The sequence below is a fragment of the Helianthus annuus genome, chromosome 10 (genome assembly GCF_002127325.2).
Source record: "Helianthus annuus cultivar XRQ/B chromosome 10, HanXRQr2.0-SUNRISE, whole genome shotgun sequence".
Taxonomy (NCBI): Eukaryota; Viridiplantae; Streptophyta; class Magnoliopsida; order Asterales; family Asteraceae; genus Helianthus; species Helianthus annuus.
This window is the reverse complement of record NC_035442.2, coordinates 174,042,345-174,114,433: the sequence shown is the minus strand read 5'-3', so window position 1 is coordinate 174,114,433 and position 72,089 is coordinate 174,042,345. Positions and strand designations below refer to the sequence as shown.

The following is a 72,089-nucleotide window of genomic DNA, read 5'->3' as shown; positions in this document are numbered from 1 at the left end:
GCAATTACAAAGCAATGGCAGGTAGTCGGGCAACAAGTTGCGCCGCCACCCCCTTTTAAATAGAAAAACCAATTCTACTAATACAAAGTTTGAAACCTCTGAGGGTTATACTAAAACATTATATGGTCCTAATGGAAGCTTAAAACATACAAGATTTATGTTTAATTGGTTCAGAACTGAAAGTCAAAGAAAAATTCAAGCTTTTGTGTCTTTCGGTTACGAACCGGGCTTAGACTCAAAATTGTTGGGTTGAACATGCTTAAACATGTTCTAATAATATTTGGCAAGTTATTTAAGTGGCAAAATATGATTCATAATACTTACATTATCAGTTTTGATTATTATTTACAAATCTGACCCATTTGACTTTTTAATTAATTAGTTTGACCCAACAATTAACTAAGCAAACGAGAAAATTAGGAGATGCCCTTTTAAGGGATTAACACCTAGTTAATTATGGTCACATAGGCACATTCACATCGAACAATGGCTGGACCATTTGGGTTTTAACCGAAAGTCAAAGTCATTTTACGACAACTTTGACTCATGGTCAGTAAACCTATAAAAAACTAAACTAAAGTGGCTAAGGACACTTACAAAGGGTCCTAGCTTGACCTTTAAACTGAAGAGAGCTTCCTTTGTGATCAGGAACCTCAGGAGATTGAGAGAGAATGATTTAAATGAAGTGAGCAAGGAAAATGGAACACAAGAGTTCCTATTTGTAGTTGAAGAGCATTATCCAAGATCATCCCAGGTGTTATGGAGTGTCTAGGATCATCACAGGTGTCTTAGCTGGTTTTAGAAACCATCAACAAGCTCCTGGTATCGAGTTCTTAGTGTGTAAGTCGGTTAAATATGAAAACCTGCAGCTGTCCAAAATTTTCTGCCCAGATACAGGCTTTATGGACCGTAAGCCAGACCCCTTACAGTCTGTAACCGATTTAAATTTGTTGTAGGATCGTTTTACCGACCAAACTAGTCAATCAGAAGAGTGCTCAGACTGAATCAGAGGCGGAATTCATTGATTTAGTCTTCGATTAGCTTGTATTCACTTATAATTGTCTTGTTTATTGATCTGATAACAATTTACAGCACGGAGACACTTTGACAGAGCTTCGCCGTCGGAATACATGGTAATTTCGTACCAAATGACAAGACCTAGCACCTATTTATAGGATGGGTAATTCCGCATGAACATGTCTCATGCGAAATTACTTGTTCAAACGAAATTAGAATTACAAACGGAATTACACGTCCAAACGGAATTAGGTAGTAATTCCGTGCGGAATTACCATTGGGTAATTCCGTGCGGAATTATATCTAAACCTAATTTCTTCAGTTTGCTCGTATAACATGCCTTGAACTGTCAATACTAAACTAAGACTCGAACGAAGACGAAGTCGACAGACGTATGCACCAACAGACTCCCCCTCGGATGTTGACGAGTCTTCAGTGCGAGTCTTCAGCATGACGACTCTTCAGTCTTGATCGGTCTCCTTGAATGATGTTCCATGATCTCTCTCTGGCTCTAACCTCGTCAGACTCCCCCTCTCATTAAGCTGGGATCGCTATTTGGAATTAGCTATCGCCTTGAGATTTCATCCTAGCTTTAACTCTGTTCAGCTCATCACCTGCACAAATCTCAAAAACCTTTAAGAAAAACAGATTTATCATTCATAGACTATGAAGATCACTTGTAGGTTAACATTCAACTTTAATTTCAAGTTAATGAACCTTTTTAAACATTTCAAAATCTTCATATTTCCAACACACTCTTTCCCAAACCACTAGTTCATAAGTTTAGCACTTGAAATGTTGAAAATCAGTTTTCCAACATCAGTTGTCGAAAATCTTTTTGGAGTTTTCAAATTTTATACAAAATTACAATATTTTTGTATTTTTGATTACAACGAAAAATACAAAGAAATATTCACAGACAATATTTTTGAGAGTTTGTGTAAGAGGATCATATCAGTTTTTGAAACACATCACCAACACCGTTGATCTTGATTAATAATTAAATTTTAAACAAATTCACTTCTGAAAGTCAGTATTGTTGTCCACTTAAACTTCTACACAAATTTTCAATTGATTCGAGATACGAATTAGTATTTTAGACACTTGAACTTATTCGAGTGTCCCATCTCTGAATATACTCCCGTATCCAGATCCCAATATTCAGTCTTACAGGTGAGTATACCTAGATGATATCTGTAAAAAGGTTAAATGCGAAACCGTGAGAGCTCAGGTCAGAACTTCCGTTCGTGCAGAGAGATGACGGTTCGACTTAGGGATGGCAATGGGTCGGGTTCGGGTCGGGTACTGGTAATCCCATGCCCGTACCCGGTTATAAAATCGCGTCCCATACCCGACCCAATGCCCGTCGGGTATTTTTCGGGTAATTACCCATCGGGTATCGGGTATACCCGCGGGTATCGGGTTTACCCATTAGTTTATTAAAAGATATACGTTGAGATTTCTAAATACATCTTTTTACAATTATTCTATTATTTTATTTATATAACAGCTATTATAAATAAAAAATATACATTACATACATATAAGTTTATCATAAATTAATAAAAACTTTATAATACTTATACACTCACATGCATATACTTCACAACATACAAAATATAAATACTATTATCAAATGCATATACAAAAAGAAAATTTATTTTTTCACACTATGAACATACTAAAATAAATCACAAATAGACAAAGCTTAATGGAAAATAAAAGTATAAATTAAAAAAATCGGGTATATAGTTTGGGTAAACGGGTATGTGGTTTCGGGTAATCGGGTCGGGTATCACCTAATCCCATACCCGACCCATACCCGCGAAAATTTTAAAAACTAATCCCATACCCGGCCCAATACCCGTCGGGTATCGGGTATACCCGTCCCATTTGTGTCGGGTTTCGGGTATACCCGTCGGGCTCGGATATTTTTGCCATCCCTAGTTCGACTTCAGGTGTGTTCCCTTTAGAGAATCTTTTCTTCAACAGCATATGATTTAGCATTTTGCAATGTTTCATCATTTTTATGCTGAGGGCGGTGCTTTTATTTCAAGCAAACAAAAAGTATTATACGGGGACTAGGCCATTGCTTCCGCAAAATCAGAAGTCCCTGGATAATACCCCAAATATCACTAAGCATAAAGACCTAGTATCTCAGAAAGAGGGATCTGTCAAACAAGATTTCGGGGGTTACCCATATATCCGAGAGATGTTCACCATGATATAAGCAAGTTTTGATTTTTAGGTTTATATCTCGAATACAATTTACTAACTGTGCGAGGCCTACTGACACATCATTAGTAAGACTTTTTTTAAAAATACTTTGACTTTACAAATCTTTAGCATGTTGTGATAGTCCACTGATGTACTATCATTTCCTCTTTTGCACAACAAACTCATTTTTGATTTTTTATGTTTTTGAATTTTCAAATTTTATTACTCCCCCTAAAATCAAAATATGTTTCAATTTTGATTTTCTGGGAATATTTGAAAACAAGCTATACAAGAAATTGACAACATGATGTGGATTACTTCAATTCGCCATCCATTTTGCATAAACAATCAGAACTCCCCCTGACAACAAACTATTTTCTCATTTTGATTTCAAAACACTTAAGTTTGTTTTAATCAAAATGATTTTTCGGAAAAATTAGTTTTGTTGATACCATTTGTAGGATAGGGGTTCAATTCATGAACTTGTTCTTTTTAATCATATGCAAGATTTAACATTTCCCAATTTTCTCAACACAATCACTTGTATGAAAGAAAAATCAAGTACAACTTAATGTCCCTGATTAATCTTTTGAATTTCAAAATATCACCGAAGTGAAATTTCTCAAGAAAGATGCCGATTCCTACTCCACACTTACCAACCTGGGAGTTCTGGCAATTCAGGTTTTCCATTTAAACAGATTCACCCAAGCCTGACGGTCCTTGGGTGCTTTTGAAATTCCGTTTAAGAATGATGGAAAATTTACATCATTCATTGTCAAACTGGAATCACAACTTTTTACCTCAACAAATGGCTCATCTGGCTTTGACGAACCAGATTCATCGCCTGAACGTGGCTTCTTTGATGAGTCAGATTCATCGCCAGAAAGTGAAAGTTTCACTTTCTCTGATTTGTTAATCACTTGATTAACCACTTTCTCTTTCTTCAGTATCTCTTTTGTCCTCATATTTGTATCTGATGAATTCGTTTTACTTGCCTTGTCATTCTTTGGGCAAAACGATTTATCAGAACTGTTAACTGATTTTCCTGTTGTATCCGAGGACAAAATCCTTTCGCGATACTCTCGTGCTTTCTTCCTTTTCTTCCTCAGTCTGTCTTTCTGCCCTTGTGAAAGCTTCACTTTCTGTTATTGAACTTTCTGTTCTTTGGGCTTTTCTTCGACTTTGACTGATTTCTTTGCCTTTTTCTGAGATTCAGCCCTCGATCTTCCCCTTGATCTCATTGGCCAATCTCTGGCAATATGGCCTTTGATTTGGCATTTAAAGCATCTTCTCGTCTCAAACCACCAACTTTGGCAGTTAACAGCAATGTGTCCCCGAACACCACATGTGTAACACACTCTGTTATCGTACCAATCACCATTTTCACACCACACACTTAGATCATAGCATTGTTTGGCTCTGTGGTAATCAATATTTCTCTTGAAAACTGGATTTGGCTTTTGAGCACTGTGGTCAAACCTGCACCACTTATTACCAACTGTTTTTAAATTTTGATTTTCTGATTTTTGTGATTTTTATCACGATTGGATGATTGAACTGATGAACTTTTATTTTCTTTTTGAAAAATTTTTGAATTTTTAACAATTTGTTTTTTTTCTGCAATCTTCTTCAAAGGTTTTTGTGTTGAGCATTCACCTTTTTCTGTAGATTGCAAAACAGTTTCTTGAAAATTTTCTTTTAACTTCAAAAATATTTTTCTTTTCTTAACTTCATCATCAGTTTTCTCATCACAATCTTCAATTTTTACTTTGTCAAAATTTGTGACATTGTCACTTATTGGAGCAGAATTGGTCGGTTTTAGACAAATCTGATCAAGCAATGCTGATGAGGTCACAAAACTTTTCAATTTTTCTTCTAACTCTTTGACTTTATTCCGAGCACATTCGGATTCTTTTTCAAGTCGAATAATGGTCTAAAAATTAGAATTTATTGCAATTTGCTTTTCAAAATTATTTTTGCTAAAAACAGATCTCTCATCTTCAAGAATCTTTATTTGATTTTGAAATTCTTTTTCAATTTTTAATTTTTCAATTTTAAAACCTTTTATTTTATCTTCAAAAACTTTTTCTTTTTCTTTTAAAATTTTGTTTTCCAATGTCAAACTGTCAACATCATTCAACAGTTTGACATTTTCAGACTTTGATTTTTCACATTTTAAGCACATCTCAAAAATCTTTTTGTCACCAGCCTCATTCTTTTCAACCATCAAAGCTGAAATTTTTTCAACTTGTTTCTTCTTCACAAGAACACTTTCTTCAGGTTTGACTTCATCAACCTGTGACAACTAAGTTGTCTCATCTTGTTCAGATGTCTTTTGATGACCATTGTCAACCTGATTCTTCTCGACTTGGATACTTTCATCAGGTTTGACTTCATCATTTTGTGACAACTCAATTATCTCATTTGTTCAGGTGTTTCTTGATGAAGACTGTCAACCTGATTCTCATCAGATTTTACACTTTCTTTCATATTTGCTGCCTCAACAAACTTCAATTTTGCAGCTTGTTTATTTTTCAGCTTTTCCAGTGTACCTGCATTAAACATTTCAAATAATTGAGGTCCAAACATCTTTCTAAATCCTTCAAGTTTTTCAATTTCTACACTGTCATCATCACTTTCTTCATCTGGTGAGTTATCAAATACTAGAACCTTCTCCGAAACAATTTCTGAAATATTCTCAGCTTTTTCTGAATCAACTTCTGGATTATTTTCAACTTTTTCTGTATCAACTTCTAAACCTTTTTCAACTTTATCTAGAATAGTTTCTGAATCCATTTTTATTGAAACTGGTTCTTCAGAAATTGATTCTTTCCGAACTGGTTCTTCTTCAATCTTAAAATAACTCTCTTGTTGAGATACATAATAATACAACATTATATCTTCAGCAGATTCCATGCTTTGATAACAAGTTTCACACACAAACACTTTCAAACGAAAATAGATCCTTCAAGCAAAATTACCTGCACACCAGCTTCAAACGAAATTACAACACAAGCGGAATCAGTATTTCAAACGAAATTAGGAATTTCGTTTGAACAGCTTAAGCGATATTTAATTTCGTATGGAATTACACACAGTTTCAAGCGAGATTATAATTTTCAAACGGAATTATAATTTCGTTTGAAAAAATGTCAAACGAAATATTAATTCCGTGCGGAATTAGATGCAACTTCAAACGAGATTAGCTTCAAACTGTAATTCCGTGCGGAATTAGGGTGCAATCTCAAACGAAATTAACTCCACAATGTAATTCCGTGCGGAATTAGATGCAACTTCAAACGAGATTAGCTTCAAACTGTAATTCCGTGCGGAATTAGGGTGCAATCTCAAACGAAATTAACTCCACAATGTAATTTCGTGCGGAATTAGGTTGTAATTCCACGCGAAATTATGCTGATGTCATCATTACGGGCTGAATTTTGTTAAATTGGTCAAGTTCTAGTCCGATTTTAGGTCTGATTCTCTCAAGGGTTTGTTAAAACACAATTTCGCTTATGATGTGTGAAATTCAAGCCATTTTAACCGTTAAAACTTGTTCAATTGAGAAAAGAAGGTGTAGAAATCAAAATTTTTCAGCGAAAACGAGCTAAATGGTAAGAACTCTTCCTCCTGAGCTCTGATACCACATGTAGGATAGTTTTACCGACCAAACTAGTCAATCAGAAGAGTGCTCAGACTGAATCAGAGGCGGAATTCATTGATTCAGTCTTCGATTAGCTTGTATTCACTTATAACTGTCTTATTTATTGATCTGATAACAATTTACAGCACGGAGACACTTCGACATAGCTTCACCGTCGGAATACACCTTGGTAATTTCGTACCAAATAACAAGACCTAGCACCTATTTATAGGATGGGTAATTCCGCATGAACATATCTCATGCGAAATTACTTGTTCAAACGAAATTAGAATTACAAACGGGATTACACATCCAAACGAAATTAGGTAGTAATTTCGAGCGGAATTATCTCTAAACCTAATTTCTTCAGTTTGCTCGTATAACGTGCCTTGATCTGTCAATACTAAACTAAGACTCGAACGAAGACGAAGTCGACAGACGTATGCACCAACATTTGTATCGCCCAGGTACCCTCCTTACGGACCGTAAGCCTTGGCCCTTGCGGTCCGTAAGAGGTTGATCGCAAACATGAAATCATTCAAACTTGTCACCTTTAGTCCTTCAACTTTTATAATCATCGATAATTATTTCTGAGAGCTTGTTTCAACAATATAAGGTCTCGGATTTAGTAAAAGGTCACTCAGAGGCATAAATTAGCATGTTGACACTTTTAGTCCCTTCGCATACGAAATTTCAATGTTTTCAAGTTTAGTCCTTTGAATTCCATTATACGTTTTGAGTTTAGGACACGTGTCTTTGTATAATTGGATACGATTTTACGAGGTGTTACACAGAGACTCAAAACGTTATAAAATAAACGGTTAGGAACTCAGGGCGTTAAACTTTTTCATTTTGGAATCAAGTGGTTAAAACCTCTAAAATCAAGGACTCAAAAGTAATTTACTCTTAAAAATATAATAATGATAGTTAAAAAAGTTCGAATTAAAAAAAAAGATAAAATAGCTAACCAAAGTCTAAAGGGACTTATAGCTTAACGTTATAATGGAAAGGTATCCATCCTCACTTGGTTGAGGGTTTCAATACTGTGAGGTATTAAAAGATTTTGATTCAGAAGTAGATTAGTAGGTGTGTTAGTAAGCTGTTCTAAAATTCAAAACTTATAATTTGATTATACCGTGGTGTAAAATTCCATATATTTTCACCTTCTCTATCTCAGATCTTCTCAGTATTTTCAAGAGTCTAAGAGCGTCGGAGAAAAAGAAGGAAGCGGTTCAAGGCATCATTATGATTGCGTGTTGGAGTCTATGGCGAGCTAGGAATAATTTTCGATTCTCGAACACTTCGGTTAAAATCGATGGTATTTTAAGCGAAGTCAAGGCTTTAGGTTTCCTTTGGTTTTCAAATAGATCTAAATATAAAGGGATTGATTGGGGGGGGGATGGTGTTCCTTTGTAAAAATGTAAGTCTCTTTGTTTGTTTGTTGTGTCGGCCCGACAGTTTCGCTAATGAAAAATACGTTTCAAAAAAAATTATCATTTAATGAATACACACCTTTTTGCTTTACATGTATGTGATGTTCCATCCAAGAAGAAGAACAGGAAGCAAGGAATTGACGATATCAAATCTGTAAGTAGGAACATTTCCAAATTTTACATCACAAACCTTCCCTGGGGATGTAACAGTTGGGATGTTGCTGAGTTCGTTAAAGTTTTCGGTGAGGTATCGGGGGTCTACATTGCTAGGAAGATAGATAAAGAAGGAAGACGCTTCGGTTTGGTTAGTTTCAAAGACGTATCAGATGTGAAGGAAATGGAACGGGCGCTCAATGGCACGAAGATGGGAGGTCACAAACTTATTGCTAATCTTGCTAGGTTTGCAAAGGAGAATGCTGGCATAGAAGGGGGGACGAAAGATGAGGGTAGAGGTAAAGGGAAGATGCAGGATAGACCGGCTCAGAAAGTTCCAACTAATAACTTCTCTTCCTTTCATATTGGTAAAGGAAAATTATTCAGTGAACTGTTTTCTAATAAGAGCTCCTCGTCAGACGAAATGGGTAACTCGTCAAAGGCTTCGGAAGTGTGTATTGAAATTGCTGACGAGACATCCGCTTTCAAGGAACTTATTGGCAACGCTTTGGTCGGAAAATGTAAAGACCTTTCGTTCTTGAGGAATTTAAACAAGTTTCTATCTGAGACTAGTTTCAGGGGGTTTCATTAACCTATATGGGTGGCCTCTCTATGTTTATCAAGTTTGTTGAGGAAGAATCATGTTCCAAATTTTTGCTTGACCATCAGACATGGAAGGATTGGTTTCTATCTTTAGATCCATGGGATTGTCAACCGCTCCCGTTTGAAAGATTAGCCTGGGTAAAGGTCACCGGTGTTCCCATGCATCTCGCATATGGAGGTTGGAGACGATAATCTTTCAGCAACTTGGATCGGGTTGCTGGTCGGAGAGGGAGAAAGGATTCACGATCATGTGACCTTGAAGTGGAGAGATAAACAGTTATGGGTTTGGATAGAGGAGGAAATTACTGATTGGGCCCCGGACTCAGTGGGAGAGGTAAAAAGCTTGGACGATGATGATGACGATATGTCATCGGAAAAATACGAGTGTGCCGACGACCTTCAGGATCAAGAAAATCCGGTAGTCTTACCGGAGAACAGACAGGCGGCTGAGGAAACCGAATGGTTTGATATAGTTAATGATGTCGGTGACATGGGTAGGTGTAATAATATCAGTGTTGGAACTAGTTATAACGTTCCAGCTTCCAAGAATGTTGGGGAGCCGTCCTCGCAAGTTTGTGGGACCCAAGGTAATAAAGGTGGCAGCAAAAGTGAGAGAATCGATCCTTTTTTCTTTAAGCCAGCAGAGCAAGGAATGAGGCCCAAAAAAAGGAATTCTGTTTTAAGGCCTAGGTACAAAGCCCAAGGACATCATGGGAGGTCCAGTCCTATCTCCTGTGAAAGACCGAAAAAACGGGCCAGGGATAATGGAGATTTCAATTTGGACCTTAATTTGGATCCGTTTTTACAAGCCCAAGGCGATAGTCTTTTGGATAAAGAAAACCAAAGGAAGACACTTCCGGAGTGTTCCTCCCCTATTTCGAACTCACTGTTGGGAACAGAAACAAAGGAAACTGATATTCACAATGAAGACAATGGATCGAAAATTGTTGAGGAGGACGAGATAGCCGATACCTTCGAGACAGAGTTAGCGGACGAGGTTGATGCCACTACTAACATCGGTAATCTAGTAGGAGCTGAAATTGGAAATCATGGTGAGCTCATCAAGGAGGCGGTTAGGTCCGAAGGTATGTACTCATTGTATCCATGAATCTGTTGTCCCTAAATATTAGAGGTCTTGTTGGGGGTGGTAAGGCGGCTTGGGTTAGGAAGATGAGGATGAAGAACAAAATTGGGGCCATAGCGATTCAGGAATCTAAATTGGAATCTATTTCTAGAGCCAGTTTAACTGGTATGTGGGGAAATAATAATTTTGAGTTTTCTTTTGCTGCATCGGTTGGTTTATTTGGGGGTTTATTATGGATCTGGGATCCGACCAGTTTTAAAGTGGATTCCACTATTCAAAACAGAAATTTTCTGTTCATCAGAGGAAAGTTATCTGGGAAGGGGGAGGTTTTAAACTTGGTTAATGTATATGCGCCCCAAAGCACGGCAGCCAAACGTCAGTTGTGGGACGAGCTCTCGGTCTTAATTGGCTCTTATGACGGTCAGTGGGTTTTAGCGGGTGATTTTAACGTTGTTCGTTCTTCTGAAGAGAGAAAAAAATCCAATTTCAAAATCGCTTGTGCTGAAAACTTCAACAGCTTCATTTTTTTATAATGGTTTATTAGAATATTCGCTCCAAAGTCGTAAATTCACATGTTACAGGGATAATGGCAGGAAATCAAGCAAATTGGATCGCTTTTTGGTTTGTCCAGAATTTTTTAATTCCAGGCCGTTGGCTTGTATTAGGGTTCTTCCTGGGAGACATTCAGATCACTGCCCCATTATTTTGGAGGTTGACGACCAGAATTTTGGTCCTAAACCATTCCGGGTATTTAGCTCTTGGTTGGGTCAACCGGGTTTTGAGGAAGCTGTTTTCGAGGCTTCTGAGAGTTTTGTTTCTTTTGGTTCCCCAGACTCTTGTCTCACTGCTAAGTTTGTGCATATAAGAGCTCAGCTAAAGACGTGGAGAGATGAGTTCTTAGGTAAAGAAAAGGAAAGTGTTATTTTGGCTCTATCCGAATTGGAGGAGTTAGAGAAAAAAATGGAGAATAGGGACTTATCTGAAGAAGAAGAATGGATTTTGGCGAAAAACAGGAAACTTGTGAAAGAAGCGGATTTTCGGAAGAATTCTAACCTTAAACAGAGTTCTTCGTAACCTTAGACAGAGATCGCGTTCGAAGTGGGCTTTAGAGGGGGATGAGAACTTAAAAAATTTTCATGCGTTGGTGAACAATAGGAAAGCGGTTAATGTGATTCATGGTCTTAATATTAACGGAGCGTGGTGTTCTAAACCTAAGCTTATTAAGAAACATATTTTTTTCTTTTTTGGAGAAAAGTTTAAAAATCATGTTGTTAATAGGCCGGGTTTGGTATGTCATAATATTAAGAAGATTTCGGAAGCGAATCAGAACTTTTTAATCGAGCCGTTCAGCGAAAGAGAAATAAGGGGGACGGTTTTTGATTGTGGGGATGAGAGAGCTCCGGGTCCGGATGGGATGAATTTTAAATTTATCAAACACTTTTGGAATTTGTTTAAGGAAGACTTTATTAAGATTTTCGACTCGTTTTACAACAACGGCTCGATCAACATAGGAAGTGGGTCTTCTTTTATTGCCTTGATCCCTAAGGTTAATGACCCGGTTTCTTTAAACAATTATAGGCCAATTAATTTAGTGGGAGTGATTAGGAAGGTTATATCGAAAGTTCTTGCCAATCGTATGAGGATGGTTCTGGATGAAGTTATTTCTGATTCGCAATCGGCTTTTCTCAAAGGGAGATACATTTTGGATGGTCCGCTTATAGTTAACGAGCTGATCTCTTGGATTAAAAAGAAAAAGTCCAAGGCATTTTTGTTAAAAATCGATTTTGAGAAGGCTTACGACAATGTGAGTCGGGAATTCGTTGGGAGCATTCTTTCTCAAATGGGTTTTCATAACAAGTGGGTTTCTTGGATTTTGGGAGTTCTTAATTCGGCAAATTCTTCTGTTTTGGTTAACGGCTCCCCTACATTCACATTTAGGTGTGAGAAGGGCATGAGACAAGGCGATCTGCTTTCTCCGTTTCTTTTCTTGGTGGTTATGGAGGCTTTGTCATGCATGATTAACAAAGCTTTAGAGGCTGAGATCATTAGTGGGATTCCTACCCCTAATGACGGGCCGACTATTTCTCATCTTCTCTACGTGGATGATGCTATTGTGATGGGAGAATGGTCTAGAGCGGAGATTACTAACATAGTGAGAATTCTTCGTGTTTTCTATCTTTGTTCAGGTTTGAAGATCAATCTTGACAAATCCAATCTGTATGGGATTGGAGTGGAAATGGAAGATATTGGGGAGATGGCTAATGTGGTGGGGTGTAAACCGGATTGTCCTCCTTTCAAATATCTCGGACTTAAAGTTGGTGCCAATATGAATAGGATATCTAGTTGGCACCCGGTCATGGAGATTTTTCGGGCTCGCCTCTCTAAGTGGAAGTCTCATCTTCTTTCGATTGGGGGAAGGGTTGTGCTAATAAAATCCGTGCTTGAAAGCCTTCCGACATACTACTTTTCTCTTTATAAAGCCCCGAAGAAGGTTATTTCAGATCTGGAATCGTTAATTAAAAGGTTTTTACGGGGAGGATCGTCGGAGGATAGAAAGATGCATTGGGTCGCTTGGGATACGGTCACTCGCCAAATTAAAGACGGAGGCTTGGGATTAAACAAATTAGATATTGTTAATACGTCTCTTCTGGCTAAATGGGGATGGAGATTCAAGAATGAAGGTGATAATCTATGGAAAAAAATAATCGGTGCCCTCCATTCGAACAGGAGAGGATGGGAATGTATTCCTTATAAAAAATCTCTGCCCGGTGTGTGGACGAATATTGCAAAAGTTTTTATTAACACAAAGGTGGATGGTCGGCCTCTAAGGAATTTTTTTAAAGGTATTATTGGAAACGGTCTAGATGTCGCTTTTTGGTTAGACTGTTGGCTGTTTGATGAGCCGCTCAAAACAGTTTTTCCGAAACTGTTTAGACTTGAATCTTAAAAGTCTCAGTGGCGGATAGAGTGTATTCTCAAAATGGCAATCTGGTTTTTAGATGGAACTGGTCTTCGGCTCTGTCCTCCGATGTCTTGAGGAATAACTTCGATCAGTTGGTTGCTGCGGTTTCGGGAGTGCAGTTTGGTTCTGGATCAGACAAATGGAAGTGGTCCTCTGACCCGAACGGTTGCTTCTCGGTTAAAGAGGTAAAAAGACTGCTGAAAGAAGATCGTGTTCCTGTCAACGGTCCGGTCATCGAGTGGTGCAGGTGGCTTCCTTCTAAAGTCAATATACACGTCTGGAGGCTGAATTTAAACAAGTTACCTACTGCCGACAACCTTCTGATGCGGAATATTGGTGTTATTGACCCGAATTGTCAGCTTTGCAACTCGGGTGTTGAGTCTGTTAATCACATCTTTACAGCTTGCTACATCGCTTCTTCGGTCTGGAACGGTGTTTCTGCTTGGTGTAAAATCCCGCACATTTTCGCTTTTTCGATTCAGGATTTGCTCTCTATCTATAGCGGACTTGGTGTTTCGGAGAAGAAAAAAGAGGCGATTCAAGGTATAATTATGGTTTCTTGCTGGAGTATTTGGCGCGCCAGGAATATGCTTAAGTTCTCCAACATTCCGGTTAAAATTGAAGGAATTTTAAGTGAAATAAGGTTTTAAGCTTTTTATGGTATTCAAATCGATCGAAACATAAAGGGATAGATTGGAAAGATTGGGTCTCATTTGAAAATATGTAATGTTTGCTTGTTTCGTCGGCCCGACTTGGGTCGTTTGTTGTTAATAAAGTTTTACCTTTCAAAAAAAAAAAAAAATTGCCAATTTAAATGAAGCCCCGGTCCATGAGTGTCTTGTCATTTTTATTCATTACTTTCATTTATTTGCCAAAAAGAAAAGCAACCGGAATGATGGAAGATGGATGGCCAATTGGCCAATTATCATATTATTATTATTATTATTGTTATTGTTATTGTTATTGTTATTCTTTTTAACAGCATGGTATTGAATGACTGCATCCTGAAGATGCAAATATCATCCTGAAAGTCAACCAGCATGGTATATTCAATGATTGTCTATTTAAAAATTAAATAAACTTGTCGCTTTTCTGTTGATATTTGTTCGTAACTACAACAATGTTTAGTGAAGCCTTTCCCCGATCGGGAACACCGTCGCCATCCCCGCGGGGTCCCGAATCGGGGTGGCTTTTGGGTGTGGCCTTACCGATTGCTTTTGCGCGTGGATCGATGATATGACCGTTGGTAAACGATCGATTTTATTAAAAAAAAAAATTCAATTTTTTTTAAACAATATATACTAACCAATCTAATTTATTTTTTTTACCACATTCACAACTCTCAAACCCACACCAAAACTCTCATTCCTCTCAATCTTTCAAACACAAAATGGATTCCAAGTTTCCGTTTCTTTCTACCCTACCCGACTTTCCCGACGATGGAGATGCATCGTCAAGCGATAGTAGCTTAGTTTTCTTCCAAAATCTCATCCAACAAGCGGAGCTACTAGACACGGCATCGTCTATTAAAAAAAATTATGTCCGTCGAGATCGTGTGGGCGGCCACGAGACACTCATGGCCGATTATTTTGATGAAAATCCAAAATTTAGTGAAGATACTTTTCGTCACAGGTTTCGTATGTCCAAGTCTTTGTTCCTAAAAATTGTTAGTGACGTGGAAGCGTATGACGAGTGGTTTCAAGAAGGCTTAGACGGGAGAATGAAGAAAAGCTTTACACCGTTGCAAAAGGTTACTTCGGCAATTAAACAACTTGCAACCGGTAACCCACCAGACGAGGGGGACGAGTATTTAAATATGTCTGAAAGGACCTCTCGTGAGTGCCTTGAATATTTCTGCGAGACGGTATGTAAAAGGTATGGCGGTGAATTCCTACGTAGACCAACGAGCCACGACATCGCGCTATTGTATCAGGCTCATGAGGAGAGGCATCACCTACCTGGTATATTAGGGAGTCTGGATTGTACACACTTCGTCTGGAGAATGTGCCCCACAGAATTGCGTGGACAATACATGAGAGGCGATCATCAATACCCGACGGTTATGTTAGAAGCGGTAGCGTCTCAAGATTTGTGCATTTGGCATGCTTTTTGTGGGCCAGCGGGTTCACAAAACGACATCAACGTGCTGCAACAATCTCCGTTATTTCTTGCTCAACGAAACGGAACGGCGCCAAATTGTCCATTTCAAGTGAACAACCACTTATACAAACGCGGGTATTATCTTACTGATGGGATCTACCCTACCTGGTCCGTGTTTGTGAAGTCTTTTCCATATCCACACGACCCGAACGAAAAAAAGTTCAAGAGGCAACACGAGGCCGCAAGAAAAGATGTGGAACGGGCGTTTGGTGTGTTAAAGTCGAAGTGGGGAATACTAAATCGTCCAATGCGTTCGAAAACGGTGAGAAAGATAAGGTCCATCGTGTATACGTGCCTTATTTTACACAACATGATTATAAAAGACGACGGAAGGGCGATAGCACCGGTTCATATTCAAGATCCTCCAGTCGAACCCGTCTTCGATGATACAGCCTAAAACACGATCTCGTTGAGCATCTCGGAAGTTTAGATTTGCCTCACCTTGAAGTTGATTCGGACGAGGAGTAGTTTGTTTTTATATTTTTCTAGGTTGAATGTATTTTTTTTTTCTAGTTCGAATGTTTTTTTTTTTAATTTAATGAAATGTCTTTTATTTAATTTTTATTTTTATTAATCTTTTTTTAATTTATAAACATGCATTATTTTAGAAAAAAAAAAAAACCAACTCCCCTAATAGGGGAGTGCCGCCATCAAAAAGGGGTATTAGACCATGTGTAGTGGTAACAATTTATAATGCCCCCACCATGGGGCATTATCTGACATGTGGCATCCTAGTCACACTTGGGCATTATAGCAAAAGTGGTGTAGTGGGCATAATGCCCTATAATGCCCCTACCAATCATTAAACAAAAAAAAAAAACATAGTATTTTCTCATTGGCTAGTCAAACCCATTCAAACCTTCCACAATTGATATTAGGCGTTTTCATTAAAACGCCAAAGCATTTTTTTTTTTCCTATAATGCCCTATAATGCCATATGTAATGGTGAAGGGGGCGTTTTTTTTTTGCCCTATAATGCCCCACTACACATGGTCTTAGGGGAGTGTATTAGGGGAGTTGACGTGGCTTGATCTGGTTGGTTACGTGTAAGATGGGGGACTCACCTATTAGGTGAGCACCCCTTACACCCTTAGCATTCATATAAAAAACACTAAAAAAATTGAAAGCTGTAGTTTTTTTATATTATTATTATTATTATTATTATTATTATTATTATTATTATTATTATTATTATTATTATTATTATTATTATTATTATTATTATTATTATTAGATCAAGTTGTTAGCTATAGTAACTTGATTTTTTTGTCCTTTTATGAATTTCACCTCTCAATTTTTAATATTGATATTTAAACCCTCTAAAATCTCTAAAAACTTTGTAACATGTCATTTTAACCCCCCTCGAGTTCTATATGATTATCTTCACATCGGGTATAAATTCACGTTGTTTTACTTTTCAACGTAATTTTTATCGAAAATAAGTCATGTCAAATATAATCTGCAAAATTAGTTATCTATCAATATGTCAAAACATCAAAATTTAGAAGATATGTTGGCTATTGTTAGCGATTAAAGTTAAGCAAAAATCTAGAAATAAGTAGTATGAGCTATTTGTCACTAGATTTGATAATATTATGAATAATAAATTTATCACTTATGGATGTAATTCTTACTTTGGTCAAGTTTAGAAGTTATTTGTATGTGTGTGTATATATGTATTAAAAAAACGATATATAAATTGAATGCGAATTTCAAATCGAATTGAAAATCATAAATTCGTATTTGATTCGGATTTGATTACTGGACTCGAATAAGAATCAATTCGAATTTAAACCTTCATAATCGAATTCCAATCAAGTCGAATTTCGAACTTTTCGAATCCGAGTCGAATTCTGAAGAACCATGTATAAAGGTTTTAAATTGAAATATTATCATTTAAATTTATTAATAGTTTAATTTAATACCGTCCTATCTTTTCACTCAAAATCAGTTCAGTTACTAATTGAAATAGTTGGTCCAAGTGTTAAACTACTACTCGTAAAAAGCTACTGTCCACTCATTAGCGAATTAATACATTAAATCAATAAGGAGCTCAGTACCGGTTCTGGTTCTCTGTATGGGTCGGGTTTTAACAACATTGTATTGTATCCAACTACCGCTCATCCACCACATGCCATAGCATGGTGCAATAATTTGTGTACCTTATCAGTCATAGCTATAAAGATAATGTGACGACTTTCACCTCTCTGGTCGGTCCCATAAGCAATTAATTATAATGAATAGTGAATGCGTCCAGTTGTCAAATTTCATTATCAATAATAATAAATTATGTATTCTATCTTAAATTTTTATAAATGATCTCTTAAGTTTATTACCTTTTTGATGTAAAAACAAGCCATTAGAGTGTAGCTCTAATCGTCGCTAAAGACATGTTTACCACATAAATTATAAAAAAAGATCTCCTTACCCTTTTTATGTTTTTACTGATTTTGTTTTTTACTTACTTTGAATAAGGAAAAAAAACTATATAAACGAAAAAACAATTATATCAACATGCAATTACAACATTTGTTTGTGCTTTATGATTATGTTGGGAGCTACTGTGTCAACAATCTTGCCTCTATTATCATAGCATGTTGGTGCATTTGGAAGGCCAGAAACGAAGTCAGATTCAAAAGTTCTACAGTCAGAGTGGAGAAAGTGGTTAGCGAGGTGAAGTCGTTTGGTTTTTTGTGGGCTAGGCATAGATCTAAACTCAAAGAGTTGTCGTGGGAAAAGTGGTGTAAATTTGTAATTATGTAGTTTGTTTGTTGTGGTGCCTCCCGGTTTTCGGGTTGGTTGTCGTTTTCTAATGAAGTTTATATTTCAAAAAAAAAAAAAACAATCTTGCCTCTAAATCATTACTGATGCCGTTGTTGCTCCTTTTTCTTCAAATTTGAAGTTTAAACCAATAGGGTGGCGGTCCATTAATAAATACAAATTCTTTAAAAACATAAAAGTTGAGAAGGGAAAGGTCTTGGGTTCAGGTCCCACAAACAACGGAGAATTAAAGAAATTAGTCGTTAAAAAAAAGAGAAATAGCAACATTTCTTTAATCTAATTTATAACTTTAATCGATTTTTTATTTTATTTTTAACTCATTATTCATCATCATTATAGATTTTTTTTGTTAACTATATTAAACTAGTAAAATACCAACGCGCGTTGCGGCATGAAATCAGTGGGCACCACTTCAGTTCATTATAATATTGGTATAGTATGCGCACACGCTATTAGCGATGGCAAAAATACCCGAGCTCGACGGGTATACCCGAAACACGACATCAATGGGACGGGTATACCCGATACCTGACGGGTATTGAGCCGGGTATAAGATTAGTTTTAAAAAATTTCGTGTGTATGGGATTAAGTGATACCCGGCCATAATTACCCGAAATCACTTACCCGCTTACCCAAACTATATACCTGATCATAGGGTAAGGATCGTGTAAAAAGGGCCTAAAGTGTGAGAAGTGTAAGAAGTATATTATAACACTATATATAATACTATATAACACCATATAAACACCGTATAACAATATGTAACACCATATAATACCATATAACACTATGTAACACTATATAACATCGTATAACAAATATAACACTATACATCTATCATAGACATGCTATCAGACAACCTATAGTGTTATATTTGTTATATAATGATATATAGTGTTACATAGTGTTATATGGTATTATATGGTGTTACATATTGTTATACGGTGTTTATATGGTGTTATATAGTATTGTATATAGTGTTATAATACACTTCTCACACTTCTCACACTTTGAGCACTTTTTACAGGATCCTCTACCCCTGATCATATACCCGAACTATTTTTTCATTTATATTATATTTTCCATTAACCCTTGTCTATTAGTAATTTATTTTAATATGTTCATAATGTGAAAAAAATAAATTTACCTTTATTGTATGTATTTGATAATAGTATTTATATTTTGTATGTTGTGAAGTATATATACATATAAATGTATAAGTATTATAAAGTTATTATTAATTTATCATAAAACTTATATGTATGTAATGCACATTTTTAATTTATAATAGTTACTGATAAATAAAATTAAATAATAATTATAATAGTAAAAAAATGTAATTGAAAATCCTAACGTATATCTTTTAACTAATTAATGGGTATACCCGACCTGAACCCGAACCCAACCCATTGCCATCCCTACACGCTATAGCAATCGAAACGCAAACCATGTCACCAAGAATATTCTCTTTCGATCAACATTTTTTGTAGTTACTTAATGGATTAGAATAAATCTTAATATTCTGTTCGTAACGGGTCTCGCTGGTACTATACTAGCACTCGGTATAGCAACCCCAAAAAATACACATAAATTATTAATACATATTTTACATAAATAAAAAACCATAAAAATAAATTTAACTCGTACACTACCTTATTTATAATGTTACACATCTTCTTGTGTACTGATTAGTAATAAACTTCATTGTAATGTAAAAATATCTTCATTTAATTTTACATAAATTAAAAACCATAAAAATAAATTTAACTCGTACACTACCTTTAACATTTATAATGTTACACATCTTCTTGTGTACTGATTAGTAATAAACTTCATTGTAACGTAAAAATATCTTCATTTAATTATTAAGACTATGGAGGTGTTTGTTTTTTCTTTAAACATTTTTAAGGGAGTTGATATCTGCAGACGCGCAGATGTTACCCTTGAAGACTGTTTGTTTTTTTAATAGATCTGAACTCAGTTTTTTGAGTAAACTGCCAGTTTGGTCCCTGAGGTTTGTTTACTTTTACCACTTTAGTTCAAAACTCAAATCTTTTGCATCTGGGTCCTTGTGGTTTTAGTTTTATTGCCATTTTGGTCCAAAAGTGAAATTAGGTCATATTTATTTTATAAAATCCTGCTATTTTGTCCTTTACCTTAAGGGTAAAATGGTCATTTCATTTTTATTTCATTTAAAGCTTTTATTAAAGGGACCATTTGTGTAAATAGGTTCAAGTTTTGGACCATTAAGGGGACTATTTGTGTAAATAGGTTCAAGTTTTGAACCAAAATAAAAAAATTATATGTCTGCAATAGCTTCTTCATCATTAATCCAAAATGTCTACAACAGCTTCTTCATATCATTAATCTCCATTACCATCAATCCAAACACATCTTCTAATCTACATTCCCTCAAAACCCTAAAAACCCTAATTTGAATCCCCAAATCCCCCTTCAAAACCCCCAATTTCTCTCTCAATTTCAAGCCCAATCGCTTAACTCTCTCCACACTAATTCAATCTACTTCCCCATTATACGAAACAACTCAAATTCAACAAACCCTAGAAGTCGAATTATCAGAAATTGAAGAGGAATTAGAAAACAGCGACGTTTTTGAAGAAGAAAGTGAACCGGAATCGCCGGAAGCCGGCAAACTTTACGTCAGAAACCTGCAATACGCAATCACGTCAGCAGAATTGGCACAAATATTTGGGGAAGCTAGTGATGGTTGATGCTGTAGAGGTATTGTGTTTGATAATGTTTGTGTTGGATCAGATTGTTTACGATAGGGTTACGGACAAGGAGTAGGGGGTTTGCATTTATTACAATGGCGAGTGTGCAAGAAGCTAAAGAAGCCATTAGAATGTTTAATGGATTTGTAAGTGCTTACTAACTTCTGTGGTGTTGTATGAAATAAATCTCCGATCAAGAAACACGAACAACAGAGAAGGTTAGATCCGGAAAATCAGAACAAAGAATAGAAAATTCTAAGGCCGTGGTGGTGATGGTGGTAGTGGTGGTGAGGCTGTGGTGGTGGTGAGGCTATAAAGAAGATACAAGGTGTTGCAGGTTTTGTTTACAAACATATAAATTTTTTATTTTGGTCCAAACCTTGAACCGATTTACACAAATAGTCCCTTTAATAAAATCTTTAAATAAAACAAAAATGAAATGACCATTTTGCCCCTGAGGAAAAGGACAAAATAGCAGGATTTTATAAAATATATATGACCTGATTTCACTTTTGAACCAAAATGGCAATAAAAACTACAGGGACTTAGATGCAAAAGATTTGAGTTTTGGACTAAAATGGCAAATGTGACAAAACCTCAGGGACCAAAATGGCAGTTTACTCCAGCTTTTTTTCATTTTAAAAAATAAGCTATGGACCCACTTCTTAAAACATCTTCACAAAAACCCTAATATACTTTTCCCTCATATACGCTTAAAACATCAGCTCTCTTCTCCTCGCCACCGCTCTTTCGACCAGCTTTCCGACAACCTCCGTTTTCTCCTCGCCGTCCGACCTCCCTTTTCTCCTTCGACCAGGTACCTCTCCCCCGACCAGTTTTCCGGCGAACTGCCCTCTTCTCCTCGCCGTCCGACGACCTCCCTTCTCCTCCGACCAGCTTTCCGGCGACCTCCCTCTTCTCATCCGACTTCCCTTTTCTCCTTGCGGACAGTAGAAAACAAACGGTCTTCTAATTTCAGCTTGAAGAGATTGAGATCACATCTTCAGTTGCAGACATGAAAAAAGATAAAATCAGCTTGCAGACAATTTATGTCTACAAAAACAAACAACACCTATGTTGGTGTTTGTCAACACCTTGCAACGAAAAAAGAAAAAAGAAAATAGATAATTATCTTGATGAATATAAGGATGCCACGTTGACTACTACAAAGAGCGGACGTTCGCTACAGTAAAATTACTTTATGAATTGTTATTTATAATAATATAAATATTTATTAACTTAAAGTGTTATATGAAATTAAATACGTTCGGAGATCACAACATGATACAATTAAGATCTAAAACACTAGTATTGCCCAAAATTTCGATTTAATATCAACCCTAGTTCACAATCTACTCTTCAAGAACTAAACAATAGTTAATGAGAAACTAAAATAAATAATTACCTTATTTTAATTTGTGATTAAACGCCTCTATCCAGCTCGATTTCTTCCTTGTTTCTGCCGAATGAATGATGAAGGATTGAAGATTTGGAGGCTTGAAGAACCCTAAGAATACGGAACCTTTTTCTTTCTTGGGTTGAAGTCGAACAACATAGATGGGGTACCTCCATCGTCCTCACGTATGTTCTTTTTTGTTTTCTTTAAACATCTTTCAATTAAGACAAAAATGAATTCTCAAGTTTCATTTATATAAAACCTAGTTTCAAACTTTATTTAAACTCACTTCAAGTTTAAAAATAATTATAAAAATTACTAATAGCCCCGTTCATCACTTTTTTTTAACTCAACACGAAAATATGTATAAATTTTTTTGAAAATAAATATGGTAGGGACAGAGAATTTTAGTCAAAATAATTGGTGGGGACGGAAAAATATAAATTTTAAAAATTTGGGACAAAAAATTGAAAAAATTACACTACTAACTGAAACATTGGCAGGGGTGGGTGCACCCCTGGCCGATTAAAAGTTGCGCCCCTGACAAACAAATTATTAGCTAGCTTAAAGGTTCTCGGCCCACATGGCCTAATGGCCTACAGCCCAAACACCCCTATACCATCAACCCATGTTCACGATAGCACTATACCCAAAATCCTTGAATAGTGATTTGATACATAAGCCTCCAAGATAGGTTCTTACAGACTTTTTTGCATAATATAATAACGGGTCTATATATATTTCTGTATGACTCATTTTATGAGCCCATTCTTGTTATTTTGAACATGAAAAGATACCAATGCCACTACTCCTGATGGTCTAATGCAATTCCTTTGATATATTTCATACGTATAAAATGTAACTGCATATAGTTTACAATTACAATATATAATAATGCAATGGGTTATAACTAAACAACAAAGATTAGATATAACTAATGTTTAGACAACTGCCCTCGGTCCACTTGGACCAAAGAAGAAAAGGAGTAAACCACTGAATCTGGCCCGAAGAATACGAGCCAACATAATGTTGGATGGATTCAAACCGTGAACCATCAAGTACACCTCACGAATGAAGATCACCGCGCTCGAAATGCTAACGAGGAACGTGAGAAACTTGGCCCAGACCAGAAACTGCTTCTCAATCAACCTTTGAACCCGAATCCTTGGGGTGCTTTCGTAAACCATGTTTAATTGAGCCACTGTCTTCCTCAACTCAGATTCACCTCTCATTTTTAGACGCGATTTCCCAATCCCGTTAAACAATTTAACAATATCCTCATCACTCAAATCGCCTTCGATGATTTTCTGCTCGCGTAGCAACTTCACGTCCTTCGCGCAGTCGATTATCCCACACATGAAATCTACATATTCAGTGAGCTCAAGACCATATTCACCCATAAAACTGTCATTTGCCATTAGTTTCTCATAAGCCACCAAGTTTCTCAGTACAACCTCTGAATCTCTATTAAGAGTCATCAGAGGGAGATAACAATACCGCACTTTTCCTTGGACAAAGTTTATGTTTCTGATGCCTTCATTTTTAGGTGACAAACGGAACTCCACGCCCGCAACTTTGTGAAGTTCGGAAACTGAAGGCACCTTAATCTCTTCAGCTGTAGTTTTTTCGTTTTGAGATAACTTTTTCTGTATGAATTGTTGAAAAGATTGAGCCCCAGGTATCACTCCCGCAAATCTGATAATAGCTTTTAGTAGTTCCAGCTTTGCATCCTTTTCAGATGACTCCTTTCCAGAATTAGTGAACTCTACTTTTCTTGGGATCAATCTCTCATTGTTCACAATGGATTTATACATATAATCAAGTAGGTGGTTAACGCGATTAAAGTCGATATATTCTTCGGAAAGAACAAATGATGAGCTTGACTTACAGAAAAATCGGAAATTGGATTCCAAGATATCTTCTTGACCCAATAAGGCCTTCTGGATTTCCTTCAACACAATAAGTGGAATCTGGTTCTCTAACATGATCAAATCATTTGTTTTCACAGCAAAATCTCCGTTTGAATAAGCATTTAACAGATGAATTAAGAACATTCCATCAATAGTGAATAACCATGCCAACATATTGTCATCAGCATCATGGTAAAAATCGTAGCAATCGCGAACCAAGGGGACAATCTTTTTGACCTTTTCCACAAATTCTTGTTCATAGTCATGAACTTGATGTGGCTTTAGTACGCTTTTCACGGCTGTGAGCTTCTTCTGCTCCATCCTGTGATAGAGCTCAGGCTGAAAATGATGATTCGGCCCAAGCCCGACTTGTTGAGGGACATAAGCTTCCAGCTTTTCTGCTTTGAGGTTTTTGGGAATTTCAAATATTGAAACTGGAGGTGTATCTATTGTGATTGCAATTTGGGTTTTTAAGGTTTCACTGATTTGATCTACCCATGGTCTCTCACCATAGTTTGGGCTCAAAAATGGGTTCAAAGAAGCCATATGATACTCCCAGAATTGGATCCAAGACTAAAATGATAGAAGCTTAACACCTCTATATCATAATCTCAAATGCTTCGGTTTGTAAACCCTTCACTCACAAGATCCAAGATTTGAAGAAGATTGCTTGACCTAGTAGCCAACCCGTTGATTTTGATTTGATAATACTAGCTTTGTTTGTATATAATCTACACCGTTTATATTTTTTTTTTTACACTTTTCTAACATCCTTGTGGTTTACTTTGTAAAATAATCCAGTTGCTATACCTAACTTTAAATTCTACAAATATTGATGATTACGTGGCCCGACTAACAAAATTACACTATATTTCCGAATTAAAATACTGAGTTTTTCAAGTTTTCATATAATTGATTAGGACCAAGCCTGGCCACACAAGAAACAAGACTATATATGGATAACTAGCTATCGTATCCTTCGTGCTCATGTCCTGGAAAACAGTTAGGACGAAATGGTCCCTAGCTAGCTAGTACAAAGCTACAAGTCCCATAGAGACTAAATGACGGGTCCCAGTATTCAAACAAGTTGATTTTTTAAATTTAATTTTATTAAAACGTTGTATACTACTATCTGTATTTCTTGTCACGATTCAAAAAAGATCTAACAAATAAAACTTAACTTGAAAACGGGAATAACAACGATAACGAAGGATGATCACAAGCATAAGCATAAAAGTCAGAATTATTTACACAGATTGTATCTGTGTAAGAGGCTTCAGGCTACAACCCATGTAGCCAAAAAGTTCACTTGGCCCATCAGTACATTTTCACAATAATATGATTGGCAAAAGAGTTTACTTGACCCATCAGTATTCACAACAATATGACTGGGCCTACTCTAACTTTTGACAAGCTGTTCATACTAATCGCTTTCAACTAGTTTCTACTCACGTAGGAACTTTACATCCTTTGTGATGTTGATTATCCCACACATGAAATCCACATATTTGGTGACGTTAAGCCCATATCCACCCATAAAACTATTATTTGCCTTTAGTTTTCCATGAGCCACCAAGTTTCTTAGCACAACCTCGAAATCACTAGTAAGAGTTATAAGAGGGTGTTAAAAATATTCATATGATATATTTACTTAATCATGTAGCATTTATATATAAAAGGGTTGTTGTGAATATGTTGTTACATATTGTTATAGTTGTAACAACTTGTTATAAAGTTGTTATGACTTTGATTTCTGATAAAGGTGTTAATCAAGCGTGCAGACTCATAAGGCCGTGGGGTATGGGGCTTGGGTTGGGGAGTGGGTTGGGGTAAAACGCCCAAGTCACCACCCCGGGTGGGCTTGGGTTGGGGCGTGGCCCCTTGGGGCTTGGCTTTCAAGCAGGGCGTGGGGCGGGGAAGCAAGGTGAGTTGGCGGATTGTCATTGGCCCATTAAAAGTAGCCGTTGGCTAGCCGTTGGGCTAGCCGTTGGGGGCTACTTTTAAATTTTTTTTCCTTTATAAATATTTACCACATTTAACATTTTTCTCACACAATATCAAACACATAAAACACAATATTGCCATGAGTTCTTCAAGTTATAGTGAATCGTCATCATCATCTGACGATGGTGCGGAAACATTTCTACAATCGATCGTGGCGGTGGTGAAAGCTATCGTGGAAGACGAATACGATGAGGAAGAGACTCAACAACCTAAATGGAGGAGAAGGTACATCGCTCATGAACGGTACACCGCTAACGATTTGTTGGTAAGCGATTACTTCTCAGCGGAACCTAAGTATGATGAAAAAATGTTTAGGCGTCGTTTTCGTATGAGTAGAAACTTATTTTTAAGAATATCTAGAGATCTTGAGGAGAAATATGATTATTTCCAACAAAAACCCGATGTAACCGGGCAATTAGGATTTAGTACGTGGCAAAAGGTCACGGCCGCACTTAGGCAGTTAGCGTACGACAATAGTTCGGACATTATGAATGACTATTTAAAAATGTCTGCACGTGTAGCTAGAGAAACTCTTCACAACTTTTGTTCGTGTATTCTAGAACTTTATAGGAAAAGATATTTGAGAAAACCCTCCTTCAGTGACATGCAACAAATATTGGAACATCACGCTGATTATCATGGGCTACCCGGATGCTAGGTAGTTTAGATTGTATGAAATAGCCCTGGGAATTTTGTCCTACCCAATGGCAAGGCGCTCACACTAGTGGATTTCACGGGGTGCCAGCCATCATGCATGAAGTGGTTGCGTCCCAAGATCTTTGGATATGGCATGCGTTCTTCGGTATGCCAGGTTCACTTAATGATATTACCATCATAAACCACTCGCCTCTTTTCAATGATCGGGTAGATGGTATAGGACCCAAAGGAACTTTCTTTGTAAACGGGGTTGAGTACATGTACGGGTACTACCTAGTTGATGGGATTTACCCAGAGTGGGGGGTTTTCGTAAAATCGTTCACAAGACACGGTACCTCAGATCCAAAGAGATTAAAGTTTAACAGGGTCTAGATGGCTGCACGTAAAGACGTCGAGCGAGCATTCGGTGTTTTGAAGAAAAGGTGGCGAATATTGGCAATGCCTTGTCGACTATGGGACAAGGATCAGATTGGAAACGTGATGTACACATGTATCATTCTTCACAACATGAGTTTGGAGGATGAAGGTAGAGCGGTTGTTACCTACTACGATGACGATGACCCCCAACCAGGTAACGTAACAGACGAAGATAAAGCGGCAAATGAATTTTTAATAAAGTCAAGGGATATACATCAGAACCTTCGAGCTGATTTGGTGAAACATATTTCAACGATTCCTTCCTGGGTTTGAAACCGACGAAGACGATGAAGAATGACTGTTTTTTATTTTGATAATTATTATGTATGTTTTATGTATTTTTTTTAAATATGTATGTTTATTTTTTATGTAGTTATTTTTTATGTAGTTATAAATATAAACATATTTAAAAAAAAATATGTATGTTTATTTTTTAAAAAAATTGTTGATATGGCTATGCCACCCGCCCAGCCACGCCCAACCCAAGCCCCAACCATACCCCTTGAAAACTTGGCTTTGGGTTGGGAATATTGAAGATCCACGTGTCACCAAATGCCCAACCCAAGCCCCACCATACCCCATGGTCTAAGTTGAAGAGGTGTAGTGTTAAAAGTGAAGGACTAAAGATATGATGTGCTGATACTTGAAGAGGCAGAATGGAACTTGTGATGAGATCAGATATAAAAGTTTCATTTGTGCATTATTGGTATTAGTTGTTTCTCTGTATCCTTCTCTGTTGAGTGTCTTGTTCATCTCGTCTGTTGTGTTTATTTAATTTGGCCAACATCAAAGAAGGTTAATTTCAAAGCAACGTCAAAGGCCTTATTCGGAAATTTCAGTTTATAGAATTACTGTAGTCTTTTAGCAGTGAGGATATAGTGATTCTCGTTAGAATCATTATTGTTTTAGAAGAAAACCTAAGACACGATGTCAACACAATCATTGTCTGATACAAACAATAGTGCAATTGTCATACACAAGGATGTAGGAACCTCGACACATTACCATTGCCCTACTTTGAAATCTACAAATTACACCATATGGGCTATCCGTATACAAACCATACTTGACGCAAACATGCTATGGGAAATTAGAGAACCAAGTGCTGACACACAACTTGATGTCAAGAAAACTAAGCTGCAATTGCATATTTTTTCAAGCACTATCAAAGGATCTAGTATTACAAGTTCCAAGTTATAAGATCGCAAAATAAATTTTGAATGCTTCTAAGATTAGATATGTGGGTGTGGATCGAGTGAAGAATACACGTCTACAAACTCACAAATCGGAATTTGAGATGTTACAAATGAATAACAAAGATACGATCAATTCTTTTAATGCAAAATTGACAAGTATTGTTATCACGACAAACGGCCTAGGATCGACTTGTGAGGTACAACAATTATTAGGAAACAAGCTCACATCGACGGGAAGGTTTGGCACCTCGATGTCGGCTCTTCGCCACCTGGGCTCAACATTTGACGAACCGACTCTAGTGTGAAATCCTAAATTCTGTGCCTATTGATTCATTCAGATTGTTGCATCTATTGAAAAATACTCAGATTTAGACACTCTAACTCTAGAAGAAGCAATTGGAAAAATTGAAAACATTTGAAGAAAGAATCAAGTCTGGGATAGGAATCCTAGTTGAAAATCAAGAAAAACTCTAGTTCACACATCCACATCATGACAACAATTTTGATCATGGACTACACTTTGGAAATCAGGGATGGAGGAGGAAAATTTAACCAATCACAAGGCCGAGGACGTGGCAGTTTCGGACAAGAAGAAATAGAAGAAGACACGTCACACGATAATAATGATGATTATGATAGACAGAAGAGATACCCACAGAAAGGAAGAGGTAAATTTCGTGCAAGAAGACGAAGAACTAACTTTGCTAATGTCACAAGTTGAAGATGGTGATAATCAAATGGAATTTGAAGACACGGAAGAGTTTTCCATGTTAAATCTAAAGGAGACTTCAGAAGATGAAATAGATGAAATTGTTTGGAGCATAAGACCCACAAGTTTGAAGTTGTTCATAATTAAGGGGGAGAATGGTGATTATAATCCCACGCATCAAGCTTAGAGGGTTTTAGTGTAAAGAGTTAATAGTATGTTTTATTATGTATTTGTAACTTATGTAAAGTGTAGGGATTAGATGTGTCACGACCTAAACCTAGTACCCCATCAAATAATGAGGCGACACACAAAAGTATCTCGTGGGTTACAATTTGGCGCCAAATGGAAATCTACACCATCAAGAGGCGTGACAATCATAGGAGTCATGTTGGTTGAACCGTATTGGTCCAATAAGTATACATAGGGCTATGCATTTTACTGTTTGTATCATCACACTTTATCTGTGACACCCCAGGAAAACCAGTGAACGATACAACTTACCTAGCTTCCTTAGTGAGTGCATACCAAATTTCGGGACGAAATTTCTTTTTAGTTGGGGATAATGTGACAACTCGTACTTTACCGTCTCTTACATTACGTGTAACTGTTGAACTAGTTGCGATTACGTGAACTTTAGTAATTGAATGTTATGATTATGTGATTATGTTACTTGAGCTCGAACCGCACAACACCTACACCCACTCGATCGCACAAGCCCACTTGGGCCGCACCTCTTGTATTCGGAACATGGACAACCCATTAAGGGGGGTTTCGGCCCACTAAACTCATACGTATAACACTAGGGTGTTAGTAATTTTCCCACACTTTTGGCAAACCATCAACACACAAGAAACCCTAATCTCTACTTCTCTCTCTCGTGACTTTTGGAACCCGACGGCAAGCATCCTTCAAAGCTCGTGAACCCAAATCGATCCCCTACTTTCATCTCGGTTAGTATGATGCTACTAATTGTATGCTTATATGTTTTGTTAGTTATCGGATTACATGATCGGTTAGGGTTATGCTAGTAACTCGGTTGATATGTTGTATGTATGTGTATGCATGATAAACGGATTGAAGTTTGCTATCCTTGTTATTGTTCTTGTTGTAAATCGGATTGCATGATTTGAACCGAATGGATATGTTTAATCGGCTGTGTCATATTTGAACTTGGTTAATATGTTTAGATGGTAGGGTTTAATCCGGTTGGATGATGATAAGTTGTTCATGCTATGTTTAGTCTAGGGTTCATACGAATTAAGGTTTGGAAACCCCCGTTTGATCGATATTGTGTTAACTGCTTGGGTAGAATCGTGTTAATTGATTGATGTAAACTTGGAAACCTGAATAAGTGTAACCGATCTGCATGAAATCAGGAAAATTGTTACAAATTGATAGACTCAACATGGTTGCGAGTCGAGACCGTGTGATCTCGACCTGAGCATGAAAACCCGAGACCGACATTGCGAGTCCTGTTGCGACTCGAGACCTCACACCGACACACAACAACACAACTCGAGACCGAGTTTGCGAGTTCCGGATTGCGACTCGAGACCGTGTAGTCTCGAGTGGACCATGACGAGCCGAGACCAGCCCTCCTGTGACTCGAGACACTCCTGTTGCGACTCGAGATCTCGACTCGAGACCTTATGCACGTGCACACACAATTGGACTTGCACAACTGATACGAGCCCAACTAACCGGGCCGAATAGTTGGACTTATGTACTTGACCGCTATTGGCCTGTTTGTTATTGGGCCGAGAAGATATTCAGATTGCTTATGTGTTATATATTTGGGCCGAGTACTATTGGGCTGATAATTATTTGCACAAGCTGAATGGATTGCTTTGATTATTAAACTGTTGCCATGATCTATGTGTGCTTGTAACATGTTAACATACGTGATTGATACGTGCATTACTTGAGTCAAACCTGACTTGTGTGGTAACCCTGTTAGGACGAGATTGACCACTTTAGTTCAAGGAACCTTTTTGTGTATCTGCCGAGCAAACCAAGGTGAGTTCACACAGCCAAGGCATGGGATTCCCGGGTTGGGAATTGGGTTGGAATGTTTGATATGGAATGATTACTCGTACTTATGCAATCACTAGACTATAGACCATCGTCCTCAGGATAGTCAGGACACTTACGTAAAACCTGCGTAAACTAGTATCTACCATTGTCTCCCGGGTCGGGAGGACACTTACGTAAATCCTGCGTAACCTAATACCCACTACTGTCTTCCGGGTCGGAAGGACACTTACGTAAATCCTGCGTAACCCCCACGCGTACCACTGTCCTCGGGGAAGGGCACTCACGTAAATCCTGCGTGACCTTGTACGTATTCCTGTTCTCGGTTTAAGAAGAACACATGGTTGCAAATAGTCTAGTAAGTACAATAATGGGAAGTCCCCGTTAGTAAAGATAAACGTGGGAATCCCCCACTAGTAATATATATACAAGGCTTGGGAAGCCCCTTTAGATGAACTTACGCATTACTGTTACGAAATTATTTTCTGTGAACTCGCTCAACTAGTTGTTGATTATCTGCTGCATGCCTTGCAGGACCTTAGGTACATTATGGAGCTTGCACAGGGAGGAGCAGGTCGTTGTGGGCAAAGAATCGTGAATGCTATTTGAACACTTATGATATTTCACACATTAATACTTATGGTTGGGTTTACTTAAATGCTTCCGCTATACTTAACTATGTTGGTTTGTTAAACACCTTTCGTATTGATGGATAACTATTACTATTTATTTACATGTTCAATATGATTGGTGGCTTGATCCTGGTCAGTCACGCTCCCAAGCGGTAGTACTCCGCGTGTGGGATTTTGGGGGTGTGACAGATTGGTATCAGAGCCATTGGTTATAGAGAACTCGGTTTTAATATGAGAAAACGTTTTTATTAAAACCAGACTATAACCAGAACAGTACTCTCAACGATCCACAACGACGCTTCGCTCCACGTGCAAGACTCGACATCCTAGGTAATAAGGTTTATGTTTATTGCCTGTATGCTAGAACTATATAGAACTTTGCTCGCATTACGCTTAGATACACATGACTTTATTACATGAGAATACCTACGTGCTTACGCTTTTCTGTCATCGCCCTACTCGCGAACCATTCTCACTTACACTACTTTTACAATGAAGATCATGTCTGGACGAATTAACATGACTCAAGCCCAGCTAGAGGCTTTCGTTCAAGCTCAAGTTGCTGCGGCACTTGCAGCCGCACAAGCAGGAGGTATATCCTGTGGTTATAGCACACACTAGGATCTTTAGATCCTACACTCCTACACCAACTTTCGTGTTTAAACCTTGTCCTATTCATACACAATAGGTCCACACACTCAGTCACCTGCTTGCACCTTCACAAATCTCAAGGATTGCCAACCTAGTACCTTCAGTGGAACTGAGGGAATTAAAGGCCTCCTCCATTGGTTCGAAAGGCTCGAAACTGACTTCGAGGTGCATGATTGCCCTGAGTCTCGTAGAGTAAAGTTTGCTACTAGAACACTCGAAGGTGCTGCATTAACTTGGTGGGAAGCACAGGTTCAGATGTTAGGGCTGGCAGCTGCTAACGCCACTCCCTGGAACGAGTTCAAGGACCTAATTAAGGAAGAGTTTTGAAGTCAAGAGGACATCCACAAACTAGAGGTAGAGTTCCTCAACCTACAGATGGTGGGGTCTGAAATTGAAGTTTATACGAGGAGATCAAACGAGTTAGCCACATTTTGTCCTACTATGGTAGACCCTCCCACCAAACGCATCGAACTGTATCTCAAGGGTCTAGTGCCCGAAATTCAGAGTCATATGACCACAGCTAACCTTGGCACTATCCAGCAAGTCACTCGACTGGCTCATCGTCTCACAGACCAGGCTGTAGAACAGAACAAACTACCGAAACGTGCTAAGACTGATACTGCATGTGCTTCTAGAGATAACAAACGCAAGTGGGATGAAAACCCGAGCACGGGATTAATTCTGGTCCAGCCTCTGACGCAGAAGCAAGAGATGGATGACTACCAAATGCCCGGACATCAGTTTTCTAGTAGTCATGGGCAGAAAAGATATCGAGGAATCCACCCATGGTGCAACATTTGTAACAGACACCACAGTGGACGGTGTCGCAAGGAACGATGTCAGAGATGTCTCAAGATTGGTCATGAAGCTAAGGATTGTCGAAACTCACGTCCTGTAAGTCAGGAACAACGACAACAACAGCCCCAAGCCCCACAGGCTCAGCGGCAGCAACAAAGTTTTAGAGAATGTTTTCAGTATGGTACCAAGGATCACTATGAGAGACACTATGCACAATTGAACTGGAACCAGAATCAGAACCAAGACCATGGAAGCAGGAACGACAACGGGGTTAGTAACGGGGGAAACAACGGAAACAATGACGCCCATGGCCGTGTGTTCGGGATGGGTCAGGGTGATGCAAGGGACGATCTTAACGTAATAATGGGTAAGTTCCTTCTTGTCGACTTCTATGTTACTATATTGTTTGATTCGAGTGTGAATACCAATTATATGTCCTTGAAGTTAGTCGAATGATAAAACATACACCAACTCCCTTGAACACCCAACGTGTCATAGTGTTAGTTAATGGTAAGGTCTAGAAGCTATACTTAGTTCAGGGTTGTAATCTTATCCTCGCTGGTCAGACGTTCCCTACCGACCTCATTCCTATAGTTCTGGACAGCACCTATAGCTCACGCACCGTATCGCTTAGCTTCAACTGAACAGGAAGAACTGTCAAAGCAGCTACAAGAGCTCTTGGAAAAGGGCTTCATTCGTCCAAGCTCTTCGCCATGGGGAGCTCTAGTGTTATTCGTGAAAAAGAAAGACGGTACGTTCAGAATGTGCATCGACTACCGTGAACTCAACAAGGTGACGGTGAAGAACCGTTATCCTCTTCCACGCATAGACGACTTATTCGGCCAGTTGCAAGGGTCGTGTTATTACTCCAAGATAGACCTACGGTCAGGGTATCATCAGCTGAGAGTCCAGGATGAGGACGTCTCCAAAACCGCATTCAGAACTCGCTACGGTCACTACGAGTTTCTTGTCATGCCGTTCGGGTTAACGAACGCACCTGCCGTATTTATGGACCTTATAAACAGGGTGTGCAAACCCTACCTAGACAAGTTCGTCATAGTATTCATCGACGACATTCTGATCTACTCCAAGAGTCAGGAGGGACACGAGCAGCACCTACGCCTAATTTTGGAACTCCTACGGAAGGAGCAGCTGTACGCTAAGTTTTCGAAATGCGACTTCTGGCTTCGTGAAGTCCACTTCTTAGGCCACGTAGTGAACAAGGATGGGATTCATGTCGATCCATCCAAGGTAGACTCGATCAGGAACTGGCCTGCACCACGTACACCTACGGAAATACGCCAATTCTTGGGTTTGGCGGGTTACTACAGACGGTTTATTAAAGACTTTTCAAAGATTGCTCAGCCGCTTACAGGAGACTGCTTTCCAGCACTTAAAGGATAGACTTTGCAGTGCACCTATCCTCTCATTGCCAGAGGGCACGGACGATTTTGTAGTATACTGTGATGCATCCATCCAGGGTCTTGGGTGTGTGTTAATGCAGCGTGATAAGGTTATTGCTTACGCCTCGTGCCAACTTAAGATTCACGAACGGAACTACAGGACGCACGACTTAGAGCTGGGAGCTGTTGTTTTCGCGCTTAAGATATGGCGACACTACCTGTACGGTACCAGGTGCACGATTTACACCGATCACAGGAGTCTCGAGCATATTCTTAAGCAGAAGGATTTGAACATGCGTCAACGGCGATGGGTCGAACTACTTAACGATTACGAATGCGCTATCAAGTACCATCCAGGCAAAGCCAACGTTGTGGCTGATGCCCTCAGTCGGAAAGACACTCTACCACGGCGCGTGCGAGCGCTACAGCTTACGATTCAGTCTAGCCTTCCTACACAGATACGAGATGCTCAGGCAGAAGCATTGAAACCAGAAAATGCCAGGGCTGAAACCTTACGCGGCTCAAGGAAACGACTAGAACAGAAGGCAGACGGCGCCAACTATGTAACGGGGCGTATTTGGGTCCCACTTTATGGCGGTCTACGAGAACTTGTGATGGACGAAGCACACAAGTCTCGCTACTCGGTACATCCAGGGTCGGACCAGATGTACCACGACATCAGAACAACATATTGGTGGCCTAGTATGAAGGCCCACATCGCTACTTACGTTGGCAAGTGCTTGACCTGTGCGAGAGTCAAGGTTGAATACCAGAAACCAGCGGGCCTACTTCAGCAACCCACGATACCACAATGGAAATGGGAAGAAATTTCCATGGATTTCGTTACAGGCCTACCTAGATCCCAGCGGGGGAATGATACCATATGGGTGATCGTGGATCGACTCACCAAGTCTGCACACTTCCTAGCTATAAAGGAAACGGATAAGTTCTCCACTCTCGCAGACATCTACCTCAAGGAAGTTGTTTCGAGGCACGGGGTGCCCACCTCCATCATTTCGGATCGGGATGCACGATTCACGTCAGAGCTATGGCAAGCGATGCACAAATCTTTCGGCTCGCGATTAGACATGAGCACAGCATATCACCCTCAGACGGATGGGCAGTCTGAGCGAACGATCCAAACTCTTGAAGACATGCTTCGGGCATGCGTTATTGATTTCGGCAACAGCTGGGAAAAGCATCTCCCTTTGGTGGAGTTCTCGTACAATAACAGCTATCACACCAGCATACAAGCCGCTCCATTCGAGGCATTGTACGGACGTAAATGCCGGTCACCTCTTTGTTGGGCAGAGGTGGGGGATAGTCAGATCACGGGTCCAGAGATTGTAGTGGACGCCACAGAAAAGATTGCGCAAATACGACAACGCATGGCGGCAGCACGCGACCGTCAGAAAGCCTACGCGGACAAGCGTAGAAAGCCATTGTAATTTCAGGTCGGGGACCGGGTTTTACTCAAAGTCTCACCCTGGAAGGGTGTGGTACGTTTTGGCAAACGGGGCAAACTAAATCCGCGGTACGTCGGACCATTCGAGATCATTGAGAAAATAGGCAAAGTGGCCTACAAGCTAAACCTACCAGCTGAACTCGGCGCAGTTCACAATGTCTTTCACGTGTCGAATCTGAAGAAGTGCCTGTCAGATGAGACCCTTATCGTTCCTTTTAAGGAACTCACTATCGACGAGCGGTTGCAGTTCGTCGAGGAACCAGTTGAAATCACGGACCGGGATGTAAAGGTCCTCAAAAACAAGAGAATCCCTCTTGTTCGAGTTCGTTGGAACTCCAGACGTGGCCCAGAGTACACCTGGGAACGCGAAGACCAGATGACAGAAAAGTACCCCCAGTTATTCGGAACCAACGCAACCACTACTGAGGCTGAAGCTACTACTTCGGAATTTCGGGACGAAATTCCAGATCAACGGGGGGAGGATGTGACACCCCAGGAAAACCGGTGAACGATATAATTTACCTAGCTTCCTCAGTGAGTGCATTGGGGATAATGTGACAACTCGTACTTTACCGTCTCTTACATTACGTGTAACTGTTGAACTAGTTGCGATTACGTGAACTTTAGTAATTGAATGTTATGATTATGTGATTATGTTACTTGTGCTCGAACCGCACAACACCTACACCCACTCGATCGCACAAGCCCGCTTGGGCCGCACCTCTTGTATTCGGAACATGGACAACCCATTAAGGGGGGTTTCGGCCCACTAAACTCATACGTATAACACTAGGGTGTTAGTAATTTTCCCACACTTTTGGCAAACCATCAACACACAAGAAACCCTAATCTCTACTTCTCTCTCTCGTGACTTTTGGAACCCGACGGCAAGCATCCTTCGAAGCTCGTGAACCCAAATCGATCCCCTACTTTCATCTCGGTTAGTATGATGCCACTAATTGTATGCTTATATGTTTTGTTAGTTATCGGATTACATGATCGGTTAGGGTTATGCTAGTAACTCGGTTGATATGTTGTATGTATGTGTATGCATGATAAACGGATTGAAGTTTGCTATCCTTTTTATTGTTCTTGTTGTAAATCGGATTGCATGATTTGATCCGAATGGATATGTTTAATCGGCTGTGTCATATTTGAACTTGGTTAATATGTTTAGATGGTAGGGTTTAATCCGGTTGGATGATGATAAGTTGTTCATGCTATGTTTAGTCTAGGGTTCATACGAATTAAGGTTTGGAAACCCCCGTTTGATCGATATTGTGTTAACTGCTTGGGTGGAATCGTGTTAATTGATTGATGTAAACTTGGAAACCTGAATAAGTGTAACCGATCTGCATGAAATCAGGAAAATTGTTACAAATTGATAGACCCAACATGGTTGCGAGTCGAGACCGTGTGATCTCGACCTGAGCATGATAACCCGAGACCGACATTGCGAGTCCTGTTGCGACTCGAGACCTCACACCGACACACAACAACACAACTCGAGACCGAGTTTGCGAGTTCCGGATTGCGACTCGAGACCGTGTAGTCTCGAGTGGACCATGACGAGCCGAGACCAGCCCTCCTGTGACTCGAGACACTCCTGTTGTGACTCGAGATCTCGACTCGAGACCTTATGCACGTGCACACACAATTGGACTTGCACAACTGATACGAGCCCAACTAACCGGGCCGAATAGTTGGACTTATGTACTTGACCGCTATTGGACTGTTTGTTATTGGGCCGAGAAGATATTCGGATTGCTTATGTGTTATATATTTGGGCCGAGTACTATTGGGCTGATAATTATTTGCACAAGCTGAATGGATTGCTTTGATTATTAAACTGTTGCCATGATCTATGTGTGCTTGTAACGTGTTAACATACGTGATTGATACGTGCATTACTTGAGTCAAAACCTGACTTGTGTGGTAACCCTGTTAGGACGAGATTGACCACTTTAGTTCAAGGAACCTTTTTGTGTATCTGCCGAGCAAACCAAGGTGAGTTCACACAGCCAAGGCATGGGATTCCCGGGTTGGGAATTGGGTTGGAATGTTTGATATGGAATGATTACTCGTACTTACGCAATCACTAGACTATAGACCATCGTCCTCAGGATAGTCAGGACACTTACGTAAAACCTGCGTAAACTAGTATCTACCATTGTCTCCCGGGTCGGGAGGACACTTACGTAAATCCTGCGTAACCTAATACCCACTACTGTCTTCCGGGTCGGAAGGACACTTACGTAAATCCTGCGTAACCCCCACGCGTACCACTGTCCTCGGGGAAGGGCACTCACGTAAATCCTGCGTGACCTTGTACGTATTCCTGTTCTCGGTTTAAGAAGAACACATGGTTGCAAATAGTCTAGTAAGTACAATAATGGGAAGTCCCCGTTAGTAAAGATAAACGTGGGAATTCCCCACTAGTAATATATATACAAGGCTTGGGAAGCCCCATTAGATGAACTTACGCATTACTGTTACGAAATTATTTTATGTGAACTTGCTCAACTAGTTGTTGATTATCTGCTGCATGCCTTGCAGGACCTTAGGTACATTATGGAGCTTGCACAGGGAGGAGCAGGTCGTTGTGGGCAAAGAATCGTGAATGCTATTTGAACACTTATGATATTTCACACATTAATACTTATGGTTGGGTTTACTTAAATGCTTCCGCTATACTTAACTATGTTGGTTTGTTAAACACCTTTCGTATTGATGGATAACTATTACTATTTATTTACATGTTCAATATGATTGGTGGCTTGATCCTGGTCAGTCACGCTCCCAAGCGGTAGTACTCCGCGTGTGGGATTTTGGGGGTGTGACATTATCAATCAATGAAAGATTAGATTATTCAATTATTCTTTCTCAATTTTTCGAATTCATATCAAGTTGAAAAGATAGACGAGGGCTAACATATTTAGAGTTAGTTTATCTTTTTGTTAGAACTATGGGATATCGAGTGTGTAAACATGTAAATTGCTAGACATATTAGTTTAAGATCAGGGTTGCGAAAGTTGTGAAAAAATGTAGTGGTTATAGATTAATAAAATAAATTCAGTTATTAGGCACATCCCAATTTTCTTTGTTTTTCATTTATTTTCTTGTTTCATGGTTAAATCATGATCTTCTAGGATGTTGGGTATAATCTTGATGTTTCGGGTCGGTTCAGGGCGAGTACGGGTCAAACATATACGGTCCATGGAGGTGAACGGGTCAGCAAAAGAATTGGTCAGGAGTTGACCAGGTTCTAAGGTATGCACATTTGGAAATTAGTAAGTTATGAACGTTGGAGTGTAGCTGGATAAAAGAAGTTAGTGGACTTGGTTATTTTGGCATGTGTTTTATGTTTAGTTTTTCCATATAAATAGGAAGTAGTAGCAATAGGTTCCTAGTGTACTCTCAATTCTAAATAATATAAGACAGTTCTGTTAGCGGAAGCCGAGGATCTTGATTATCATTAGAACAGGGTTTTGGGGGTTTGACACGAAATGGAGGATTATTGATAGAATTGGAAGGCATGATCAAACAGTGAATAGGAATAAGAATGGACAGACTATAATTTAGAATTATGAATGTCTTGGTGCCAAGGGTTGTTCCCGGCAACAAGGTTATATACATGATGGACAAGCGGTTATTAGGTAGTTTGGTTTTGGCGGGAATAACCGTCATGTCTGAACCGTTTACCTACCGTCACAACCGCTGGTTACATCGTTACATACATATATATACGAATAGGTATAAGTCACAGTAATAATGTATAATACATATAATTATGTTTAAATATATATATATATAAAAACTAATACTCCCCCGTAAACATAATTATGATTAACGAGAGTTCTTGATGACGCTGTGATTAGCTTCAGTTATGGCCTTCTTCGCTCTTGTGAAATCAAACTTCTTCCTTTGTTTTAACTTCTTGATTCCATGCCAATCATCGCCACCATAAAATGCATAATGGTCTTCAGCTATGTCTTGAATACCTTCAGCCTGTTTGTAAGAATCGCCAGCCATACCTGCATAATCTTCCGACTGATTGTATAATATTTTGGCTATTTCTGCATGATCAGCATATAAAGCATATTGTTCAGCATTAACTTCTTTTGTTCCTGTACTCCTCGAGCATTCAGCAGTCTCCGTTTGTCCTGCACCGCTCATAGCATCCTTATCTCCTTCGCTCACAATCTGCCTAGGATCCACCATCTTTACCTCTTCGTGTTCGAGTGCATTTTCTTGTGTTATCTTGACTTTGTAGTAATACACAAGTACATCCAGATACATTGCGTATATCAGGCGCATGTATTCACCATCTTCATACTCGAAACCTATATCTTTTGCTATCATGGCCCACATGCCATTCTCTGTGATCCTCCGATGGCCTCCTTCCCTCTTTACCACCATATACAGATCCAGTAATCCCACTTTCCGGTTGTTTGAAGCGTATGCAGGTAACGGTCTTGAGTTAATTTCCAGTTTCTCTTTAATAAACCACTCTACCATGTTGTTAAATGCCGATTCCAGATAATATTTATACTTCATTACGTAATCTTCATCTTCAAGCATGTGCAGTAAAGCCTTGCAGTCTTGAAAGTCCTTAAAGGACATTGCCTGTAAGATCTGTATGTTCCAATCTGGTTCGGTGGCAGAGATATTCAAACTTTCGAAGTATTTATTTAAAAATTCTTCTTTGAATTTCTCATGATCTGAACTCTTACTGATCAAATATTCCTTTTCAAGTTCTCCGATTTCTTCTTCTCTAGCCAGACCAGTATGAACATTCTTCCTATTATTTATAGGGACACTGAAAGTGGGAAATAATTTACATACATCCCCCATGAATTTTACTGTAAACCCCTGAATCATTAACTGATCGAGACTCAAGACATTTCTATCAATGTCTGGTGTGTAAAACACACTTTGTACTCGTACTTTTCAGTCCCTGTTATAACATCAACGACTCCAATCCCTCTAATAAAAAAGAAATTGTTTTCCCCACTCTCTGTTTCAACACATGACATAATTTTCATTCGTTTAAACATGTCAATATTACCAGAAATATGACGTTTATAAGTCTTACTAACATACCATATATCTGACCAGTATCCTCCGTCGGTTCCGATCACCATAAATTCTTGTCTTTGTCCGGGTTGCATATCTTTTCTTGTTTCTTGATCTTTCTGCGTACCCGTATTAACCGCTAGACGAAGTAACTGGCTTTCTTCATCCTTCTCCTTTTCTTGACATGTAGAAATTTTATGGCCTGGTCTGTTACAATAGTAACAACATCGCTGCATCCATTTCCTTTCACGTTTTTCTTCAGTGCAGTGCATGCATGGCATCATGGTTGATGATGGCTTTAAATCATCGTCACTTACATATCCGGCTCTGATACCACTTGTTAGCGGAAGCCGAGGATCTTGATTATCATTAGAACAGGGTTTTGGGGGTTTGACACGAAATAGAGGATTATTGATAGAATTGGAAGGCATGATCAAACAGTGAATAGGAATAAGAATGGACAGACTATAATTTGGAATTATGAATGTCTTGGTGCCAAGGGTTGTTCCCGGCAACAAGGTTATATACATGATGGACAAGCGGTTATTAGGTAGTTTGGTTTTGGCGGGAATAACCGTCATGTCTGAACCGTTTACCTACCGTCACAACCGGTGGTTACATCGTTACATACATATACATACGAATAGGTATAAGTCACAGTAATAATGTATAATACATATAATTATGTTTAAATCTATATATATATATAAAAACTAATAAGTTCAAGCAGTAACACACAAGCCCACAGTAGGTGATTATTTGAGTGTAATCTTAAGGGCCTATGTAGGTCCCTCTCGGAGGATCGAGAACAAACCTAAACCTTGTTATACAAACTCACTAGCGAGTGCGGAATCCAAGCTAGCGAGCAAACCGGGATGATGCAAGAACAAACACAAGAACACACAAGACTCAACGATTAACACCACTTGTATTAATGCGAAGAAAGTTTCCGGTTACAAGCACAATGTTTACAATCAGTTTGCAAACTCTCAAAGTGTGTGTGTGTGTGTTTCGGACAGAATGCTCTCAACTTCCTTTCTGTCTGTCTGTGTGCCTCTCTCGTCTATCTTTCACACTACACTGCATGGGTATATATATACCCAGCCCATGATGTCTGGTCGAAGGATCCGATAGATGGTCCGAAGGATCATCTTTCGGATATGATGCTTTCGAAGGATCAGCAAGGACCTCGAAAGATCACCTTTCGAGGTCTGATCATTCGAAGCATATCTTTCGAGCACCTCGAAGGATCAACAGTATCCTTCGAGGCTATCCTTCGACAGAGAACATCTTTCAATATTTACCAACTGTTTGGCCAAGTCAAACTAGGAGGATAGTTGACTTGGTCAAACTTACAAGGCTAACTTGGACATCGTTTACATATAGACCGAATACAGACAAAGTACAGACACAAGTGCACCAACAAACTCCCCCTTGGCTGTAGCTTTGTCTTTATCTTCTAAAGTTGTAGACTCGTCTCGAACTTCGACGGTCTTTGGTCTTTGAGTTACCAAAACTCTGATGTCTTTTCAAGTCTTCAATGTCGGAGGATCTTCAAAGTCTTCACGTTTTGAAAGCAGAGAGTGTATCAACAAACTACCCGAATCATGTAGAAAGTGTGTTGACAAACTCCCCCTTAACATAAGCTCCCCCTTGAGTTATGCTCGTGAAAAGACTTTATCTTTATGAAGTGAGATCCTTGTGGTGTTGATGATGGCCAGCGGCAACTCGATCATCTTCATCTTTTGAGCGCCTTCTCGTCGTGTCTTCATTCCAAGGCTTGTCATCGACCATGTTCTCCTAGCCTTTAGAATCTGCACATGCAAGAAATCTAAACGCGTAATGAGAACAACTGCTTGGAATATAGTATAAACAAATGACACACGAATGACCATGTCACAATCAAACACCGTCCGACAGTTTGAAAGTTTAATAAATTTGTCAATTTTTAGCCTTTAACTTTCAAAAATTGCAAATTTCGACCGTTTATGAAGATTTAGTCAATTTGGTTTTCGTTCAGGTTTCAGGCAACGAAGACTCGAGCTCCAACATCGTACGATCGAAAATAAAGTAGAAAGAAAATCTTTTTGGCTTTTATAAAGTTTATATTAAAACACGCCTAAAATCTTTTTGGTATTTTTGAAATTAAAAGACAACAATTTAAAATCCTTTGAGTGTTATCAAACGACATCACCGCTAATGTCGTGCTGATATGCACCAAACGACGAAACTGTTTAAAAGAAAAACAATAAAAGTTAAGCAGTAAATAAATATATACAAACATTCTTTTTGCGAGTTTCGAGGGTAAGAGAATCATATCAGTGTACGGTCATGCCAAAACACTCTTGTTGTTCAGTTAGTTAACATTAAGATAAGCATCCTATAACAATTATCGGTATTGTTGTCCACTTAAGCTCAACTTATCAGATGTAATCATGGCGAGGGGATACGTTAAGGTATGATTTATACTTACCGACCGGTGTTCATCCACATCACGACACATTCCCGTATCAAGGTATGCACGAGAGTTCATCTTACCGGTGAGTACACCGATTATCATCTGTTTGACCGTATAAATTGTGAGATACTCACTTATTTTGATTTGAAAACAAGCCCTATGTGATATAATCACTTATTGATGAGGAACTTGATTTTCATATGCATGAGGGCACAGGTGCAAGTCCGTGAACAGGTCAGTACTTCCGTACAGCAGAGAGACGAACTTGACACCCGGATAGATGTGATATTTTATCACTTATTTGTTTGGACATGTGATTGTTTATCACTTATTGAGGTCGAATGCAGTATGTAATATGTACACGTATGTATAGTATCATGGAAGATCTAGACTTGCGTCCCCGTTATTTTTCGGTAAAAGATACAACCATGATACCCAGATGATAAGCAGCATAAAGACCGAATATCTCAGAACCTCGGCAATCTATCAAACGAAATTTCGGTACTAAGACCATATGCCAATGAATGGTTCCCACCTGGTCTTCAGTCGATTAAGATTTATATCACCCTGCACACTTTAAAATGATTGTGAGCCTACCGATACATCTTATATAGAGCTGCTTATCGTTTTGCATTTAAGGTTTAAAGAGGTTTGGATAGACCACTGATGTACTATCATTTTCTCTTTTGCTCTCCAGGAAACTCATTTTTGTTTTTCTATTGTTTTTGTGTTTTTGAAATTTTTCGATGTTTTTGGATTTTCTGATTTTTTTGGATTTACTCCCCCTAAAATCAACAAACTAAGAGAAATTTAAAAACACACAAAGATATTTACAAAAATGATTTTCCGATGTTGGTTTACTCTTGCTTGACCTTAATGCCATTTACCAATAATAAGAAGTCAAATCTAGATTTGTCAAAAGCTTTGGTAAATAAGTCGGCACGTTGGTCATCGGTGTGGACCTTAACAACATCGATTAGCCTTTTCTCAAAGCAATCACGTATGAAGTGATATTTGATTTCGATGTGTTTGGTCTTTGAATGCTGCACAGGATTTTTAGTGATATCTAAAGCAGCAGAATTATCAACGTAAATAGGAGTAGTTAGGAATTCAAAACCGTAGTCCCGCAATTGTTGTTGGATCCAAAGAACTTGTGAACAACAACTTGAGGCAGCAATGTATTCAGCTTCGCATGTTGATGTAGCGACACATGTCTGCTTCTTGCACTGCCATGTGACTAGGCGATTTCCTAAAAACTGACATCCAGCCGTTGTGGATTTGCCGTCGATTTTACATCCGCCAAAATCAGAATCACTGAATGCGACCAAGTCAAAGTTATTATCCCTAGGATACCACAGACCGGTGTCGGGGTAAGCCTTCAAATAACGAAAAATCCTTTTGACAGCTGCAAGATGTGAGGCCTTCGGATTAACTTGATATCTGGCAAGTAGGCACGTTGGGTACATTATATCTGGCCTTGATGCTGTGAGGTACATAAGGGATCCGATCATCGCGCGATAGTATGAAGGGCTAACAGGTTCACCCTTCAAGTCAGGAGTTATTCCGTGATTAGTTGGCAATGGGGTACCAATGGGCGTTGCATCGGACATCTGGAACCGGCTCAAGATGTCACCAACATATTTAGTCTGATGGATGAATATCCCAGACTCCGTTTGTTGCACTTGTAGGCCCAAGAAGAAATTCATTTCCCCCATAGCACTCATCTCGAACTTATCCTGCATGATGCGCTCGAAATTCCTACACAAAACATCATTAGTAGAACCAAAAATAATATCATCAACATATACCTGTACCAGAAGAAGATCTCCATCTTGTTCTTTGATGAAGAGAGTACAATCAATAAGACCTCTTCGAAAACCGTTCTCCAGCAGATATGTAGATAAGGTTGCATACCAAGCTCGTGGCGCTTGATGAAGACCATAGAGAGCTTTGTTGAGCAACCAAACCCGATCGAGATGGACAGGATCTTCAAAACCTGGAGGCTGTTCGACATATACCTCTTCTTCAACCACACCATGTAGAAATGCACTCTTCACATCCATCTGATAAACCTTGAATCCTTTGAATGAGGCATAAGCCAGAAAGATCCGAATAGCTTCCAGACGTGCAACTGGTGCATAGACTTCGTTGTAGTCGATCCCCTCTATCTGACGAAAACCTTGAACGACTAAACGAGCTTTGTTCCGAATAACCACTCCACGGTCGTCTTTCTTGCATTTGAAGACCCATCGAGTGCCAATCTTCTTGTAGTTCTCAGGCTTTTCAACAAGCTTCCAAACACCAAGCTTGTGAAATTGCTGCAATTCTTCCTGCATGGCTTCAACCCAAGCACTGTCTTTCAATGCTTCTTTCCACGACTTTGGTTCTTCTTGTGACACGTAACACGCGAAGGACCAGTCATTTTGTTGACCAGATTCTCTTATGGCTGAATACAAACCAGCATTCCGGTTGTTTCTCAGCTGATTACGCGTCTGCACACCGCGATGGACATCTCCTATTATGTTCTGCTGGGGATGGGTATCGTGAATCCTCATTTCAGGATTATCTGGCACACGAGCGTTGATACCCAAGTTGGTAAGATTAAGATCAACAACCAACTCCACACCAGGAATGTGTGTAGAGGTGGATGCATTCCCTTCAGCAGTGTCTACATTCTGCGTATGAGGTGTATCTACAGAAGCACCTTGAACAGGAGCAGCTGGAGCCGAAGATCCTTCAGCTGCATCATGATATTCATCATCTTCAGAAGAGTCATTATAATCTGCAGCATCTTCAAAAACCTCATTTTGAACCATATTGTTGACTGACGAAGAAGCTTGAGGGTCAACAACAATAGGTCTGACCAATGGCGAGACAGCAGCGTTGTCACTTTCCAACAACATTCTAGCCGCTGCTGATTCTTCGTCAAAGGTTGGCAGATTGAAGGAGTCAAATAGCCCATCATAATCGAACATCCACGGATCACCCGGAGCCCTAACAGGACTCGTGTACCTTTGAACCCTAACTTCACTCCATAGCTCTATCTTTTTGGTAGCTAGATTCCAAACACGAAAATTCGGAGTAGCATATCCAAGGAAGAAACCCTCGATAGCTCTTGCACCAAACTTTCCATCCGGCTCAATCATAGTACAAGGAGCACCAAACGGTTCAAGGTAAGAAAGATCCGGTTTCCTTTTCTGAAGGAGTTCGAAGCAAGTCTTGCCATGTCTCTTTACTGTAAGAACTCTGTTCAAGGTGTAGCAAGCAGCCGATACAGCCTCCCCTCAGAATTGAATAGGGAGTTCCGACTCTACTAACATTGTTCTTGCAGTTTCAATAATCGTCCGATTTTTCCTCTCAGCGACACCATTTTGTTGTGGAGTATAACGAGAACTGTACTCATGAAGAATGCCTTTAGAAGTACAAAACTCATCCATAACTTGATTCTTGAATTCGGTTCCATTGTCGCTTCGGATCCTTTTTACTTTCAACGTATAGAGATTCTCCAACATTGTAAGAAGATCCTTGAGGATGCCAGGAGTTTCACTCTTGTGTGCCATAAAAGATACCCAAGAAAATCTAGAGTAGTCATCAGTAACTACTAAACAATAAGCATCACCAAACGTTGTCTTGTGCTTCATAGGTCCAAAAAGGTCCATATGAAGACGTTCGAGAGGCATGCTGACAGTGTTGATTTTCTTCAAAGGGTGAGACTTCTTTGTTTGCTTCCCCTTTTGGCACGAGACACAGATATCTTGCAAATGAAAACTTCTTACAGGCACACCATTCACAAGATTATTTTTCACCAAATGGTTCATCTTTCTCAAGTGAATGTGTCCCATTCTTCTGTGCCAAGATATAGACTCCTTTTCTGTGGCTTTTGAGACAAAGCAAGTGACTTGTGCAGATGTAGTAATCGCCTGGCTCATGTCGAGAATATAAAGATCATTAACTCTCGGAGCCGATAAGAGAATCCATTCTTGTGGAATTTTGAATCCAGGTTTCAGCACGTAGCAGCCAGCGTCATCAAAAATCACTGAGAACTTTTTATCGCAGATTTGCGACACACTCAGAAGATTGTGATCAATTTGCTTCACATAATTGATCTTATCAAAGCACACGATACCATTGGAGATACTTCCTTCTCCAGTGATGTACCCACCTTTATCACCCGCAAAAGCAACATACCCTCCTCTAATATTTCTCACGTCATACAGGAGCCGTAAGTCGCCAGTCATGTGCCTGGATGCTCCACTATCAACAATCCAATGACTATTAATAGTTCCTCCTAGAACATCCTGCACATGTCAATTAAACACATCAGTTGAGAATGGGGACCCAAGCCTTAGTGGTCTTGGGTCGTCCCTTGGCATCACGAAACGTAAGCTCGATCTCTTGATGGTTTTCAAGAACAACTGCTCCCCCTGAATTGTCACCCGACTTAGGTAACCAAGTTTGTCTGTGCCTACCAGTTTTTGAAGATTCTGGTTTTACAAGTTGTGACACACTTGGTTCCTTTTGCACTGTTTTAACTTCAGATTTTAAAGCTTTTTCAACAGTTTTCATGTTCTTACGTCGTTGTTTAGTTTCTTGTTCTTTTACAGTTCGTTTATCTTGTTTAGGTGAAACTGACCGACGTTGTGGGTGAACTGTTTCAGGTGGAGCTTTTTCAACCAATTTCTTCTTTGGAACATTTGTGCAGTTTCTGATAATGTGCCCAATTTCTCCACATTTGAAACAAGTTCTCCTTTCAACAGACTTAGGAGAACTTGATCGACTTCCAGATGTTGAACCTGTAGAACCTGAGGTACTTGCTCTTTCATCACACCCGTTTGTGTGTTGGGTGTAGTTGTTATCACTGTTACGTTTCAAAATCTTGACTTGTTGTACAAAATCAGTGTTTGATTTGTTTTCAAAAGTCTCAATTTTATCTGTACCTTTTGATGCTACAAATTTAACATCTTTTCCTTTCTTCATGTAACGAGCTCCCTTTGATTCAACCTTAGCCTTTGGCTTTGGAGCTCGTTGTTGTTGTTTACCCTTCGAAGCAGTAGGTTGTTGAGTGGTTGGAGATTTTTGATTACCAAACTGTTTTCTAATCTCAGCCTTAGGAATTGGATCACATTGTGTTACCACAATTCCCGGAAGTGTTTTTCCCAAAAATTTGTTTGTATTGTCTTCAAAGACTTTGTCAATCAAAGATTTATTTACATTTTTAATTGGAAAAACATGATCTGAGTAGATTTTATTATCTCCAACCAAAGTGTACAACACATTACTGCTTTTAACAGTAGACACACCTGCCTTATCAACTTTGACAGGATCAATCACTTGCTTCTTAACAGATGGAACCTCAGGAGTATCAGGATCACAAAGGATGTGATTCTCTCGTGGAATATCTACTCCTTTCATCTTGCTAAGTGATTTATCCTGATCACTTACAGCCACTTCTGATTCATCATCCGATGTCTCATAGTCCTCGATAATTGGAGGACTTTGCTTCATGGATGGTGAAGTTTCTTGTTCCTTAGAGGCTGTGTTTGAAGAATTGTCCGGTTTGAACCCAAGGCCAGTAGTAAACTCCTCAACATCAAGAGGCACACTGGGTTCATACCGAGGCATTTCTTCCTCATCAGGCATCTTGGTATAGTTGTTCATCAAGGGGGGCGGACATTTATTATACCCTATGCCTTTCTGATTTCCCTTTAGTTGTTGAACATCGATGATGTGATCAAGCACAAATTGGGAGTTAGAATAACTATCCAATTTCTGTTTGATCGCATCATGTTCGCATTGGGCAATGGCTAATTGCTTTTTAGTTTCTTCCACAATGTTAATATATTCATTTATACTCACTTGCTTGTGGTAAACTACTTTGTTAACCTCGGACACATTTTTCTTTAAAGTTTCTATTACAGATTTAAATTCTTTTTCATTCCGGGTTAAAGCCATGTTTGCCTCTTTGCATTTCGACAGTTCAATAACCAAAGTCTGGTTATGACTATGAAGCTTTTCTGATTCAAGCTTCATCTCAGCACATGAGTTACAAATACTAGGGGCAGGAGGTTCAGAATTTACCTGACTAGTAGAGGCTGAACCATTTGCCATAAAGGCAGTTTGAAAAGAAAAAGCTCCATCTTCAGAAAATAGTTTTTCCATTTCCGTTGATGTAGCAGCAGCCTTCCTAATCAGAATTGATTTCTGACATTTAAGCTCATCAGCTTCATTCAGAAGATCCTGAATATCTTCACCTTCTTCCTCCTCATCAGGCTCTGAGTGATTATCCCCAGAAACAGAGCCTTCTTCATCCGAACTTCCAGAATAACCAGAACTGTCATCGCTTCCAGAAGATTCTTCTTTATGAACATGCTCGATGACTTTAGCATACAATGCAGTTCCACTTCCTTGATCACCTTCACCAAACTGAACTGACCAGTCACATCCTTCATCAGCTTGAACAACCAAAGCCCGATTGTGATTTGCAGTTCCAGGCTGTCCCTGATTGTTGTTCACTGCCACCATCCTCCGTTCACGGTTTTCTTGTTGGGCATTCACATTCGTCTGGTTTCTGAAAGGGTTGTGATTGCCGTGTTTTGTTGGTCGAGTGCACTCACGTTTAAAGTGCCCTTTCTCGCCACAGTTAAAGCACGTGACGGCATTAATATCAAACCCATACTTCGTGTTTTTCTTTCCTTCCAACGAAGTTCTTCCAGTTCGTGCCATGAAATCTTTTGCCCTTCTAACCGCACTAGCAAAAGCCCATTTAATATCCATCAACTCCATTTCTTCCTTGTCGATCTGATCATAATCTTCATTGGTCATGTTGATGTTTCCAAGCTGACCTGCTACCAAACCACAGTATGCACTGACCATGGTGTTGATAATCTCCATATGTTCCTTAGCAACTTCAATGCTAAGGTGTGAAAGATTTGAGTTGTCGACTCGGATTGTGTGATGACTTTGGGGTTGAGGTTGAGGATTGCTTGTATAGTGAGCTTGCTGTTGTTGTTGAGGTTGTGGTTGTGGCTGTGTTGGAACAGGAATGTAAGACCTCGGATCGAATTGAGGTTGTGGTGGAGCAGCTGTTGACTGAGGAAACGGAAAGGAACTTGAACTTGTATTGGACACAAAAGCAATCTGCAGCTTAGGTTGCTGTTGCTGAGCTGCAGCGGATCTTGCCAAAGCATCGAATCCTGGAAGATACATTTCTGTATTCTGAGGAGCTGGAGCACGCCTTGCTTTCCTAATTTCTTCATCATTTTTATGTTCCAGCTTTTGAATGAACTCGTAGATGTTGACTTGATCTAGAGTTCCAGTATGCTTCAACAGTTCAATGAAAGAACTCCACTTTGGAGGTAATGCGTCAGCAAATCTACTCACCATGTCTTGTTGAGTAGAGACAACTCCATAAGCACACATCTCACTAATCAAATGATAGAAACGTGTGATCATATCATTCAGAGTCTCGTTTTCCAAGAACTGAAAGGATTCAAATTCTTTCTTCAACAAATCATGCCGAGACTTTCGAGCAACTGCATTGCCTTCTCCTCTAGCAACTAAGGCATCCCACAATGCTTTTGTGGTCTTGCAATATGAGAACTGATGGTAGATGTCTTTGTTGAGTGCTTGAGTAAGTGTGGCAAAGGCCTTTTTCTCCAATTCATAAGCCTTCTTGTCATTTTCAAGCATATTGGCATAACCCTCTGAAGTTGACGCAGCAGTTTCAAGATTAGTATTGAACGCATTGATGAAACACGTCCAAAGATCAGTGCTTTGCCCTTGAACATATGTGTGAAAACGGTTTTTCCATGATGGAAAATCGTTCATATGGTTCAACTTAGGTGGACGATTGTTGCTGCCAGTTTCACTTTCACTAATCAGAAGGTTCTGAAGACTTTGACTTTGATTGGATACTAAAGCCCATTGACTTGGACTGATTGTTGTAGGCGGTAACATACTCTTTGCCCAATCTGCAGCAGTGACTAGCTCTTGATTGGATCGTGAGTCTAAACTCCAATCCCACGGACTAGTACAACTCATTTTGATCAAATATAAGTACCAAACCTACACACCACAAACTGTTAAGTGCAAAAACAGATATGAATCGAAAGATGCAACCTGTTCGAAAGATCAATATTTGTTCGAATGATCAACAAGGTTCGAAAGATCCTTGTTGAGTTTCGAACAAAGACTTCGAAGGATTGACTTCGAAAGATTGACTATACGAAGGATCCTTATCTTTCGAAAGATGATTTCGAAAGATTCTCCTTATGTTTCGAACACAGGTCTCGAAAGATGACACTTGTTCGAAGAATCAACAGTGTTCGAAGGATCACTGTTGATGGCTCGAACAATAACTTCGAAAGATAACCTTGAAAGATTCACCCAACACGAAGGATCCTTATCTTTCGTAATGAACAGTAACTCGAAGGATGTATCTATCGAAAAGATTCCTTGACTCGAAGGATAACACACTGACTTCGAAAGATGTTCGAAGGATGGTTATCTTTCGAATCTCCTTGATCGAAGGATGATCCTTCGAGCTCGAAAGTTATCTTTCGACGGTCTGACACACTGACAAAAGTACTGATGGGTTGGTGAGAAAAGTGACAGGTTGGTGTACCAACTTTCGGCAGAAAGGATATGGTCTGCCAACAACTTTTCACCAAACTTTTTGACTTTCAAAAAGTTTACTAAAAATAGGCAACCTTATCCTCAACCAGTTCACCGGAATGATAATCGGAATATGACCGGAAAAATCAAAGTCACTTAAAAACAAGTTTTCAAGTTACCCAACCCAACCTTGAACACTCCCGAAGGTTTAGAAACCGTTTTTCAGTTAAAACAAGCAAGAAAACCACCAAAAACGGGTGCTAAACCAAGTGTTCAAACACACCAAGAACTTGAACAAAACCCGGTTTTAAACAAGGTAAAGAGCCAGTGCTCTGATACCACTTGTAGGTCCCTCTCGGAGGATCGAGAACAAACCTAAACCTTGTTATACAAACTCACTAGCGAGTGCGGAATCCAAGCTAGCGAGCAAACCAGGATGATGCAAGAACAAACACAAGAACACACAAGACTCAACGATTAACACCACTTGTATTAATGCGAAGAAAGTTTCCGGTTACAAGCACAATGTTTACAATCAGTTTGCAAACTCTCAAAGTGTGTGTGTGTGTGTTTCGGACAGAATGCTCTCAACTTCCTTTCTGTCTGTCTGTGTGCCTCTCTCGTCTATCTTTCACACTACACTGCATGGGTATATATATACCCAGCCCATGATGTCTGGTCGAAGGATCCGATAGATGGTCCGAAGGATCATCTTTCGGATATGATGCTTTCGAAGGATCAGCAAGGACCTCGAAAGATCACCTTTCGAGGTCTGATCATTCGAAGCATATCTTTCGAGCACCTCGAAGGATCAACAGTATCCTTCGAGGCTATCCTTCGACAGAGAACATCTTTCAATATTTACCAACTGTTTGGCCAAGTCAAACTAGGAGGATAGTTGACTTGGTCAAACTTACAAGGCTAACTTGGACATCGTTTACATATAGACCGAATACAGACAAAGTACAGACACAAGTGCACCAACAGCCTAAACCAACATTTGGTATTAGAGCGGGTGAAGACGGTGCAACCGGTTTGAGAGTTGTATGTTCGGAGAAGAGGAGAAGTCCCTTTAAACTGCAGAGTTGAGAATAGGGTGAAGGAAAGCGGCAAGTGATCAGATCATAGAAAGCAGCAAGAGTCGATGTATTTAATGATCGACAGGAAGAAAGCAAGGGTGATCATTGATAAAAAAAGAAAGGAAGAAAGAAGTATTGAACGGACATTCCGGTTTGCTTGTGGTGATAAATAGGAGTCAAAAACTCAAAATCTAAACGGCGGTCCCACATGGGTCGGTGGATAAGTTTTGGATTTTTAAATTCAAATCCAAATTTGAATTTTAAAAAAGCAGGTTCGAGATAGATAGAAAACAGATCAGAGACGGCTGTGAATTCTAATAGAGTCTAGGTTGTTGGATTAATTAGCAACCAACCCCACAGCCATCATTTAAGGAAATTTAGAAGCAAGAGCATGTGACACTTAATTGAACCAAGCAAGCATCTCGGTTGATTACTGAAGCAATAATCAAAGAAAGAAAGAAAAGGCTCCACGAGAAAGAAGAAAGAAGAAAGAGGCAGGTAAGAAAGAAAGAAAGAAGGCCTTGTAAGAAACAAAGAAAGAAAAAGCAAGCATCGATAAGAAAGAAGAAAGAATGAGCGTCGATTAGAAAGAAAGAAGAAAATCGACAACTCAAAGAAAGAATCCAACCTTAGTGGTTCAGATAGCAAGAGCATGACCGAACCTTTGTGGTTCGAATAGAAAGTACGCATGCATGAATATTTGAAAGCAAGAATTAAAGTTTGAATCAAGTAAGAAAGGAGCAAGTTTAGCAAGATAACCGTCCATAATTTTTTATATTTCTCTAACAACCATGTGGTTTTGGTTTAAAATAATCCAATTGTTATCATAATAATGACACTTGCTGATTAAGATTCCTGATTATTCAATTACAAGTATTAATGTGCACATTAACCTTCTATAAAAAATTACAAGTGCTATAGTATTTAATTAAATACAAAGTTAATCTCAGTCTATCAAGTTTAGATATAACTGATTAGCTAGAGTACTAGTATAAATTAACCCCAGATGTAGTAGGTGTAGTATCATCCAACTCCAACTTTGTACTAATTAGCAAATTAAATACAAAGTTAATCTGAGTCTATCAAGTTTAGATATAACTGATTAGCTAGAGTATTAGTATACATTAACCCCAGATGTAGTAGGTGTAGTATCATCCAAGTCCAACTTTGTACTAATTAGCAAAGTTCAATTTAATTAACCCCAGGTGTAGTAGGTAGTATCATCCAACTCCAACTTTGTACTAATTAGCAAAGTTCAATTTAATTAATTAGCAAAGTTCAATTTAATTAATTAGCAAAGTTCAATTTAATAAAATTACTGGAGTTCCATAAGCATCAAACAACCAAAGTATTATTATTTTAAGTTTGTAACAACTACGTGTGTTTTGGGTATCATATGATCTATATTAATTTATAATTCACATGTTAATTAATATTGGCTGAAAGCTGGACCAATTCTTTAAACACTATAAGTCATGTGTCACCAAAAGCCCATTTAAAGTCAAAACAAAGATACTAGCAAAGATCAAACCTCAAATGGCTTCAGTAAACCCCTTTGTTCCTCCAACCTCCGGTAACCAACCATGGGTAGATCAAATGAAAAAAAACCTTAAAAACCCAACTTTCAGTTCCCATAGACACCCCACCACTTTCCATTTTCTCAGTTCCACAAATCCTTAAAGATGAAAAGCCCGAAGCGTATGCTCCTCAAAAAATCGGGCTTGGTCCGAAACACCATTTTCGGACTGAACTATATTCGAACATGCAACAAAACAAGCTCACCGCGGTCAAACGGGTTATAAAACCGTATCAGATTCCTGATCTGGAAGACCAAGTTGCAGAAAGAATCAAAAACATCATCCCTGTAGTTTCTCCTTGCTATGATTCATTCCCTGAAACAGATGCGGATGCGTTTGCTTGGCTTTTCGCGATTGATGGCCTGCTTTTGCTTGATCAACTTCGCGTGTATTTAGATAAAGGTTTTGCGATTGATGAAAAGGATCTGATCATGTTGGAAAACCAGATTCCTATGATCGTGCTGAAGGAAATTGAAAAGGCCCTTTCTGCTAATGGTGAACATGTTGAAGAATTGTGGGAATCTAAGTTTCGGTATTTCGCAGAGGCAAACTCTCCGTTTCTTCTATCGAAAGAGACGATGGAGTTCGATCGTGTTAACCATCTTCTTGATTATATGTACAAATCCATCGTCAACAATGAGGTTTCGAGAGATGTCGCTTTCTCAAAACCTGGAAGTATTCCAGTTGAGAAGTCGGCCGCTGAAGAGTTACTAGAAGCTGTAATCAAAGCGGCCGGATTGATCCCGGGCGTTAAACCTTTTCTCGGAATCATCGAATCTATCATAAAGATTCTATACGAAACCGATAAAGAAAAAATGATTCAAGAAATCAGGGTGCCTTCGGTTTCAGAACTCGGCGATGTAGCCGGAGTGAAGTTCGCTTTGTCAACATGCGAAGAAGGGATCAGAAACATAAGCTTTGCTAATGGAACATGTTGTCTCCCTGTCATTACTCTGAATTATGATTCGGAGGTCATACTAAGAAACTTGATGGCCTACGAGAAACTAATGGCGAAAAACAGTTTAATGGGCGGGTTTGGTCTCGAACTCACGGAGTACGTAGATTTCATGTGCGGGATTATTGACACCGCTAACGACGTGAAGGTGCTACGGGAATACAAGGCGATTTGCGAGATGAGGAGATCGTGAAATTGTTTAACGGGATCGGTAGATCACTTGGGAATATGAGTGGGCAGTCGATGTTGAGACAGACTGTGGCTGAATTAAACAAGGTCTATGACAATGTACCGAGTGTTCGGATCAAGAAAGAGGCCGAGAAGCAAGCTCGGGCTGTGGCTAAGGCTCTAACGTTCCTGGTTAGCATTTCGGGCACGTTGGTCTTGGCTCGTGAGGCGTTGGTGCAGGCCAGTGGTTCGAAAACGACTCAGTCGATTATTAATATTGTTACGGAGCACATGGGCCATTTATTTCGTCTTTGATCTAATAGGATTTGTATCTTTCTTTATATTTTTAAGCTAATTGTGTGATCTTGTTACTCATTGATGTAAGTGGTTTACCTTTTACCCCATGAGTTGTTGCTATTTGAGTTATTATGAAGCATTAACTTATTAGACCATCACCAATGGTATCTTATTTCTAAATAATAAACTTGGTTTTATATATTTAGCTTGAGCTTAGAGGAATGAAATGATAATGATTAGAGAATGACTGGTAAGACAAGCATTTGGTTTCACTTTCTTGAGATGAATTCCAGTTTTGAAAATTATTAGTTTTAAAAGTTAATAGTGTTGAATAAAATAATTCAAATCTTTTTCGTTGTTTTTCTCTGATCGATAATAATTACTCAGTCTTCTTTGACCAGTTTTTAGTTTATTTTAAAGGGTAAAGCTATTTGCATACCAAAGCTATTTGCACACTTAGGGTTTTAATATGCTTCGTATAGAGCTACACGCAACATATAGCACTACTAGAAAAGTGGTCATTTTGTTATGGAAATTTCCTACGCAAAAAAAGCGTCACAAATTCTGACACATTTACTACGCATTTTCTACGGAAAAAAGACCTTGATTTTTTTGGGCAATTTATGACACAATAGTGACAAATATACTAATTCTAAGTATTATATCGGAAATGCGTAGCAACTTGCTACGCATTTCCGACGGAACCATTATTTATTTGTTGGAATTAGATTTATATGTTAAATTCATTTAAATATTAATTGTTGCGTCAAAAATGCGTAGCAACATGCTACGCATTTATGACGAATTATTTATTATTATACTTAGATTATATTTTAATGTTTAATCAGCATTATTAAATTAATGCGTAGGAAATGTGTAGCAACTTGTTACGCATTTGTGATGGAAAATTTATTGTGAATGAAATGTGTAGCAACTTGCTACGCATTTGTGATGGAAAATTTATTACCATATTGCGTAGGAAATGTGTAGCAACTTCCTACGCATTTGTGATGGAAAATTTATTGCGTAGGAAATGTATAGCAACTTGCTACGCATTTGTAATGGAAAATTTATTGCGTAAGAAATGTGTAGCAACTTGCTACGCATTTGTGATAGAAAATTTATTACCATATTTAAATATTTAACTAGTTTTATTATTACCATATTTTATTATTACCATACATCTCATAATGCCCTTTCAATCATTAGTATCCACCATATTAATAATAAGTTTAAAAGTTTTCAAATTTCATCCTTATAAAAATCCTTAATATTTTTATGAATGGTTTTATTTTGAAAGAAAAAGGATTCAAATTATTTTCTGTATGGTTGTGTCCGGAACATCATAAAGTACAAAATAAAAAAAAATAAATATATATAAACATTAGTAAGAACTCAAAAGTTAATGGCTTTCTTTTCGATAATAGTTTCATTAACCTTAAACTTCAAGTTTTAACAATACTAAATCCCTAAATTTATATTCAAGTACAAAATTCAAACGCCTCATCTAACTCACTGCTTAAAAGGAAAACCATAAATTTGTATAATTTATATAAAATGCATAACCATGATTTGGTAATTGTAAGCTACCCGAGTACCTGTTGTGCATTGCATAAAATAAATGGCAAACGCCACGACAAGGCTGGGTTTAACAAGAAATGAAAATAAGTTATCGAAATTGGAAATCATAAAAATGAATACATGTACCTCGAGTACAATATTGTTTGGCCGGTATCGGTTAGGTTTGGTACGGTATCGATTCATTGAAATCGAAACTGAAACCATCTAATTTAATATTGTTACTGGTACCCATATTGTTTAGTTGTTATAGGTCAGTTCCTTAGGATAGCAATTCTTGTGTTGGAATTTCTACAAAAAAAAAAAAAAAAAAAAAAAACACTTTCCTAAAAAAAAAATAAAACAACTTTTAGAAAAAAAAACTTTTTATAGTAAAGTGAATACAAAACATTTTAGAAAAACTAACAATAAAAGATTTGTTGGTGCACTTGTGTCTGTACTTTGTCTGTATTCGGTCACTATGTAAACGATGTCCTTGTCAGTCCTGTAAGTCGACCAAGTCAACCGTCCTCCTGGTTTGACTTGGCCAAACAGATAGAAATATGTTTGTAAAGCGTCTGAGTCGAAAGATGGGCCATCGAAGGATTATGTCTATCCTTCGATGAGCTCGAAAGATGTCCAACGAAGGATACTGTTGAACCTCGAAGGATATACCATCCTTCGAGGTAAATGTGGATCCTTCGAGGGCTTTGTGATCGACAGATGATCTTTCGGTCATTCTGCATGATCCTTCGACCAGACCTGCTGTGTATGGGTATAAATACCCATGCAGTGTGTTAGACAAGATAGATGCACACAGGAAGATAGAGAGATTCTTGAGAGCATTCTGTCCGAAACACACACACACTAGAGAGTTTGCAAAACTGATTTGTGAACATTGTGCTTGTAACCGGAACCTTTCATTCGCATTAATACAAGTGGTGTTAATCGGTGAATCTTGTGTGTTTGTGTTTGTGCTTGTTTCATCCCGGTTTGCTCACTAGCTTGGATTCCGCACTTGCTAGTGGGTTAGTATAACAAGGTTAAGGTTGAACCTCATCCTCCGAGAGGGACCTACAAGTGGTATCAGAGCTTGGCTCTTTACCTTGTTTAAAACCGGGTTTGTTCAAGTTCTTGGTGTGTTTGGACACTTGGTTTAGCACCCGTTTTTGGTGGTTTTCTTGCATTTTTAAACATAAAAACGCGCTCTAAACCTTTCGGGAGTGTTCAAGGTTGGGTTGGGTAACTTAAAACTTGTTTTTAAGGAACTTTGTAATTTCCGACCAAATTCCGGTCATTATTCCGGTGACTGGTTTCTGGATAAGGTGGTCCATTTTGGGTAATACTTTCAAAGTTGGTAGAAAGTACAATCTGACCATCCCTTTTGCCGAAAGTTGACCTTACCAATCTATCACCTTTTCACCAACCTGTCACATCAGTGTCAGTGTGTCAGTGAGTTTCGAAGGATATCCTTCGACATCGATAGATATACATCTTTCGACCCATCCTTCGAAGTCAGAGATCTATCCTTCGATCCAGGGAATCTATTCGAAGGATAGTTGTTCGAAAGTTAAGGATTTATTTCGAAAGATAAGGATCCTTCAAATTGTGAATCTTTCGAAATTGTGAATCTTTCGAAACCATTGCTCGAAAGTCAACAGTGATCTTTCGAACACTGTTGATCATTCGAACAAGTGTTGATCCTTCGATTGTGGTCTGTTTGTTTTTAACAAGTTTCTGTTTTTCAGATCTTTCGAGCTGAGATCCTTCGGCTGTGTGTGATCTATCGGGATATTCATATAGAATTTATTTTTCTTATCAATCATGAATCCGAGTTGGTGGAATCCGGCTCCAGACAGTGGAAAATATACCAGTACAGGTTCCACTCCCTCATGGTGGGGTACTCCGGCTCCCGATAGTGGAAAGTATACAAGTACAAGTCTATCACCTTCATGGGCCGAGTCTCCAGTGTCGACATCTTCACAAGCAAATCAGTGGGCGTTAGTATCGAATCAAACTCCAAGTATTCAAAGTATTCTCTTAAGCGAAAGCGAAACAGGAAGTTTGAATCGACCTCCGAAGCTGATGCATTTAAACGAGTATCCGGGTTGGGCTGATCGTTTCCGTACATATGTTCTTGGCCAAAATACAGAGCTGTGGATACGTTTCACCACAGACTTCGATCAAGCTATAGAAGTTGCTGCTTCGTCAACTGCTACTTTTGCAGATCTTCAAGAGGATCAGAAGAAAACATATGATCTGGAAAAGAAAGCATACGCCATTCTCACTCAGGCGTTAAGCAAAGACATTTATCATCAGTTTGTCAGTTTCAAGACTACGAAGAAGTTGTGGGACGGTTTGAAAACCAGAGGAGTAGGGAATGAAGCAACACGTCAAGTGCGTCATGATCTTCTCAAGAAGGAATTTGACGGTTTCGCATGCTTAGATAAGGAGTCTTTGGGAGACATGACAAGCAGATTTTATCATCTGCTTACTGAGTTGAACAATTTCGGTGTTACGACAACTCAAACAGAAGTGGTGAAGAAGTTTGCTGATGCACTGCCACCCCAATGGAATAGTTTCTTGGAGATTTTGAAGTACAATGGGGTTATGGCTACTACAAATATCAACGACTTCGTGCAGCTCCTGGAGAACAAGGATCAGGAAGAGACCTTGAAGGCAAAGAGAGTTCCAGTGCCACAGAATCCAGAAATGTATTATGGAACTACAAGTACTTCTTCTGCAAGAGTCATTGTGCCAAGCAACCCTGGCTCACATGCTCCACTGCAGACAGCCTTTGTCACAAGCACTGATATGTATGGCAATACAGTGCAAGTTCCTGTTAAGCCTCCTCCCACCATAGACATGTATGGAAATCCAATTCAACCACCTCCCCATGCTCAAGCATGTTATGGAGGTACATCATCTGCTGGTCAGCAATCAAAGCCAGACACAGTGCGGCTCAACACTTCATGTGACAACCGTCACTTTTCCGTACATTCCGCACACTAAATGAACAGTGATCTGTGCCTTAATGAACATACATGATCTAGTTTACAAGAGAAATAAGTTTCTGAATTCCATACAAGTGAATTCATGTACGTTTTATACTACAAAATATTGCTTTATGAAAAAACGAGAGCGTTGCGTCAAAAATATTAGTAAACTCACCGGTAAGACACACTGTGTCAACGGAACTGCAGAAAGCAGTCAGACAATAAAATTGGAGCCTAGGTGTAGGTCCAATAACAAGAATACATTAAAACCTAAGAGTACATACAAGGGTTTAATATATATGCTATATGAAAGCAAAAATAAGCACTAAAAAGCACCCGAAACACACTTTAAGAGCAGAACTAACTGCGACAAAACTGCGAAACGAACGTTGATGGCCGCCCGGATAATATTTAATCCCACAAATATTCTGTTATGATTAAAATTTTATTTTAAACAGGTTCGTGTTGAAAAATAAATTAAAACGCTTAAAAACGTTATTTTTCAAGTTTAAGCACGTACCGTGTGTTCCTACGCGACACAGTGCTTACACTGCAAAACGCAGACAACGCAGAAAACCTAGGAATATTCTAGGAATATGCTAGGAATATGCTAAGAATATTCCAAGAATATGCTAGGAATATGCTAAGAATATTCCAGGAATATGCTAGGAATATGCTAGGAATATTCCAAGAATATGCTAGGAATATGCTAAGAATATTCCAGGAATATGCTGGAATATGCTAGGAATATGCTAGGAATATTCCAAAGAATATGCTAGGAATATGCTAGGAATATTACAGGAATATGCCAGGAATATGCTAGGAATATTCCAGGAATATGCCAGGAATATGCTAGGAATATTCCAGGAATATGCCAGGAATATGCTAGGAATATGTCATATGGAATGTCTATAAATACCTTGAGATGGCACACTAGACAATTCACCACCCAACACCACAAAACTACTCTCTCCTCTCCCTCAAAAACTTTCGGCCGAACACCCCTTGATCATCCATCATATTTTTCGATTTTGTTCTTCACATTCCAACATCATACAAGTGTCAAGTGTCACGCATAAGAAGGCTTGGTGCACTCGGAGCTCGAAGGACCTCTTTCTCTAGCTTTTATCCACCACATTCGCGTCTAGATACTTCCCTAGCCTCGAGCTAGTGGTATGTTGCTTAAAACACATTCTTGAGCTATTTTGAAGTGGTTAATGTGATGTGTAATGATTAAAACTTGAAATCTTACAAAATGGTGCATTAAAGTCTACTAAAAACATGAAAAATGATGGTTAAAAGCTCACTAGTTGTGTAAATGTTGTAGTAATTGAAATTTGTGATTATTTAGGCCCGATCTACGTTGTGGTAGCTCGGATCATCATTTAACCCTGTTTGGTTAAGATCATGGATCTTGACATAAGCTTGTTTGAAATGGTGCAAGGGTTAAAAGGTGAAACTCTACCACACAAGAAACATGAACTTGTGTAAAAGTATTTTTACTTATGAAATAGTGTCTAAAATTAGCCGATCTATGTGTCCACAAGTGGTATTTTCAAAAGACCAAGCGTCAAAAGAAATCACATGTTCTAATCCGGATCTTACACAAACAAAAGTGATTTTTTGTGATCAAACAAGTGTGCGAACACTAGTGTAACAAAAGTTTTAACAAAGAAATAATTTTCGTAAAAACCGACTAGAAGTTGTGGAACTTCATATTCTTTAAAAATAAAGTTTTTTTAAGAAATTAAACTTATTTTTAAAGATAACAAGACTTACTAAATGTGCTAGTAAATTACTACACATTTTTGTAAATATGCAAGTTCATGAAATGGGGAAAATTAGTGATTGTTGTTGATGATTATTGTTGATAATTGTTGTTGATGATTATTGTTGATAATTGTTGTTGATGATTATTGTTGATAATTGTTGTTGATGATTATTGTTGATAATTGTTGTTGATGATTATTGTTGATAATTGTTGTTGATGATTGTTGACGATTTAAAAGAAAATAAACACATGTTTTGAAAACATGGGAAACCTCCATTTTTAGGGGAAACTCTGTCAAAATTTTTATAAATTTTGACACTTAGAAAAATATAAGTTTTTGAAGAACTTATTCCCTAAAAATGTATTTAAAGGTATTACCAAGGTTTCCCTAATTTTTGGTGATAAGAAATGAGGATTTCTTCAAAAATAAAAGTGGATATAAATATGTATATTTTTGAGAGAAAAATATATATTATTTTATCACCAACTTTTGTGCTAAGTGTATATAGTATGTGTTATACGTGCTAGCGTATTGAGACGTAAAGATACACTAAATACTCATGAGGAGTATAAACATGAAAATACACATACAACATGCTTAGACACATACAAGAGGATATATTTATGAAAATATATTACTTGGACAAAATACATAATTCGGGTGCGAAATACAAGAAACGTATATTTATTTTTGAGAAAATGATATAAGACAAATAGTTAAAAATATAAATATTTTTAACACAAGAACACAAATACAAAAGATAGTGACTTGCACTTGTGCGATACAAGTCTAGTGACTAACGTTAATAAAACGCGTTTAGGTCACGACGCTAGATAAGCAACTCCGGTGAAGTTTACGACGCAGGAACGCAAAGTTGTGAGTTCATGCTCCCCCTTTTCTTTAACTGTTTTTGGTTTTATAACTCTCGGGGGTGAAATACATGTTACAAATATTATAATTTTTTTACAAGTAGTAAAAATACAAGAAGCACTCTTGGTGAGAACGAGTACCGAGTGCAATACGAATCGAGAATACAAAAATACGAGAAGCACACTTGGTGAGAACGAGAACCAAGTATGATGTGCTTTAAGAAATGCCTAGAAATTACTAGATCATGTGAGCATAGACTTGATACTAAAAATGCCATAAAGTCTTGGTGAAAACTAGTACCAGGCCATTAAAAACATTCAGTAATTAGGGACGAGGGTTAGATCTAACGGGTACGGCCGAGCCCCACTCATGGTCCTTATGTGACCTCTTGAGTGCTTCGGTGTCCCAGTCGAGGTAAATCGACACAGTCGAGGTAAATCGACACAGTCGAGGGTAATCGACACAGTCAAGGGAAATTGACACAGTCGAGGTTAATCGACACAGTCGAGGGTAATCGACATAGTTAAAGGAGCCAACACTAATGCTCCATAAGTCCTCACATGCCTTAAAGGAGCCAACACTAATGCTCCATATGTCCTCACATGCCGAAATGTCTTTATACAAACATTCAGTTAGTACGTGGTGTACACAAGAAAACTTGATTTTTGCAAGAATACTTTATTTATACAAGATACATACCATGTTTTCATACTCGGTATGCAAAACGCATGAACTCGCTCAACTTCATGTTGATGTTTTCCAAAATTACATGTATTTCAGGTGACAGGATGGATCTTGGGCGCAAGTGTTGTAACTAGAAGTAGACTACAAGTTTAGATGTCATCCACTTTTGTTGAATTGTAACCTAGATGAAGGTTGTGTTTTAAAACTTAAATGACAAGTGTTTGTGATCCTCAAAATTTTCCGAATGGATGAACATCGTTTTAAATCTTGTAGTTGTTTATTATGATCGAATGCAATGATAACAAGCTAGTCACACATCATACGCTTCCGCAAAAGACAGGGTGTGACAGTTTGGTATCAGAGCTTCGATTGTAGTGAACTAGGATTCCTTCTCGAGTCTAGACTACAATCACTAAAGTGCTTTCACAAAAACATTTTACAAAATGGTTTTCATTGCATTCACGAAAGCGCCAAGATCCACGAGTCAGACACTTTTCAAAGAAAAGACAAGGCAAGGACATTAGTGAGGAATACCCATAGAGTAAGGTGCCAACCAAGGCATAGTCTACAAAAGTTAGACTTGACAAAATGACCCCCCCCCCCAAAACGAGAGTTATACGTGGTATATTGCATTAAGTTACTTGATTATGCTAAGTAGCATATTTGTTATTTGTATTCATGCATACGAATAAGTGTACGGAATGATTATTGACGTGAATAAAATTCTTTCGACTCCGACTCCTATTACGGTACGTGACTCGCACGATGAAGCTATCGACCTCGCGTCCTTTGCAAAGCTCGTGGCTGGGAGTGATTACCAGACAAGACTCTGAGCTTACTTCCGTAGGAGATGGCTGCTCTTCCCTCTCGAACGTGAAGATGCCAAACTACGGTGGTGATGACGAGGCAGAGGCGGCGACCTTGAACGAACTCTTAATCAACGGGACGAGATCCCTCCGGATTATGTGAAGCAAAATTGACAACATACTTGACTAGAAAAGGAAGATGAAGTATTCATCACGAAGGTGCCCCTCCAACTACTAGGAATTCTCTCCATTCCTATTCCATCTAATCATCGTGCCTATACGCGCATAACAGTAACGAATGTTAGCGCATGGACCTCCGCAATGGTCCTTTCCATGGCAAGGAGTGTAAGGACAGTAGTGTCCCCTCCTAGATCAATCATCTGCTTGGACGAGAGAAAATTGGGGTAACTGTGCAAGACAATTTATTATTACGGGGGCCCACGTAATAACGACTTGTAGTGCACAGAAATCCTGGTGGACTCTACGGGTCGAGCTAATGAAAACCACACCAAATTCAATGTATAGGTGTCCTCACCTTCATCTGGTAGAACATCACATAGATCAGTGCTTTAGCACGTAAGAAAGTAGGAAGCCTGTCTCAGCCTACTTCGTGACTGACACTTCTACCTGCGTACGAGACGTTTGAGGAAAACGACATTTAAGCAAGTGAAGATGAGAAACATTCAAGAGATTCAGCGACTTTGCACTCTCTATCACCCATACACGAGCAACCCCCTCTAAGGGAAAATGTACGCCCCAGTAAAGCCAAAAACCTAAGAAAACCAATGTAGCGGGAAATAACTGAAACCTAAATGACCGAGGCAATGTAACCTCAAGTTCGTTTTAAGCCAAGTTGGCAAGCCTAAGTGAAGGCTCAGTAACTGTTTCCCGCTCATACATTGAGTATTTATGTATACATGTGAAATTGGGTGATTACATAATGGCTTATGGTGCTATGTACCTCATAGACACCTGGAATGTTGCCTAACCTACTTCATACCGTTTTGGCAGAAGGGAATGCCGCCCAGGCGAGACACAAACACCAGTACGCTACCAAGAACAGAAGCCGAGCTGCAAGAATGCATCTCGCAGGCAATTGCACGACATGAAGCCCTCCGCTCTAAGCACATCAATGGCACGACTGAGAATAACCCTCCAACTGGCTGCACCTATAAACAGTTCCTGGACTGCAAGCCTTTGAATTTTGATGGCACAGGAGGTGCCGTTGCATTTGTTCGTTGGACAGAAAAGACGGACTCAGTTCTAAGAATGAGTAACTGTTCACCCCAACAAAGCGTTACCTATATCTCAGGGTTATTTCTGGATGGCGCACTCTCATGGTGGAACCTTCAGGTTCAGACCCTTGGTGCAGATGCTGCTTATGCACTGAGCTGGGACGAGCTCAAGGAAATGATGGAAAAGAAATACTGTTCTAGGACTGAAATCCAGAAGCTTGAGGTGGAGTTCTGGAATTTGAAAATGGACGGACCGAAGATTCCTGTATACGTCCAGCGATTTCACGACTTGTCTAGGGTCGTCCCCTACCTAGTCAAATCGGAATTCAAGAGGATAGAACGATTCATTTGGGGACTTGCACCCCAGATTAGGGGCATGGTTACCACCTCAAAACCCTCAACCATCGCAGAGGCTATCGATATGAGTGTCACCCTTACTGAAGAGGCTCTACGTGCGGGAAAATTTTCGAAATCTGAGGATAACAAGAAAGAGACTCATGTGGAGTCGTCAAGCAACAAGAAGAGGAAGTCCTCAAACCTAAAGATGAGCACCCAACTCAACTATGGAAGCTCTAAAGCAAACACAAGAAAGAAAGTGAATTCGCCACATGGCAGGAGCACTGATGGAGCCATTAATAGGGCAGGTGGTAATGTTTACTCGGGGACTAAGCCGAGGTGCAGAGAATGCACTTTTCACCATAAAGGTCGATGTCTGAAGCCTAGGTGTGGAAAGTGTGGAAAAGAAGGGCACAACAGGGACGCCTGTTGGGCGAAGGACCCAGATGGAAGAAATAAGAGAATACCCGGTTGCTACAAATGTGGTGAAGCAGGGCACTTTAGGAAAGATTGCCCAAAGAAGAAACAAGCAAGGAAGGGTTTTCACGATCGAAACTCGTGAACCACGCTAGGATCCAGATGCGGTACGGGTACGTTCCCTATTAACCACCCTTATGCATCTATTTCTAATACTGACATCAACCTTAACCTTGCATGCTTAGAACTTAAGAAACTTCTTGGCCTAGTCTCAAGTAAGATAGACGTCCCGTATTCTTTAGAAATGGGCATATAGAAGGATAGCTTAAACAGTCGAAGCGATTAAGGATCGTGATTAGGCACTCAGAGGGCCGTAACCTTCTGTTACCATTGACTCGTGAGGTCATAATAATCAGCATGGATCGGAAATCCAAGTATGCAGCTGAAGTCGTCAATACGAGAAAATCAGACGCATCCCTCGTGCGAATGATGAAACCCAACGTTACTGGAATAGGCGCAAGGATGCTAGACCCCATAAGGCGGCAGATCTACGACATCCTTCATTGGTCGAAGAGGCATAGAAATGCCTCTGAGTAGACTGCAGAACCTGGGAACATCCCCGCGATGGAAGAAGTTCTAGTAGCCTTTTCAAAAGACTTGCCAGAAATGCCCCTTCGCAGCGTCAAGAGAAGTTTAGGATAAACCACGTGCCAAGAGCAGCACCAGTGTCGAATAATGTCTTACCGACTAACTTCGTCCGTAAAGCATGAGCTCCGGACGTAACTGCAAGAGCTACCAGACAGAGGAAGTTAAGGACATGACGCCTTTAGTTAGGGATATGAGGAGAAAGTTGGCAGTTCCATTTTGCGTAAATTCCTGAGAATTGAGAATCAGAATCCTTTGCTAACGACTTGCAACATAAACAGACAAAATCATAAGATCCTAGTTGCCACCCAAGGATCAACTTGAGGACAGGATGTCCATGACTGTGTATACCAGAAGGAAGTGTCCCTGAAACGACCTTTAGGACTCGCTTTAGAAGTTACGAGTTCCTTGTCGTACCATTTGGCCTAACACATGCATCGACAATATTCATGGACCTCATGAAATCGAACGTGTAAGCCATACCTAGATAAGCCATATACTTATTGACTACATTCTCATATGGCCAATGACCAAGGAAGGTCGTGAGCAACAACTGCAATTTACCTTGCAACTCTTAGAGAAAGAACAGTTAAGCGCTATGATGACGAAAAGCGGATTTCGAATTCGCGAAGTGAGAACTTTCAGATCCATGATGGATAAGAACGAGATTCATGCCAACCCTGCAACCAAGAGCTAAGGAGCTAGAGTTGCAATTATGTGATGCCTCTCGACAAAGTCTCGATTGTACGCCGATGCAACAAGACCACGACATTACATACGTGGCACATTGATTAAGGAATCATGAGAAGAACCCTTGAGATAGGTACAGTCATTGCGCGCAACAAACTGGGCGTTATTACCTGAAAGAAAACGTTGCACGATCTTTACCGATCGCAAGGGATTGCAGCACACCGATGATCGTAAGAACTCGAATATGAACTGAGCTTTTGAACGATGCAGACTGTATGAACAAGATGCGTGCTTGTGTGATAAACTTTGATAAAAAGTTGGAACACTCACTTACCCTTAGTAGAGTCTTCCTACAACAGTATTTATCACGCCGCCGTCTAAACCGCTTTGTGTAAAGCTTTAGATGGAACGTAATGAGTCAATTCCCGTTGTGTTGAACGGAGACCGGGAATAATGGATCAACTGGCCGAGATGGTCCAGGAAAAATCTAGAGGCAAGGTCGTTCATATATGCGATTATATCAACACAGCCCGCAGAACACAGAAAGATTACGCCGATGAGAGGCAGAAATCGTAAGAATTTGAGACAAGAAGCACGACTAAATTGAGAGCCGCGCCTAGAAAGGGCGTAGTGTGAATTGGAAAACGAAAAGATTGAATCCCCGGTGTAGGGATCAGGAACCATTGTTCACAAGATGAAGCTTCCAGAAAAAGATCAGTAGTGATCGCGACACATTCATGTGTCTAGTCTTTAGAGGAAGTCTGACGCAAGGAACAGTCATAGTTCCCACAAATAAGATTCACGTCAATGATATACTATACAACCTGTTGAGGTTTCGGACCAAGAGTCCACAAAATGCAGAAAAGACATGATTGATTTACTTGAGCATGATAAAATACATGACATGAGAACACAAAGACGTGTTTCAAATATAAGTGACCATATTGGTTTCACAACTCCCCTGCGACCGATGGCATCGCTTGAATTTCGGGACGAAATTCTTTTAACGGGGGGAGACTGTGACAACCGTCACTTTTCCGTACATTCCGTACACTAAATGAACAGTGATCTGTGCCTTAATGAACATACATGATCTAGTTTACAAGAGAAATAAGTTTCTGAATTCCATACAAGTGAATTCATGTACGTTTTATACTACAAAATATTGCTTTATGCAAAAACGAGAGCGTTGCGTCAAAAATATTAGTAAACTCACCGGTAAGACACACTGTGTCAACGGAACTGCAGAAAGCAGTCAGACAATAAAATTGGAGCCTAGGTGTAGGTCCAATAACAAGAATACATTAAAACCCAAGAGTACATACAAGGGTTTAATATATATGCTATATGAAAGCAAAAATAAGCACTAAAAAGCACCCGAAACACACTTTAAGAGCAGAACTAATTGCGACAAAACTGCGAAACGAACGTTGATGGCCGCCCGGATAATATTTAATCCCACAAATATTCTGTTATGATTAAAATTTTATTTTAATCAGGTTCGTGTTGAAAAATAAATTAAAACGCTTAAAAACGTTATTTTTCAAGTTTAAGCACGTACCGTGTCTTCCTACGCGACACAGTGCTTACACTGCAAAACGCAGACAACGCAGAAAACCTAGGAATATTCCAGGAATATGCTAGGAATATTCCAAGAATATGCTAGGAATATGCTAAGAATATTCCAAAGAATATGCTAGGAATATTCCAGGAATATGCCAGGAATATGCCAGGAATATGCTAGGAATATTCCAGGAATATACCAGGAATATGCTAGGAATATTCCAGGAATATGCTAGGAATATTCCAGGAATATGCCAGGAATATGCTAGGAATATGCCATATGGAATGTCTATAAATACCTTGAGATGGCACACTAGACAATTCACCACCCAACACCACAAAACTACTCTCTCCTCTCCCTCAAAAACTTTCGGCCGAACACCCCTTGATCATCCATCATATTTTTCGATTTTGTTCTTCACATTCCAACATCATACAAGTGTCAAGTGTCACGCATAAGAAGGCTTGGTGCACTCGGAGCTCGAAGGACCTCTTTCTCTAGCTTTTATCCACCACATTCGCGTCTAGATACTTCCCTAGCCTCGAGCTAGTGGTATGTTGTTTAAAACACATTCTTGAGCTATTTTGAAGTGGTTAATATGATGTGTAATGATTAAAACTCGAAATCTTACAAAAGGTGCATTAAAGTCTACTAAAAACATGAAAAATGATGGTTAAAAGCTCACTAGTTGTGTAAATGTTGTAGTAATTGAAATTTGTGATTATTTAGGCCCGATCTACGTTGTGGTAGCTCGGATCATCATTTAACCCTGTTTGGTTAAGATCATGGATCTTGACATAAGCTTGTTTGAAATGGTGCAAGGGTTAAAAGGTGAAACTCTACCACACAAGAAACATGAACTTGTGTAAAAGTATTTTTACTTATGAAATAGTGTCTAAAACTAGCCGATCTATGTGTCCACAAGTGGTATTTTCAAAAGACCAAGCGTCAAAAGAAATCACATGTTCTAATCCGGATCTTACACAAACAAAAGTGATTTTTTTGTGATCAAACAAGTGTGCGAACACTAGTGTAACAAAAGTTTTAACAAAGAAATAATTTTCGTAAAAACCGACTAGAAGTTGTGGAACTTCATATTCTTTAAAAATAAAGGTTTTTTTTTTAAGAAATTAAACTTATTTTTAAAGATAACAAGACTTACTAAATGTGCTAGTAAATTACTACACATTTTTGTAAATATGCAAGTTCATGAAATGGGGAAAATTAGTGATTGTTGTTGATGATTATTGTTGATAATTGTTGTTGATGATTATTGTTGATAATTGTTGTTGATGATTATTGTTGATAATTGTTGTTGATGATTGTTGACGATTTAAAAGAAAATAAACACATGTTTTGAAAACATGGGAAACCTCCATTTTTAGGGGAAACTCTGTCAAAATTTTTATAAATTTTGACACTTAGAAAAATATAAGTTTTTGAAGAACTTATTCCCTAAAAATGTATTTAAAGGTATTACTAAGGTTTCCCTAATATTTGGTGATAAGAAATGAGGATTTCTTCAAAAATAAAAGTGGATATAAATATGTATATTTTTGAGAGAAAAATATATATTATTTTATCACCAACTTTTGTACTAAGTGTATATAGTATGTGTTATACGTGCTAGCGTATTGAGACGTAAAGATACACTAAATACTCACGAGGAGTATAAACATGAAAATACACATACAACATGCTTAGACACATACAAGAGGATATATTTATGAAAATATATTACTTAGACAAAATACATAATTCGGGTGCAAAATACAAGATACGTATATTTATTTTTGAGAAAATGATATAAGACAAATAGTTAAAAATATAAATATTTTTAACACAAGAACACAAATACAAAAGATAGTGACTTGCACTTGTGCGATACAAGTCTAGTGACTAACGTTAATAAAACGCGTTTAGGTCACGACGCTAGATAAGCAACTCCGGTGAAGTTTACGACGCAGGAACGCAAAGTTGTGAGTTCATGCTCCCCCTTTTCTTTAACTGTTTTTGGTTTTATAACTCTCGGGGGTGAAATACATGTTACAAATATTATAATTTTTTTTCAAGTAGTAAAAATACAAGAAGCACTCTTGGTGAGAACGAGTACCGAGTGCAATACGAATCGAGAATACAAAAATACGAGAAGCACACTTGGTGAGAACGAGAACCAAGTATGATGTGCTTTAAGAAATGCCTAGAAATTACTAGATCATGTGAGCATAGACTTAATACTA

General features: G+C 38.9%; 3 protein-coding genes across 3 annotated transcripts; 2 read left to right on the top strand and 1 right to left on the bottom strand.

Annotated features, from left to right (window-relative positions):
* The first annotated feature begins 8,377 nt into the window (after nucleotides 1-8,377).
* On the top strand, nucleotides 8,378-9,055 carry LOC110883407. The gene has a single exon (XM_022131170.1). The coding sequence runs from the start codon at nucleotides 8,378-8,380 to the stop codon at nucleotides 9,053-9,055; it is 678 nt and encodes a 225-aa protein (XP_021986862.1).
* A 13,941-nt stretch (nucleotides 9,056-22,996) lies between these two features.
* Nucleotides 22,997-24,900, bottom strand: LOC110886691 (putative UPF0481 protein At3g02645). Its single transcript, XM_022134531.2, has one exon. The coding sequence runs from the start codon at nucleotides 24,635-24,637 to the stop codon at nucleotides 23,123-23,125; it is 1,515 nt and encodes a 504-aa protein (XP_021990223.1). The 5' UTR covers nucleotides 24,638-24,900; the 3' UTR covers nucleotides 22,997-23,122.
* A 30,142-nt stretch (nucleotides 24,901-55,042) lies between these two features.
* Nucleotides 55,043-56,005, top strand: LOC110883408 (putative UPF0481 protein At3g02645). Its single transcript, XM_022131171.1, has one exon. It carries the CDS (start codon nucleotides 55,043-55,045, stop codon nucleotides 56,003-56,005), a length of 963 nt encoding a protein of 320 aa, XP_021986863.1.
* The last annotated feature ends 16,084 nt before the right edge of the window (nucleotides 56,006-72,089 follow it).

Excerpts from the sequence above, each read along its gene's own strand:
- LOC110883407 (XM_022131170.1), top strand. The coding sequence starts at position 8,378 with ATGAATACACACCTTTTTGCTTTACATGTATGTGATGTTCCATCCAAG.
- LOC110886691 (XM_022134531.2), bottom strand. The coding sequence starts at position 24,637 with ATGGCTTCTTTGAACCCATTTTTGAGCCCAAACTATGGTGAGAGACCA.
- LOC110883408 (XM_022131171.1), top strand. The coding sequence starts at position 55,043 with ATGCAACAAAACAAGCTCACCGCGGTCAAACGGGTTATAAAACCGTAT.